Here is a 59,146-nt window from a genome sequence, read left to right on the forward strand (position 1 = left end):
AATGCATACCCCATCAGTGCAGCAATGCTTATTCAATACCGCCAGCAGATGGAGACACTGGGGGATAATTTTCTAAGGATTTATACTGATTTTTCCTGTCTGAATTTGTCGCACAGAAAGTTGCAGGCCAAATATGTGTGACATTTCTGCGACTTTAGCTTCTAGAGCATTTTTACAACATTATACATAGGTGCTGAATACATAAAAAGCGACTGTTCAGCGACAGACAAGTCGCATCGGCTGAAAGTAGGCCAGAATGTCAGTCCATGTTGGAGCAGGTTTAGATACAGTCTAAAGTATAGATCTCAAAGTCTGTGCACAGAATTTAGCAAGGGCCTCGCACCTTCTGATGCATCAGGTAGGTGCACAATAGCATAGCCTAACCCTCTGTACTTTGGTCTATATTGATGCGGGACATAGACAGCCAGCTGATGACCAATCCATTAGTGCAATGGATGGCTGGAAGCATTTGTCTTTGCCTTTGCAATACCACAGAAGCAATGCATGGTCAATGTACAGCAATGACACACCTGTGTGAACAGCCAGGAGACCCCCCCCCCCCCCCCCATGTTATGTTACATAGTTACATAGTTAGTACGGTCGAAAAAAGACATATGTCCATCAAGTTCAACCAGGGAATTAAGGGGTAGGGGTGTGGCGCGATATTGGGGAAGGGATGAGATTTTATATTTCTTCATAAGCATTAATCTTATTTTGTCAATTAGGAACATTCAGCACCCACCCGCTATCAAGGCAGCTGCCTATCATGTCATGCCCTACCTGCACAGGTGTGCTGGCTACTCAAATGATCCAATTAAGGAGGCCATTTAGTCAGCAGCAGCAGAAGTCCTGTGCCTGGACGCTCCAACAGCGGCCAGACACAAGCAGAAGCAGCAGCAGCAGCACCACCTTTTGTTTTTTGGCTGCAGCAGCAAGGCCCACAGGGCTGGCTAGCTGGCTAGCCAGCAAGCAGGTAGCAATGAAAGTAGGAATCTTTCTTTTTAACCCTGTAAGGGGGTGGTGCACTGTACCCGAAGATACTGCCATATCGGGTCAATGCATAGGGCGACGGAAGCAAGCTTCGAAATCGGCCCCCGTTCTCAAAAATCCATTTAATATATGGTCCCCAGATAGGGGACGTATCAGATATTAAACTGATAAGAACAGATACTACACTTGATCTTAGCCAAAAGGCCGAGAAGCGATAACCGTGAAAGGGGCGGGCCCAACAAGGTCCCCTTCATGGGCACTATCACTGCTTGCTGTCAGGGAGGCTGCCAGACAATTTTCCATGCACACTCTGGGCTGGGGGGCAGTCAACCACCAGTACACACAGCAGAACCTAAACCCATACCATTATTGCTAAGCAGCAAGACAGGGGCCCATTGCACTCCCACGGGGCCTTTTTAAATGCAATCCATAACCCGGATTTGCCAGGAACCCTTCTTACTCCTCCTACTTGCATGTGACACTGGGCTTAGGATCTGCATAGGAAACACACACACAAGCACACACCTACCTTTGTTGCCTGCAGATGCCTCCTTGGCTGTCCCCAAACGGTATCAAACCAACACCCACGGGAAGCTGTAAGCATAGAGGACATGCCTGCACCCCATTGGACTTACCTGTGTGGGTTAAATCCGGGTTATTTGACAACCTATGGCGGTGATGGTTCTGCTCAGGCAGAGCAGTGCTGATGCTCCTCATAAAGCTGTCGCTGCTGTGAAGGTTCTAGGTGACATCACAAATCCCTATGGTTACATACACAACAAAGCTGGGTTGTTGTTGTTTACACTCTGCAAGGCCTGTGGAAGTGAGTGACATCATAGCACTGTAGTTCTGAGGGTTCTAGATGGATGCAACAATCTCCTGTTGCTTCTATGAAGGCCATAATAGACGACATCACCAAACAGCTCCATAGTCACATACACAGCAAAGGAGAGATGTTGTTTACACCTAGTGATGTCAGTGGTATTGAGTGACATCACAGCACAGTGCTAAGGCTCCTGGGCCTGGACACAGCAGCGGCTGCAATATCTCAACGGAGAATACGTTTATATATATGTGTGTGTGTGCGCGTATATATATATATATATATATATATATATATATATATATATATATATATTTCTCCGCTGAAATCACTTTTAAACCCATTTCCACCTTTTTTTCCCTTCTCTTCCTCTTACTTTTTTTTCACGTTTTTTTACGTTTTTCTCCTTTTCGCCTCTTTTCTGGGCGTATTATTCTTCTTTTTCTTCTTTTTTTTCGTCTAATGCATACCCCATCAGTGCAGCAATGCTTATTCAATACCGCCAGCAGATGGAGACACTGGGGGATAATTTTCTAAGGATTTATACTGATTTTTCCTGTCTGAATTTGTCGCACAGAAAGTTGCAGGCCAAATATGTGTGACATTTCTGCGACTTTAGCTTCTAGAGCATTTTTACAACATTATACATAGGTGCTGAATACATAAAAAGCGACTGTTCAGCGACAGACAAGTCGCATCGGCTGAAAGTAGGCCAGAATGTCAGTCCATGTTGGAGCAGGTTTAGATACAGTCTAAAGTATAGATCTCAAAGTCTGTGCACAGAATTTAGCAAGGGCCTCGCACCTTCTGATGCATCAGGTAGGTGCACAATAGCATAGCCTAACCCTCTGTACTTTGGTCTATATTGATGCGGGACATAGACAGCCAGCTGATGACCAATCCATTAGTGCAATGGATGGCTGGAAGCATTTGTCTTTGCCTTTGCAATACCACAGAAGCAATGCATGGTCAATGTACAGCAATGACACACCTGTGTGAACAGCCAGGAGACCCCCCCCATGTTATGTTACATAGTTACATAGTTAGTACGGTCGAAAAAAGACATATGTCCATCAAGTTCAACCAGGGAATTAAGGGGTAGGGGTGTGGCGCGATATTGGGGAAGGGATGAGATTTTATATTTCTTCATAAGCATTAATCTTATTTTGTCAATTAGGAACATTCAGCACCCACCCGCTATCAAGGCAGCTGCCTATCATGTCATGCCCTACCTGCACAGGTGTGCTGGCTACTCAAATGATCCAATTAAGGAGGCCATTTAGTCAGCAGCAGCAGAAGTCCTGTGCCTGGACGCTCCAACAGCGGCCAGACACAAGCAGAAGCAGCAGCAGCAGCACCACCTTTTGTTTTTTGGCTGCAGCAGCAAGGCCCACAGGGCTGGCTAGCTGGCTAGCCAGCAAGCAGGTAGCAATGAAAGTAGGAATCTTTCTTTTTAACCCTGTAAGGGGGTGGTGCACTGTACCCGAAGATACTGCCATATCGGGTCAATGCATAGGGCGACGGAAGCAAGCTTCGAAATCGGCCCCCGTTCTCAAAAATCCATTTAATATATGGTCCCCAGATAGGGGACGTATCAGATATTAAACTGATAAGAACAGATACTACACTTGATCTTAGCCAAAAGGCCGAGAAGCGATAACCGTGAAAGGGGCGGGCCCAACAAGGTCCCCTTCATGGGCACTATCACTGCTTGCTGTCAGGGAGGCTGCCAGACAATTTTCCATGCACACTCTGGGCTGGGGGGCAGTCAACCACCAGTACACACAGCAGAACCTAAACCCATACCATTATTGCTAAGCAGCAAGACAGGGGCCCATTGCACTCCCACGGGGCCTTTTTAAATGCAATCCATAACCCGGATTTGCCAGGAACCCTTCTTACTCCTCCTACTTGCATGTGACACTGGGCTTAGGATCTGCATAGGAAACACACACACAAGCACACACCTACCTTTGTTGCCTGCAGATGCCTCCTTGGCTGTCCCCAAACGGTATCAAACCAACACCCACGGGAAGCTGTAAGCATAGAGGACATGCCTGCACCCCATTGGACTTACCTGTGTGGGTTAAATCCGGGTTATTTGACAACCTATGGCGGTGATGGTTCTGCTCAGGCAGAGCAGTGCTGATGCTCCTCATAAAGCTGTCGCTGCTGTGAAGGTTCTAGGTGACATCACAAATCCCTATGGTTACATACACAACAAAGCTGGGTTGTTGTTGTTTACACTCTGCAAGGCCTGTGGAAGTGAGTGACATCATAGCACTGTAGTTCTGAGGGTTCTAGATGGATGCAACAATCTCCTGTTGCTTCTATGAAGGCCATAATAGACGACATCACCAAACAGCTCCATAGTCACATACACAGCAAAGGAGAGATGTTGTTTACACCTAGTGATGTCAGTGGTATTGAGTGACATCACAGCACAGTGCTAAGGCTCCTGGGCCTGGACACAGCAGCGGCTGCAATATCTCAACGGAGAATACGTTTATATATATGTGTGTGTGTGCGCGTATATATATATATATATATATATATATATATATATATATATATTTCTCCGCCGAAATCACTTTTAAACCCATTTCCACCTTTTTTTCCCTTCTCTTCCTCTTACTTTTTTTTCACGTTTTTTTACGTTTTTCTCCTTTTCGCCTCTTTTCTGGGCGTATTATTCTTCTTTTTCTTCTTTTTTTTCGTCTAATGCATACCCCATCAGTGCAGCAATGCTTATTCAATACCGCCAGCAGATGGAGACACTGGGGGATAATTTTCTAAGGATTTATACTGATTTTTCCTGTCTGAATTTGTCGCACAGAAAGTTGCAGGCCAAATATGTGTGACATTTCTGCGACTTTAGCTTCTAGAGCATTTTTACAACATTATACATAGGTGCTGAATACATAAAAAGCGACTGTTCAGCGACAGACAAGTCGCATCGGCTGAAAGTAGGCCAGAATGTCAGTCCATGTTGGAGCAGGTTTAGATACAGTCTAAAGTATAGATCTCAAAGTCTGTGCACAGAATTTAGCAAGGGCCTCGCACCTTCTGATGCATCAGGTAGGTGCACAATAGCATAGCCTAACCCTCTGTACTTTGGTCTATATTGATGCGGGACATAGACAGCCAGCTGATGACCAATCCATTAGTGCAATGGATGGCTGGAAGCATTTGTCTTTGCCTTTGCAATACCACAGAAGCAATGCATGGTCAATGTACAGCAATGACACACCTGTGTGAACAGCCAGGAGACCCCCCCCCCCCCCCCCCATGTTATGTTACATAGTTACATAGTTAGTACGGTCGAAAAAAGACATATGTCCATCAAGTTCAACCAGGGAATTAAGGGGTAGGGGTGTGGCGCGATATTGGGGAAGGGATGAGATTTTATATTTCTTCATAAGCATTAATCTTATTTTGTCAATTAGGAACATTCAGCACCCACCCGCTATCAAGGCAGCTGCCTATCATGTCATGCCCTACCTGCACAGGTGTGCTGGCTACTCAAATGATCCAATTAAGGAGGCCATTTAGTCAGCAGCAGCAGAAGTCCTGTGCCTGGACGCTCCAACAGCGGCCAGACACAAGCAGAAGCAGCAGCAGCAGCACCACCTTTTGTTTTTTGGCTGCAGCAGCAAGGCCCACAGGGCTGGCTAGCTGGCTAGCCAGCAAGCAGGTAGCAATGAAAGTAGGAATCTTTCTTTTTAACCCTGTAAGGGGGTGGTGCACTGTACCCGAAGATACTGCCATATCGGGTCAATGCATAGGGCGACGGAAGCAAGCTTCGAAATCGGCCCCCGTTCTCAAAAATCCATTTAATATATGGTCCCCAGATAGGGGACGTATCAGATATTAAACTGATAAGAACAGATACTACACTTGATCTTAGCCAAAAGGCCGAGAAGCGATAACCGTGAAAGGGGCGGGCCCAACAAGGTCCCCTTCATGGGCACTATCACTGCTTGCTGTCAGGGAGGCTGCCAGACAATTTTCCATGCACACTCTGGGCTGGGGGGCAGTCAACCACCAGTACACACAGCAGAACCTAAACCCATACCATTATTGCTAAGCAGCAAGACAGGGGCCCATTGCACTCCCACGGGGCCTTTTTAAATGCAATCCATAACCCGGATTTGCCAGGAACCCTTCTTACTCCTCCTACTTGCATGTGACACTGGGCTTAGGATCTGCATAGGAAACACACACACAAGCACACACCTACCTTTGTTGCCTGCAGATGCCTCCTTGGCTGTCCCCAAACGGTATCAAACCAACACCCACGGGAAGCTGTAAGCATAGAGGACATGCCTGCACCCCATTGGACTTACCTGTGTGGGTTAAATCCGGGTTATTTGACAACCTATGGCGGTGATGGTTCTGCTCAGGCAGAGCAGTGCTGATGCTCCTCATAAAGCTGTCGCTGCTGTGAAGGTTCTAGGTGACATCACAAATCCCTATGGTTACATACACAACAAAGCTGGGTTGTTGTTGTTTACACTCTGCAAGGCCTGTGGAAGTGAGTGACATCATAGCACTGTAGTTCTGAGGGTTCTAGATGGATGCAACAATCTCCTGTTGCTTCTATGAAGGCCATAATAGACGACATCACCAAACAGCTCCATAGTCACATACACAGCAAAGGAGAGATGTTGTTTACACCTAGTGATGTCAGTGGTATTGAGTGACATCACAGCACAGTGCTAAGGCTCCTGGGCCTGGACACAGCAGCGGCTGCAATATCTCAACGGAGAATACGTTTATATATATGTGTGTGTGTGCGCGTATATATATATATATATATATATATATATATATATATATATATATTTCTCCGCCGAAATCACTTTTAAACCCATTTCCACCTTTTTTTCCCTTCTCTTCCTCTTACTTTTTTTTCACGTTTTTTTACGTTTTTCTCCTTTTCGCCTCTTTTCTGGGCGTATTATTCTTCTTTTTCTTCTTTTTTTTCGTCTAATGCATACCCCATCAGTGCAGCAATGCTTATTCAATACCGCCAGCAGATGGAGACACTGGGGGATAATTTTCTAAGGATTTATACTGATTTTTCCTGTCTGAATTTGTCGCACAGAAAGTTGCAGGCCAAATATGTGTGACATTTCTGCGACTTTAGCTTCTAGAGCATTTTTACAACATTATACATAGGTGCTGAATACATAAAAAGCGACTGTTCAGCGACAGACAAGTCGCATCGGCTGAAAGTAGGCCAGAATGTCAGTCCATGTTGGAGCAGGTTTAGATACAGTCTAAAGTATAGATCTCAAAGTCTGTGCACAGAATTTAGCAAGGGCCTCGCACCTTCTGATGCATCAGGTAGGTGCACAATAGCATAGCCTAACCCTCTGTACTTTGGTCTATATTGATGCGGGACATAGACAGCCAGCTGATGACCAATCCATTAGTGCAATGGATGGCTGGAAGCATTTGTCTTTGCCTTTGCAATACCACAGAAGCAATGCATGGTCAATGTACAGCAATGACACACCTGTGTGAACAGCCAGGAGACCCCCCCCCCCCCCCCATGTTATGTTACATAGTTACATAGTTAGTACGGTCGAAAAAAGACATATGTCCATCAAGTTCAACCAGGGAATTAAGGGGTAGGGGTGTGGCGCGATATTGGGGAAGGGATGAGATTTTATATTTCTTCATAAGCATTAATCTTATTTTGTCAATTAGGAACATTCAGCACCCACCCGCTATCAAGGCAGCTGCCTATCATGTCATGCCCTACCTGCACAGGTGTGCTGGCTACTCAAATGATCCAATTAAGGAGGCCATTTAGTCAGCAGCAGCAGAAGTCCTGTGCCTGGACGCTCCAACAGCGGCCAGACACAAGCAGAAGCAGCAGCAGCAGCACCACCTTTTGTTTTTTGGCTGCAGCAGCAAGGCCCACAGGGCTGGCTAGCTGGCTAGCCAGCAAGCAGGTAGCAATGAAAGTAGGAATCTTTCTTTTTAACCCTGTAAGGGGGTGGTGCACTGTACCCGAAGATACTGCCATATCGGGTCAATGCATAGGGCGACGGAAGCAAGCTTCGAAATCGGCCCCCGTTCTCAAAAATCCATTTAATATATGGTCCCCAGATAGGGGACGTATCAGATATTAAACTGATAAGAACAGATACTACACTTGATCTTAGCCAAAAGGCCGAGAAGCGATAACCGTGAAAGGGGCGGGCCCAACAAGGTCCCCTTCATGGGCACTATCACTGCTTGCTGTCAGGGAGGCTGCCAGACAATTTTCCATGCACACTCTGGGCTGGGGGGCAGTCAACCACCAGTACACACAGCAGAACCTAAACCCATACCATTATTGCTAAGCAGCAAGACAGGGGCCCATTGCACTCCCACGGGGCCTTTTTAAATGCAATCCATAACCCGGATTTGCCAGGAACCCTTCTTACTCCTCCTACTTGCATGTGACACTGGGCTTAGGATCTGCATAGGAAACACACACACAAGCACACACCTACCTTTGTTGCCTGCAGATGCCTCCTTGGCTGTCCCCAAACGGTATCAAACCAACACCCACGGGAAGCTGTAAGCATAGAGGACATGCCTGCACCCCATTGGACTTACCTGTGTGGGTTAAATCCGGGTTATTTGACAACCTATGGCGGTGATGGTTCTGCTCAGGCAGAGCAGTGCTGATGCTCCTCATAAAGCTGTCGCTGCTGTGAAGGTTCTAGGTGACATCACAAATCCCTATGGTTACATACACAACAAAGCTGGGTTGTTGTTGTTTACACTCTGCAAGGCCTGTGGAAGTGAGTGACATCATAGCACTGTAGTTCTGAGGGTTCTAGATGGATGCAACAATCTCCTGTTGCTTCTATGAAGGCCATAATAGACGACATCACCAAACAGCTCCATAGTCACATACACAGCAAAGGAGAGATGTTGTTTACACCTAGTGATGTCAGTGGTATTGAGTGACATCACAGCACAGTGCTAAGGCTCCTGGGCCTGGACACAGCAGCGGCTGCAATATCTCAACGGAGAATACGTTTATATATATGTGTGTGTGTGCGCGTATATATATATATATATATATATATATATATATATATATATATATTTCTCCGCCGAAATCACTTTTAAACCCATTTCCACCTTTTTTTCCCTTCTCTTCCTCTTACTTTTTTTTAACGTTTTTTTACGTTTTTTCTCCTTTTCGCCTCTTTTCTGGGCGTATTATTCTTCTTTTTCTTCTTTTTTTTCGTCTAATGCATACCCCATCAGTGCAGCAATGCTTATTCAATACCGCCAGCAGATGGAGACACTGGGGGATAATTTTCTAAGGATTTATACTGATTTTTCCTGTCTGAATTTGTCGCACAGAAAGTTGCAGGCCAAATATGTGTGACATTTCTGCGACTTTAGCTTCTAGAGCATTTTTACAACATTATACATAGGTGCTGAATACATAAAAAGCGACTGTTCAGCGACAGACAAGTCGCATCGGCTGAAAGTAGGCCAGAATGTCAGTCCATGTTGGAGCAGGTTTAGATACAGTCTAAAGTATAGATCTCAAAGTCTGTGCACAGAATTTAGCAAGGGCCTCGCACCTTCTGATGCATCAGGTAGGTGCACAATAGCATAGCCTAACCCTCTGTACTTTGGTCTATATTGATGCGGGACATAGACAGCCAGCTGATGACCAATCCATTAGTGCAATGGATGGCTGGAAGCATTTGTCTTTGCCTTTGCAATACCACAGAAGCAATGCATGGTCAATGTACAGCAATGACACACCTGTGTGAACAGCCAGGAGACCCCCCCCATGTTATGTTACATAGTTACATAGTTAGTACGGTCGAAAAAAGACATATGTCCATCAAGTTCAACCAGGGAATTAAGGGGTAGGGTTGTGGCGCGATATTGGGGAAGGGATGAGATTTTATATTTCTTCATAAGCATTAATCTTATTTTGTCAATTAGGAACATTCAGCACCCACCCGCTATCAAGGCAGCTGCCTATCATGTCATGCCCTACCTGCACAGGTGTGCTGGCTACTCAAATGATCCAATTAAGGAGGCCATTTAGTCAGCAGCAGCAGAAGTCCTGTGCCTGGACGCTCCAACAGCGGCCAGACACAAGCAGAAGCAGCAGCAGCAGCACCACCTTTTGTTTTTTGGCTGCAGCAGCAAGGCCCACAGGGCTGGCTAGCTGGCTAGCCAGCAAGCAGGTAGCAATGAAAGTAGGAATCTTTCTTTTTAACCCTGTAAGGGGGTGGTGCACTGTACCCGAAGATACTGCCATATCGGGTCAATGCATAGGGCGACGGAAGCAAGCTTCGAAATCGGCCCCCGTTCTCAAAAATCCATTTAATATATGGTCCCCAGATAGGGGACGTATCAGATATTAAACTGATAAGAACAGATACTACACTTGATCTTAGCCAAAAGGCCGAGAAGCGATAACCGTGAAAGGGGCGGGCCCAACAAGGTCCCCTTCATGGGCACTATCACTGCTTGCTGTCAGGGAGGCTGCCAGACAATTTTCCATGCACACTCTGGGCTGGGGGGCAGTCAACCACCAGTACACACAGCAGAACCTAAACCCATACCATTATTGCTAAGCAGCAAGACAGGGGCCCATTGCACTCCCACGGGGCCTTTTTAAATGCAATCCATAACCCGGATTTGCCAGGAACCCTTCTTACTCCTCCTACTTGCATGTGACACTGGGCTTAGGATCTGCATAGGAAACACACACACAAGCACACACCTACCTTTGTTGCCTGCAGATGCCTCCTTGGCTGTCCCCAAACGGTATCAAACCAACACCCACGGGAAGCTGTAAGCATAGAGGACATGCCTGCACCCCATTGGACTTACCTGTGTGGGTTAAATCCGGGTTATTTGACAACCTATGGCGGTGATGGTTCTGCTCAGGCAGAGCAGTGCTGATGCTCCTCATAAAGCTGTCGCTGCTGTGAAGGTTCTAGGTGACATCACAAATCCCTATGGTTACATACACAACAAAGCTGGGTTGTTGTTGTTTACACTCTGCAAGGCCTGTGGAAGTGAGTGACATCATAGCACTGTAGTTCTGAGGGTTCTAGATGGATGCAACAATCTCCTGTTGCTTCTATGAAGGCCATAATAGACGACATCACCAAACAGCTCCATAGTCACATACACAGCAAAGGAGAGATGTTGTTTACACCTAGTGATGTCAGTGGTATTGAGTGACATCACAGCACAGTGCTAAGGCTCCTGGGCCTGGACACAGCAGCGGCTGCAATATCTCAACGGAGAATACGTTTATATATATGTGTGTGTGTGCGCGTATATATATATATATATATATATATATATATATATATATATATATTTCTCCGCCGAAATCACTTTTAAACCCATTTCCACCTTTTTTTCCCTTCTCTTCCTCTTACTTTTTTTTCACGTTTTTTTACGTTTTTCTCCTTTTCGCCTCTTTTCTGGGCGTATTATTCTTCTTTTTCTTCTTTTTTTTCGTCTAATGCATACCCCATCAGTGCAGCAATGCTTATTCAATACCGCCAGCAGATGGAGACACTGGGGGATAATTTTCTAAGGATTTATACTGATTTTTCCTGTCTGAATTTGTCGCACAGAAAGTTGCAGGCCAAATATGTGTGACATTTCTGCGACTTTAGCTTCTAGAGCATTTTTACAACATTATACATAGGTGCTGAATACATAAAAAGCGACTGTTCAGCGACAGACAAGTCGCATCGGCTGAAAGTAGGCCAGAATGTCAGTCCATGTTGGAGCAGGTTTAGATACAGTCTAAAGTATAGATCTCAAAGTCTGTGCACAGAATTTAGCAAGGGCCTCGCACCTTCTGATGCATCAGGTAGGTGCACAATAGCATAGCCTAACCCTCTGTACTTTGGTCTATATTGATGCGGGACATAGACAGCCAGCTGATGACCAATCCATTAGTGCAATGGATGGCTGGAAGCATTTGTCTTTGCCTTTGCAATACCACAGAAGCAATGCATGGTCAATGTACAGCAATGACACACCTGTGTGAACAGCCAGGAGACCCCCCCCCCCCCCCCCCCCCATGTTATGTTACATAGTTACATAGTTAGTACGGTCGAAAAAAGACATATGTCCATCAAGTTCAACCAGGGAATTAAGGGGTAGGGGTGTGGCGCGATATTGGGGAAGGGATGAGATTTTATATTTCTTCATAAGCATTAATCTTATTTTGTCAATTAGGAACATTCAGCACCCACCCGCTATCAAGGCAGCTGCCTATCATGTCATGCCCTACCTGCACAGGTGTGCTGGCTACTCAAATGATCCAATTAAGGAGGCCATTTAGTCAGCAGCAGCAGAAGTCCTGTGCCTGGACGCTCCAACAGCGGCCAGACACAAGCAGAAGCAGCAGCAGCAGCACCACCTTTTGTTTTTTGGCTGCAGCAGCAAGGCCCACAGGGCTGGCTAGCTGGCTAGCCAGCAAGCAGGTAGCAATGAAAGTAGGAATCTTTCTTTTTAACCCTGTAAGGGGGTGGTGCACTGTACCCGAAGATACTGCCATATCGGGTCAATGCATAGGGCGACGGAAGCAAGCTTCGAAATCGGCCCCCGTTCTCAAAAATCCATTTAATATATGGTCCCCAGATAGGGGACGTATCAGATATTAAACTGATAAGAACAGATACTACACTTGATCTTAGCCAAAAGGCCGAGAAGCGATAACCGTGAAAGGGGCGGGCCCAACAAGGTCCCCTTCATGGGCACTATCACTGCTTGCTGTCAGGGAGGCTGCCAGACAATTTTCCATGCACACTCTGGGCTGGGGGGCAGTCAACCACCAGTACACACAGCAGAACCTAAACCCATACCATTATTGCTAAGCAGCAAGACAGGGGCCCATTGCACTCCCACGGGGCCTTTTTAAATGCAATCCATAACCCGGATTTGCCAGGAACCCTTCTTACTCCTCCTACTTGCATGTGACACTGGGCTTAGGATCTGCATAGGAAACACACACACAAGCACACACCTACCTTTGTTGCCTGCAGATGCCTCCTTGGCTGTCCCCAAACGGTATCAAACCAATACCCACGGGAAGCTGTAAGCATAGAGGACATGCCTGCACCCCATTGGACTTACCTGTGTGGGTTAAATCCGGGTTATTTGACAACCTATGGCGGTGATGGTTCTGCTCAGGCAGAGCAGTGCTGATGCTCCTCATAAAGCTGTCGCTGCTGTGAAGGTTCTAGGTGACATCACAAATCCCTATGGTTACATACACAACAAAGCTGGGTTGTTGTTGTTTACACTCTGCAAGGCCTGTGGAAGTGAGTGACATCATAGCACTGTAGTTCTGAGGGTTCTAGATGGATGCAACAATCTCCTGTTGCTTCTATGAAGGCCATAATAGACGACATCACCAAACAGCTCCATAGTCACATACACAGCAAAGGAGAGATGTTGTTTACACCTAGTGATGTCAGTGGTATTGAGTGACATCACAGCACAGTGCTAAGGCTCCTGGGCCTGGACACAGCAGCGGCTGCAATATCTCAACGGAGAATACGTTTATATATATGTGTGTGTGTGCGCGTATATATATATATATATATATATATATATATATATATATCTCTGCCGAAATCACTTTTAAACCCATTTCCACCTTTTTTTCCCTTCTCTTCCTCTTACTTTTTTTTCACGTTTTTTTACGTTTTTCTCCTTTTCGCCTCTTTTCTGGGCGTATTATTCTTCTTTTTCTTCTTTTTTTTCGTCTAATGCATACCCCATCAGTGCAGCAATGCTTATTCAATACCGCCAGCAGATGGAGACACTGGGGGATAATTTTCTAAGGATTTATACTGATTTTTCCTGTCTGAATTTGTCGCACAGAAAGTTGCAGGCCAAATATGTGTGACATTTCTGCGACTTTAGCTTCTAGAGCATTTTTACAACATTATACATAGGTGCTGAATACATAAAAAGCGACTGTTCAGCGACAGACAAGTCGCATCGGCTGAAAGTAGGCCAGAATGTCAGTCCATGTTGGAGCAGGTTTAGATACAGTCTAAAGTATAGATCTCAAAGTCTGTGCACAGAATTTAGCAAGGGCCTCGCACCTTCTGATGCATCAGGTAGGTGCACAATAGCATAGCCTAACCCTCTGTACTTTGGTCTATATTGATGCGGGACATAGACAGCCAGCTGATGACCAATCCATTAGTGCAATGGATGGCTGGAAGCATTTGTCTTTGCCTTTGCAATACCACAGAAGCAATGCATGGTCAATGTACAGCAATGACACACCTGTGTGAACAGCCAGGAGACCCCCCCCCCCCCCCCTCCATGTTATGTTACATAGTTACATAGTTAGTACGGTCGAAAAAAGACATATGTCCATCAAGTTCAACCAGGGAATTAAGGGGTAGGGGTGTGGCGCGATATTGGGGAAGGGATGAGATTTTATATTTCTTCATAAGCATTAATCTTATTTTGTCAATTAGGAACATTCAGCACCCACCCGCTATCAAGGCAGCTGCCTATCATGTCATGCCCTACCTGCACAGGTGTGCTGGCTACTCAAATGATCCAATTAAGGAGGCCATTTAGTCAGCAGCAGCAGAAGTCCTGTGCCTGGACGCTCCAACAGCGGCCAGACACAAGCAGAAGCAGCAGCAGCAGCACCACCTTTTGTTTTTTGGCTGCAGCAGCAAGGCCCACAGGGCTGGCTAGCTGGCTAGCCAGCAAGCAGGTAGCAATGAAAGTAGGAATCTTTCTTTTTAACCCTGTAAGGGGGTGGTGCACTGTACCCGAAGATACTGCCATATCGGGTCAATGCATAGGGCGACGGAAGCAAGCTTCGAAATCGGCCCCCGTTCTCAAAAATCCATTTAATATATGGTCCCCAGATAGGGGACGTATCAGATATTAAACTGATAAGAACAGATACTACACTTGATCTTAGCCAAAAGGCCGAGAAGCGATAACCGTGAAAGGGGCGGGCCCAACAAGGTCCCCTTCATGGGCACTATCACTGCTTGCTGTCAGGGAGGCTGCCAGACAATTTTCCATGCACACTCTGGGCTGGGGGGCAGTCAACCACCAGTACACACAGCAGAACCTAAACCCATACCATTATTGCTAAGCAGCAAGACAGGGGCCCATTGCACTCCCACGGGGCCTTTTTAAATGCAATCCATAACCCGGATTTGCCAGGAACCCTTCTTACTCCTCCTACTTGCATGTGACACTGGGCTTAGGATCTGCATAGGAAACACACACACAAGCACACACCTACCTTTGTTGCCTGCAGATGCCTCCTTGGCTGTCCCCAAACGGTATCAAACCAACACCCACGGGAAGCTGTAAGCATAGAGGACATGCCTGCACCCCATTGGACTTACCTGTGTGGGTTAAATCCGGGTTATTTGACAACCTATGGCGGTGATGGTTCTGCTCAGGCAGAGCAGTGCTGATGCTCCTCATAAAGCTGTCGCTGCTGTGAAGGTTCTAGGTGACATCACAAATCCCTATGGTTACATACACAACAAAGCTGGGTTGTTGTTGTTTACACTCTGCAAGGCCTGTGGAAGTGAGTGACATCATAGCACTGTAGTTCTGAGGGTTCTAGATGGATGCAACAATCTCCTGTTGCTTCTATGAAGGCCATAATAGACGACATCACCAAACAGCTCCATAGTCACATACACAGCAAAGGAGAGATGTTGTTTACACCTAGTGATGTCAGTGGTATTGAGTGACATCACAGCACAGTGCTAAGGCTCCTGGGCCTGGACACAGCAGCGGCTGCAATATCTCAACGGAGAATACGTTTATATATATGTGTGTGTGTGCGCGTATATATATATATATATATATATATATATATATATATATATATATATGTATATATTTCTCCGCCGAAATCACTTTTAAACCCATTTCCACCTTTTTTTCCCTTCTCTTCCTCTTACTTTTTTTTCACGTTTTTTTACGTTTTTCTCCTTTTCGCCTCTTTTCTGGGCGTATTATTCTTCTTTTTCTTCTTTTTTTTCGTCTAATGCATACCCCATCAGTGCAGCAATGCTTATTCAATACCGCCAGCAGATGGAGACACTGGGGGATAATTTTCTAAGGATTTATACTGATTTTTCCTGTCTGAATTTGTCGCACAGAAAGTTGCAGGCCAAATATGTGTGACATTTCTGCGACTTTAGCTTCTAGAGCATTTTTACAACATTATACATAGGTGCTGAATACATAAAAAGCGACTGTTCAGCGACAGACAAGTCGCATCGGCTGAAAGTAGGCCAGAATGTCAGTCCATGTTGGAGCAGGTTTAGATACAGTCTAAAGTATAGATCTCAAAGTCTGTGCACAGAATTTAGCAAGGGCCTCGCACCTTCTGATGCATCAGGTAGGTGCACAATAGCATAGCCTAACCCTCTGTACTTTGGTCTATATTGATGCGGGACATAGACAGCCAGCTGATGACCAATCCATTAGTGCAATGGATGGCTGGAAGCATTTGTCTTTGCCTTTGCAATACCACAGAAGCAATGCATGGTCAATGTACAGCAATGACACACCTGTGTGAACAGCCAGGAGACCCCCCCCCCCCCCCCCCATGTTATGTTACATAGTTACATAGTTAGTACGGTCGAAAAAAGACATATGTCCATCAAGTTCAACCAGGGAATTAAGGGGTAGGGGTGTGGCGCGATATTGGGGAAGGGATGAGATTTTATATTTCTTCATAAGCATTAATCTTATTTTGTCAATTAGGAACATTCAGCACCCACCCGCTATCAAGGCAGCTGCCTATCATGTCATGCCCTACCTGCACAGGTGTGCTGGCTACTCAAATGATCCAATTAAGGAGGCCATTTAGTCAGCAGCAGCAGAAGTCCTGTGCCTGGACGCTCCAACAGCGGCCAGACACAAGCAGAAGCAGCAGCAGCAGCACCACCTTTTGTTTTTTGGCTGCAGCAGCAAGGCCCACAGGGCTGGCTAGCTGGCTAGCCAGCAAGCAGGTAGCAATGAAAGTAGGAATCTTTCTTTTTAACCCTGTAAGGGGGTGGTGCACTGTACCCGAAGATACTGCCATATCGGGTCAATGCATAGGGCGACGGAAGCAAGCTTCGAAATCGGCCCCCGTTCTCAAAAATCCATTTAATATATGGTCCCCAGATAGGGGACGTATCAGATATTAAACTGATAAGAACAGATACTACACTTGATCTTAGCCAAAAGGCCGAGAAGCGATAACCGTGAAAGGGGCGGGCCCAACAAGGTCCCCTTCATGGGCACTATCACTGCTTGCTGTCAGGGAGGCTGCCAGACAATTTTCCATGCACACTCTGGGCTGGGGGGCAGTCAACCACCAGTACACACAGCAGAACCTAAACCCATACCATTATTGCTAAGCAGCAAGACAGGGGCCCATTGCACTCCCACGGGGCCTTTTTAAATGCAATCCATAACCCGGATTTGCCAGGAACCCTTCTTACTCCTCCTACTTGCATGTGACACTGGGCTTAGGATCTGCATAGGAAACACACACACAAGCACACACCTACCTTTGTTGCCTGCAGATGCCTCCTTGGCTGTCCCCAAACGGTATCAAACCAACACCCACGGGAAGCTGTAAGCATAGAGGACATGCCTGCACCCCATTGGACTTACCTGTGTGGGTTAAATCCGGGTTATTTGACAACCTATGGCGGTGATGGTTCTGCTCAGGCAGAGCAGTGCTGATGCTCCTCATAAAGCTGTCGCTGCTGTGAAGGTTCTAGGTGACATCACAAATCCCTATGGTTACATACACAACAAAGCTGGGTTGTTGTTGTTTACACTCTGCAAGGCCTGTGGAAGTGAGTGACATCATAGCACTGTAGTTCTGAGGGTTCTAGATGGATGCAACAATCTCCTGTTGCTTCTATGAAGGCCATAATAGACGACATCACCAAACAGCTCCATAGTCACATACACAGCAAAGGAGAGATGTTGTTTACACCTAGTGATGTCAGTGGTATTGAGTGACATCACAGCACAGTGCTAAGGCTCCTGGGCCTGGACACAGCAGCGGCTGCAATATCTCAACGGAGAATACGTTTATATATATGTGTGTGTGTGCGCGTATATATATATATATATATATATATATATATATATATATATATATTTCTCCGCCGAAATCACTTTTAAACCCATTTCCACCTTTTTTTCCCTTCTCTTCCTCTTACTTTTTTTTCACGTTTTTTTACGTTTTTCTCCTTTTCGCCTCTTTTCTGGGCGTATTATTCTTCTTTTTCTTCTTTTTTTTCGTCTAATGCATACCCCATCAGTGCAGCAATGCTTATTCAATACCGCCAGCAGATGGAGACACTGGGGGATAATTTTCTAAGGATTTATACTGATTTTTCCTGTCTGAATTTGTCGCACAGAAAGTTGCAGGCCAAATATGTGTGACATTTCTGCGACTTTAGCTTCTAGAGCATTTTTACAACATTATACATAGGTGCTGAATACATAAAAAGCGACTGTTCAGCGACAGACAAGTCGCATCGGCTGAAAGTAGGCCAGAATGTCAGTCCATGTTGGAGCAGGTTTAGATACAGTCTAAAGTATAGATCTCAAAGTCTGTGCACAGAATTTAGCAAGGGCCTCGCACCTTCTGATGCATCAGGTAGGTGCACAATAGCATAGCCTAACCCTCTGTACTTTGGTCTATATTGATGCGGGACATAGACAGCCAGCTGATGACCAATCCATTAGTGCAATGGATGGCTGGAAGCATTTGTCTTTGCCTTTGCAATACCACAGAAGCAATGCATGGTCAATGTACAGCAATGACACACCTGTGTGAACAGCCAGGAGACCCCCCCCCCCCCCCATGTTATGTTACATAGTTACATAGTTAGTACGGTCGAAAAAAGACATATGTCCATCAAGTTCAACCAGGGAATTAAGGGGTAGGGGTGTGGCGCGATATTGGGGAAGGGATGAGATTTTATATTTCTTCATAAGCATTAATCTTATTTTGTCAATTAGGAACATTCAGCACCCACCCGCTATCAAGGCAGCTGCCTATCATGTCATGCCCTACCTGCACAGGTGTGCTGGCTACTCAAATGATCCAATTAAGGAGGCCATTTAGTCAGCAGCAGCAGAAGTCCTGTGCCTGGACGCTCCAACAGCGGCCAGACACAAGCAGAAGCAGCAGCAGCAGCACCACCTTTTGTTTTTTGGCTGCAGCAGCAAGGCCCACAGGGCTGGCTAGCTGGCTAGCCAGCAAGCAGGTAGCAATGAAAGTAGGAATCTTTCTTTTTAACCCTGTAAGGGGGTGGTGCACTGTACCCGAAGATACTGCCATATCGGGTCAATGCATAGGGCGACGGAAGCAAGCTTCGAAATCGGCCCCCGTTCTCAAAAATCCATTTAATATATGGTCCCCAGATAGGGGACGTATCAGATATTAAACTGATAAGAACAGATACTACACTTGATCTTAGCCAAAAGGCCGAGAAGCGATAACCGTGAAAGGGGCGGGCCCAACAAGGTCCCCTTCATGGGCACTATCACTGCTTGCTGTCAGGGAGGCTGCCAGACAATTTTCCATGCACACTCTGGGCTGGGGGGCAGTCAACCACCAGTACACACAGCAGAACCTAAACCCATACCATTATTGCTAAGCAGCAAGACAGGGGCCCATTGCACTCCCACGGGGCCTTTTTAAATGCAATCCATAACCCGGATTTGCCAGGAACCCTTCTTACTCCTCCTACTTGCATGTGACACTGGGCTTAGGATCTGCATAGGAAACACACACACAAGCACACACCTACCTTTGTTGCCTGCAGATGCCTCCTTGGCTGTCCCCAAACGGTATCAAACCAACACCCACGGGAAGCTGTAAGCATAGAGGACATGCCTGCACCCCATTGGACTTACCTGTGTGGGTTAAATCCGGGTTATTTGACAACCTATGGCGGTGATGGTTCTGCTCAGGCAGAGCAGTGCTGATGCTCCTCATAAAGCTGTCGCTGCTGTGAAGGTTCTAGGTGACATCACAAATCCCTATGGTTACATACACAACAAAGCTGGGTTGTTGTTGTTTACACTCTGCAAGGCCTGTGGAAGTGAGTGACATCATAGCACTGTAGTTCTGAGGGTTCTAGATGGATGCAACAATCTCCTGTTGCTTCTATGAAGGCCATAATAGACGACATCACCAAACAGCTCCATAGTCACATACACAGCAAAGGAGAGATGTTGTTTACACCTAGTGATGTCAGTGGTATTGAGTGACATCACAGCACAGTGCTAAGGCTCCTGGGCCTGGACACAGCAGCGGCTGCAATATCTCAACGGAGAATACGTTTATATATATGTGTGTGTGTGCGCGTATATATATATATATATATATATATATATATATATATATATATATTTCTCCGCCGAAATCACTTTTAAACCCATTTCCACCTTTTTTTCCCTTCTCTTCCTCTTACTTTTTTTTCACGTTTTTTTACGTTTTTCTCCTTTTCGCCTCTTTTCTGGGCGTATTATTCTTCTTTTTCTTCTTTTTTTTCGTCTAATGCATACCCCATCAGTGCAGCAATGCTTATTCAATACCGCCAGCAGATGGAGACACTGGGGGATAATTTTCTAAGGATTTATACTGATTTTTCCTGTCTGAATTTGTCGCACAGAAAGTTGCAGGCCAAATATGTGTGACATTTCTGCGACTTTAGCTTCTAGAGCATTTTTACAACATTATACATAGGTGCTGAATACATAAAAAGCGACTGTTCAGCGACAGACAAGTCGCATCGGCTGAAAGTAGGCCAGAATGTCAGTCCATGTTGGAGCAGGTTTAGATACAGTCTAAAGTATAGATCTCAAAGTCTGTGCACAGAATTTAGCAAGGGCCTCGCACCTTCTGATGCATCAGGTAGGTGCACAATAGCATAGCCTAACCCTCTGTACTTTGGTCTATATTGATGCGGGACATAGACAGCCAGCTGATGACCAATCCATTAGTGCAATGGATGGCTGGAAGCATTTGTCTTTGCCTTTGCAATACCACAGAAGCAATGCATGGTCAATGTACAGCAATGACACACCTGTGTGAACAGCCAGGAGACCCCCCCCCCCCCCCCCCATGTTATGTTACATAGTTACATAGTTAGTACGGTCGAAAAAAGACATATGTCCATCAAGTTCAACCAGGGAATTAAGGGGTAGGGGTGTGGCGCGATATTGGGGAAGGGATGAGATTTTATATTTCTTCATAAGCATTAATCTTATTTTGTCAATTAGGAACATTCAGCACCCACCCGCTATCAAGGCAGCTGCCTATCATGTCATGCCCTACCTGCACAGGTGTGCTGGCTACTCAAATGATCCAATTAAGGAGGCCATTTAGTCAGCAGCAGCAGAAGTCCTGTGCCTGGACGCTCCAACAGCGGCCAGACACAAGCAGAAGCAGCAGCAGCAGCACCACCTTTTGTTTTTTGGCTGCAGCAGCAAGGCCCACAGGGCTGGCTAGCTGGCTAGCCAGCAAGCAGGTAGCAATGAAAGTAGGAATCTTTCTTTTTAACCCTGTAAGGGGGTGGTGCACTGTACCCGAAGATACTGCCATATCGGGTCAATGCATAGGGCGACGGAAGCAAGCTTCGAAATCGGCCCCCGTTCTCAAAAATCCATTTAATATATGGTCCCCAGATAGGGGACGTATCAGATATTAAACTGATAAGAACAGATACTACACTTGATCTTAGCCAAAAGGCCGAGAAGCGATAACCGTGAAAGGGGCGGGCCCAACAAGGTAGGTCCCCTTCATGGGCACTATCACTGCTTGCTGTCAGGGAGGCTGCCAGACAATTTTCCATGCACACTCTGGGCTGGGGGGCAGTCAACCACCAGTACACACAGCAGAACCTAAACCCATACCATTATTGCTAAGCAGCAAGACAGGGGCCCATTGCACTCCCACGGGGCCTTTTTAAATGCAATCCATAACCCGGATTTGCCAGGAACCCTTCTTACTCCTCCTACTTGCATGTGACACTGGGCTTAGGATCTGCATAGGAAACACACACACAAGCACACACCTACCTTTGTTGCCTGCAGATGCCTCCTTGGCTGTCCCCAAACGGTATCAAACCAACACCCACGGGAAGCTGTAAGCATAGAGGACATGCCTGCACCCCATTGGACTTACCTGTGTGGGTTAAATCCGGGTTATTTGACAACCTATGGCGGTGATGGTTCTGCTCAGGCAGAGCAGTGCTGATGCTCCTCATAAAGCTGTCGCTGCTGTGAAGGTTCTAGGTGACATCACAAATCCCTATGGTTACATACACAACAAAGCTGGGTTGTTGTTGTTTACACTCTGCAAGGCCTGTGGAAGTGAGTGACATCATAGCACTGTAGTTCTGAGGGTTCTAGATGGATGCAACAATCTCCTGTTGCTTCTATGAAGGCCATAATAGACGACATCACCAAACAGCTCCATAGTCACATACACAGCAAAGGAGAGATGTTGTTTACACCTAGTGATGTCAGTGGTATTGAGTGACATCACAGCACAGTGCTAAGGCTCCTGGGCCTGGACACAGCAGCGGCTGCAATATCTCAACGGAGAATACGTTTATATATATGTGTGTGTGTGCGCGTATATATATATATATATATATATATATATATATATATATATATATTTCTCCGCCGAAATCACTTTTAAACCCATTTCCACCTTTTTTTCCCTTCTCTTCCTCTTACTTTTTTTTCACGTTTTTTTACGTTTTTCTCCTTTTCGCCTCTTTTCTGGGCGTATTATTCTTCTTTTTCTTCTTTTTTTTCGTCTAATGCATACCCCATCAGTGCAGCAATGCTTATTCAATACCGCCAGCAGATGGAGACACTGGGGGATAATTTTCTAAGGATTTATACTGATTTTTCCTGTCTGAATTTGTCGCACAGAAAGTTGCAGGCCAAATATGTGTGACATTTCTGCGACTTTAGCTTCTAGAGCATTTTTACAACATTATACATAGGTGCTGAATACATAAAAAGCGACTGTTCAGCGACAGACAAGTCGCATCGGCTGAAAGTAGGCCAGAATGTCAGTCCATGTTGGAGCAGGTTTAGATACAGTCTAAAGTATAGATCTCAAAGTCTGTGCACAGAATTTAGCAAGGGCCTCGCACCTTCTGATGCATCAGGTAGGTGCACAATAGCATAGCCTAACCCTCTGTACTTTGGTCTATATTGATGCGGGACATAGACAGCCAGCTGATGACCAATCCATTAGTGCAATGGATGGCTGGAAGCATTTGTCTTTGCCTTTGCAATACCACAGAAGCAATGCATGGTCAATGTACAGCAATGACACACCTGTGTGAACAGCCAGGAGACCCCCCCCCCCATGTTATGTTACATAGTTACATAGTTAGTACGGTCGAAAAAAGACATATGTCCATCAAGTTCAACCAGGGAATTAAGGGGTAGGGGTGTGGCGCGATATTGGGGAAGGGATGAGATTTTATATTTCTTCATAAGCATTAATCTTATTTTGTCAATTAGGAACATTCAGCACCCACCCGCTATCAAGGCAGCTGCCTATCATGTCATGCCCTACCTGCACAGGTGTGCTGGCTACTCAAATGATCCAATTAAGGAGGCCATTTAGTCAGCAGCAGCAGAAGTCCTGTGCCTGGACGCTCCAACAGCGGCCAGACACAAGCAGAAGCAGAAGCAGCAGAAGCAGCAAGCAGCACCACCTTTTGTTTTTTGGCTGCAGCAGCAAGGCCCACAGGGCTGGCTAGCTGGCTAGCCAGCAAGCAGGTAGCAATGAAAGTAGGAATCTTTCTTTTTAACCCTGTAAGGGGGTGGTGCACTGTACCCGAAGATACTGCCATATCGGGTCAATGCATAGGGCGACGGAAGCAAGCTTCGAAATCGGCCCCCGTTCTCAAAAATCCATTTAATATATGGTCCCCAGATAGGGGACGTATCAGATATTAAACTGATAAGAACAGATTTTTTTTTTTTTTTTATCTAAAGCCGAGGAACGTGCTTTCGATTCACCCAAAGTGCAAGAAAAAGTGCAAACGTGTTACACTAAAAAAAACGTGCACAAAGGATGCGGTCTATCGCAAGCCCTTCTCCGATAGGAGAGAGGCCCCCCAACAAACCTTACCCTTCGCCTCCGGACCAAAAGGTACCTGCGAGGTTCCAGGTTCGATGTCCCTTTTCGCCGAAGCTACTAGGAGACCACAAATGCTCCCGGCATCCCCCTTGGCGTTAGCCAAGGTATCTGCCCGCAGAGCCGATTACGGTAGGTACCCTGCGAAGCAGGAGTACCCGGGGTGTTTGCAGGGAGGTGCGGAACCTAATGGCCACACACACCTCCCCTAGACCGCCAGGAGGGACACCCAGAAGGGCTACCGCATCCTGACAAATCCTGTGAACACACAACACGCAAAAAGTGACACAGTGAGACAAAAAATAAATAAATAAGTGAATGTGTGCAGATATACTGCCCGGACATCCGGCCGGATCTATAAAAATTTCTCTGATCCTAGCCAGAAGGCCGGGAATCAAGAGGTGAGTGCCACAAGGTGAAGAGATTATGGTGCCCGTGCTTCAACTCAGTGAGCCTATTCTCCCAGTGAGTTTCGGCACCTCGGGGTCACCACTCCCCGAGGCACAAAAGTACCTCGGCTCTAGACCCTCTCAGCCTCATGGCGAGACCCGGAGGGAACAGGTCACATCGGGGCAGCCGTCGAGCTGATTCCTCAGAACCAGCCCCGGAAAGCCCTGGTACACCTGCATCCTCCATGCAGCACCCATCCCCACCAGCATGAAAACTGATAAGAACAGATACTACACTTGATCTTAGCCAAAAGGCCGAGAAGCGATAACCGTGAAAGGGGCGGGCCCAACAAGGTCCCCTTCATGGGCACTATCACTGCTTGCTGTCAGGGAGGCTGCCAGACAATTTTCCATGCACACTCTGGGCTGGGGGGCAGTCAACCACCAGTACACACAGCAGAACCTAAACCCATACCATTATTGCTAAGCAGCAAGACAGGGGCCCATTGCACTCCCACGGGGCCTTTTTAAATGCAATCCATAACCCGGATTTGCCAGGAACCCTTCTTACTCCTCCTACTTGCATGTGACACTGGGCTTAGGATCTGCATAGGAAACACACACACAAGCACACACCTACCTTTGTTGCCTGCAGATGCATGCCTTCAGCTTCCCCACGTGGGTGTTGGTTCCAACACCCACGGGAAGCTGTAAGCATAGAGGACATGCCTGCACCCCATTGGACTTACCTGTGTGGGTTAAATCCGGGTTATTTGACAACCTATGGCGGTGATGGTTCTGCTCAGGCAGAGCAGTGCTGATGCTCCTCATAAAGCTGTCGCTGCTGTGAAGGTTCTAGGTGACATCACAAATCCCTATGGTTACATACACAACAAAGCTGGGTTGTTGTTGTTTACACTCTGCAAGGCCTGTGGAAGTGAGTGACATCATAGCACTGTAGTTCTGAGGGTTCTAGATGGATGCAACAATCTCCTGTTGCTTCTATGAAGGCCATAATAGACGACATCACCAAACAGCTCCATAGTCACATACACAGCAAAGGAGAGATGTTGTTTACACCTAGTGATGTCAGTGGTATTGAGTGACATCACAGCACAGTGCTAAGGCTCCTGGGCCTGGACACAGCAGCGGCTGCAATATCTCAAAGGAGAATACGTTTATATATATGTGTGTGTGTGCGCGTATATATATATATATATATATATATATATATATATATATATATATATTTCTCCGCCGAAATCACTTTTAAACCCATTTCCACCTTTTTTTCCCTTCTCTTCCTCTTACTTTTTTTTTCACGTTTTTTTACGTTTTTCTCCTTTTCGCCTCTTTTCTGGGCGTATTATTCTTCTTTTTCTTCTTTTTTTTCGTCTAATGCATACCCCATCAGTGCAGCAATGCTTATTCAATACCGCCAGCAGATGGAGACACTGGGGGATAATTTTCTAAGGATTTATACTGATTTTTCCTGTCTGAATTTGTCGCACAGAAAGTTGCAGGCCAAATATGTGTGACATTTCTGCGACTTTAGCTTCTAGAGCATTTTTACAACATTATACATAGGTGCTGAATACATAAAAAGCGACTGTTCAGCGACAGACAAGTCGCATCGGCTGAAAGTAGGCCAGAATGTCAGTCCATGTTGGAGCAGGTTTAGATACAGTCTAAAGTATAGATCTCAAAGTCTGTGCACAGAATTTAGCAAGGGCCTCGCACCTTCTGATGCATCAGGTAGGTGCACAATAGCATAGCCTAACCCTCTGTACTTTGGTCTATATTGATGCGGGACATAGACAGCCAGCTGATGACCAATCCATTAGTGCAATGGATGGCTGGAAGCATTTGTCTTTGCCTTTGCAATACCACAGAAGCAATGCATGGTCAATGTACAGCAATGACACACCTGTGTGAACAGCCAGGAGACCCCCCCCCCCCCCCCCCCCATGTTATGTTACATAGTTACATAGTTAGTACGGTCGAAAAAAGACATATGTCCATCAAGTTCAACCAGGGAATTAAGGGGTAGGGGTGTGGCGCGATATTGGGGAAGGGATGAGATTTTATATTTCTTCATAAGCATTAATCTTATTTTGTCAATTAGGAACATTCAGCACCCACCCGCTATCAAGGCAGCTGCCTATCATGTCATGCCCTACCTGCACAGGTGTGCTGGCTACTCAAATGATCCAATTAAGGAGGCCATTTAGTCAGCAGCAGCAGAAGTCCTGTGCCTGGACGCTCCAACAGCGGCCAGACACAAGCAGAAGCAGCAGCAGCAGCACCACCTTTTGTTTTTTGGCTGCAGCAGCAAGGCCCACAGGGCTGGCTAGCTGGCTAGCCAGCAAGCAGGTAGCAATGAAAGTAGGAATCTTTCTTTTTAACCCTGTAAGGGGGTGGTGCACTGTACCCGAAGATACTGCCATATCGGGTCAATGCATAGGGCGACGGAAGCAAGCTTCGAAATCGGCCCCCGTTCTCAAAAATCCATTTAATATATGGTCCCCAGATAGGGGACGTATCAGATATTAAACTGATAAGAACAGATACTACACTTGATCTTAACCAAAAGGCCGAGAAGCGATAACCGTGAAAGGGGCGGGCCCAACAAGGTCCCCTTCATGGGCACTATCACTGCTTGCTGTCAGGGAGGCTGCCAGACAATTTTCCATGCACACTCTGGGCTGGGGGGCAGTCAACCACCAGTACACACAGCAGAACCTAAACCCATACCATTATTGCTAAGCAGCAAGACAGGGGCCCATTGCACTCCCACGGGGCCTTTTTAAATGCAATCCATAACCCGGATTTGCCAGGAACCCTTCTTACTCCTCCTACTTGCATGTGACACTGGGCTTAGGATCTGCATAGGAAACACACACACAAGCACACACCTACCTTTGTTGCCTGCAGATGCCTCCTTGGCTGTCCCCAAACGGTATCAAACCAACACCCACGGGAAGCTGTAAGCATAGAGGACATGCCTGCACCCCATTGGACTTACCTGTGTGGGTTAAATCCGGGTTATTTGACAACCTATGGCGGTGATGGTTCTGCTCAGGCAGAGCAGTGCTGATGCTCCTCATAAAGCTGTCGCTGCTGTGAAGGTTCTAGGTGACATCACAAATCCCTATGGTTACATACACAACAAAGCTGGGTTGTTGTTGTTTACACTCTGCAAGGCCTGTGGAAGTGAGTGACATCATAGCACTGTAGTTCTGAGGGTTCTAGATGGATGCAACAATCTCCTGTTGCTTCTATGAAGGCCATAATAGACGACATCACCAAACAGCTCCATAGTCACATACACAGCAAAGGAGAGATGTTGTTTACACCTAGTGATGTCAGTGGTATTGAGTGACATCACAGCACAGTGCTAAGGCTCCTGGGCCTGGACACAGCAGCGGCTGCAATATCTCAACGGAGAATACGTTTATATATATGTGTGTGTGTGCGCGTATATATATATATATATATATATATATATATATATATATATTTCTCCGCCGAAATCACTTTTAAACCCATTTCCACCTTTTTTTCCCTTCTCTTCCTCTTACTTTTTTTTCACGTTTTTTTACGTTTTTCTCCTTTTCGCCTCTTTTCTGGGCGTATTATTCTTCTTTTTCTTCTTTTTTTTCGTCTAATGCATACCCCATCAGTGCAGCAATGCTTATTCAATACCGCCAGCAGATGGAGACACTGGGGGATAATTTTCTAAGGATTTATACTGATTTTTCCTGTCTGAATTTGTCGCACAGAAAGTTGCAGGCCAAATATGTGTGACATTTCTGCGACTTTAGCTTCTAGAGCATTTTTACAACATTATACATAGGTGCTGAATACATAAAAAGCGACTGTTCAGCGACAGACAAGTCGCATCGGCTGAAAGTAGGCCAGAATGTCAGTCCATGTTGGAGCAGGTTTAGATACAGTCTAAAGTATAGATCTCAAAGTCTGTGCACAGAATTTAGCAAGGGCCTCGCACCTTCTGATGCATCAGGTAGGTGCACAATAGCATAGCCTAACCCTCTGTACTTTGGTCTATATTGATGCGGGACATAGACAGCCAGCTGATGACCAATCCATTAGTGCAATGGATGGCTGGAAGCATTTGTCTTTGCCTTTGCAATACCACAGAAGCAATGCATGGTCAATGTACAGCAATGACACACCTGTGTGAACAGCCAGGAGACCCCCCCCCCCCCCCCCCCATGTTATGTTACATAGTTACATAGTTAGTACGGTCGAAAAAAGACATATGTCCATCAAGTTCAACCAGGGAATTAAGGGGTAGGGGTGTGGCGCGATATTGGGGAAGGGATGAGATTTTATATTTCTTCATAAGCATTAATCTTATTTTGTCAATTAGGAACATTCAGCACCCACCCGCTATCAAGGCAGCTGCCTATCATGTCATGCCCTACCTGCACAGGTGTGCTGGCTACTCAAATGATCCAATTAAGGAGGCCATTTAGTCAGCAGCAGCAGAAGTCCTGTGCCTGGACGCTCCAACAGCGGCCAGACACAAGCAGAAGCAGCAGCAGCAGCACCACCTTTTGTTTTTTGGCTGCAGCAGCAAGGCCCACAGGGCTGGCTAGCTGGCTAGCCAGCAAGCAGGTAGCAATGAAAGTAGGAATCTTTCTTTTTAACCCTGTAAGGGGGTGGTGCACTGTACCCGAAGATACTGCCATATCGGGTCAATGCATAGGGCGACGGAAGCAAGCTTCGAAATCGGCCCCCGTTCTCAAAAATCCATTTAATATATGGTCCCCAGATAGGGGACGTATCAGATATTAAACTGATAAGAACAGATTTTTTTAACTTGACTACCCTTACGGGGGCAACTTTATTAAAAATTAAATAATGTTAACAAAGTTGTCTAAATATGTCAATAAATACAGTTACATATAAATAACATATTTACAACATATTAAAACATAAAATGGGCACTTGGTGGCTTTACAAGATAGAATTCCATTCTTTTAAAAACCATTTTCTAGATAAAAGCGGAAATCTCTTCTTGTCTAAAAGATAGTACTGGTACATTTCATAAAAACAGATAGATAAAATGTCCTTCACAGATAAAACCTCATGCTTGAACAATAAAATATTCCTGGCCTTCCACAGAGCTGCCTTCACACAGTTTATGATCTTCCATGCAATAGTCTCTTGAGTCCGTGTTGGGCATTCCAGGCAACCATAAAAAACCACTGCAATATTTAAGTCTTTTAGTCCAGTTATCCTTTTTACCAGAGGGAGTATCTTTGTCCATATTTTCTGCGAGTAAAAACAAGTCCATATTAGATGGTGCACGGTCTCCTCTTGTCGGCATCCCTCCCTCGGGCAGGTTGCAGAGTTGGATAATCCTCTTCGGTGCTGGAATGCCCGGCATGGAAGACACTCGTGTGCGCAGCTCCAGGCCAGGTCCTTCTGTGAATTAAAAAGATAATTAATACTCAACATCTTCCAAATCTGTATACACTTCTGTTCGTTAAAATTTTTGATGGGAGTCACGGTACTGGTTTCTTTTATTTCCTTTAGTAGTTTTTTGCTATTGCACAGATCCTGAACACTTTTACCTTTAAAATTATATAAGTTTAAAATTTTTCCTAAAATCATGTATTGAGGGGGTAAATTCAAAGAATAAGGGCAACTTAAAACTGTAGAAAACCAGCCGTTCCTCCGCATAAAATAACCAGTATTAAAACGAACAAAATAAGACCAGTAGCTATCTTTAAAAACAGTAGTAAAACACATGCTAAAAAACTTTATTAAAAGGAAAGCTTTAAAATCTGGAAAATCCTTACCGCCCCTGGAGTTCGGTTTTATCACAATTTGTCTCTTTAATTTTTCGCTCTTAGAACTCCAAAAGAAAGTAAAACAAGCTTTTGTTATTTTCTTTAGAACCATTTCGGGGGGTGGGAAAACCAGACTTAAATACAATAAAATAGGTAAAAGCACCATTTTTGTAATTAAAACCTTCCCTTCCATTGTAAGTTCTCGCATGTTCCACATACATATTTTCTTATTTATTTTTTGAGCCACCAAGTCCCAGCTATTAAAACCATTATTAGACTCGTCAAAGGAGACACCTAAAATCTGCACCGACTCAGACACAGGGACGGGCACATCATACAAAGGCATTCCGCCTATGTTTAAAATGTTACTTTTGTTAAAATTGACTTTAAAACCGGAGGCACAATTAAAATATTGAATCTGTTTTAGCGTCTTCTGAAGCGATGGGGTGTCCCTGCAAAACACCGCAACATCGTCCATGTACCCGACTACCTTCGCCTCTAGTCCCCCTCCTCCTGGCAGGGGGACTCCATGGATCTGCTTATCCTTTCGTATTGTACATAAAAGAGGCTCTATTGCGCAAATGAAGAGTAGTGGGGACAAGGGACACCCCTGCTTCACTCCGGAATTTAAAATCACGCCCTGTGTCTTAAAACCATTTACTAAAATTTTACTAGTACAGTTATCATAAAAAGCTCTAAGAGACAATAAAAAGCCATCAGGTATACCCATTTTCTCTAAAACCTTAAAAAGATAAAAATGTGACACCCTGTCGAAAGCTTTTTCAAAATCTATGGATAAAACCGCCAGCTTTCCTTTTCTTAATTTGGTGTCGCTAATTACATCCTTTAAAAGGTTTAGGTTCTCCCATAAACTCCTCCCAGGCACCCCACAGACTTGGTTTGTATGAATTATTTTATGGATTACGTTCTTTAAGCGGTTAGCACACAGTTTCGCCATTATTTTATAGTCGCAGTTCAGAAGGGTGATTGGTCTCCAGTTTTTGAGTTCCGACCGGTCTCCCTTTTTGAATAGCAGGGAGACATCACCCTTCTTCCATGAGCCTGGGAGGATTTTAGACTTAAAGACTTCCGTAAAAAGGGAGAACAAATCTTCTTTTAAAATACCATAAAAAGTAACATAAAATTCAATGGGTATACCATCCGGCCCAGGCACTTTACCTGTTTTAAAACTCTTGACGGTCTCTAAAATCTCCTGCTCTGAAATATTCTGCAATAAAAAAGACTGTGAGACAGGATCTAAAAAATTGGTGATCTCCTTTAACGAGTCATTCATAAAACATTCATCAATGTGTTTTACATTAAAAAGATCCGCATAAAACTCTTGCACCTTTTTTAAAATACCCTGTACATCATTCACTCCTTCAATGTTTTCTATTAACCTTCTATTTTCATGTATTTTCTTAAAAAAATACCTGGAGCAGGTCTCGTTTTCCTCAAGATGCTGTATTCGAGACCTAAAGATAATTTCTTTTCCTTTCTGCTCCAGGCACTTAGTTATTTCTTTTTTAAGATCATGTACCTCCTTCTCCACCTCCATCCCATGTGCTCTGAATTTGTACAGGGTTTGCAGACGAGTATTTAGGATATTATAAAATTCACGTTTTTCTTTAGCTTTCCTAACCCCAACACGGATAAAAAATTCTTTTATTTTTAGTTTCATTTTTTCCCACCAGATACTGGTGGGAGTGTTGGGGTCTTTTACTCGTCTGCATTCCTTGTAAAAGGTGATAAAATCTGATAAAACCTGCGGATCTTCAAAAAGGGACACGTTTAACTTCCAGGCATTCCTACCAGTTCTCCTTTTAAAATCACTTTTAACTTTAAAATACAATAATTTATGGTCAGAAAAAACATTGGTAAAAAGATCACAGTTAAAAGGCAGTACTTGATAAGAACAAAAAATAAAATCTATCCTGGAGCTACAGCTTGCATTGCTCCAGGTAACACCGTCTTCCTCTGGTACGTTAAAATTACATTTTTTAAAAACATCAGTGAGATTAAAATCTAAAATCAAGTTTTTTAACATAAAAGACGTCTTATCATAGTTCCTACTCACTGCGTTCGAAAAACGGCGTTCTCCCCTTAAAATACAATTAAAATCACCTGATAAAACAAGAGGACTAGAATTGTTAATAAAAAGGGGTAAAATCTCCAACATTTTTATTCTTTCATTCTTATCAGGAGAACCATAAAAATTTAAAAACTGCCATTTAATACCATTAATAAAAGCGCTGACCAATAAAATTCTGCCTGGTAAAATTTCGTTAAAACTCTCAATTAAAACGTTCCCTTTAAAAAGTATGGCGACCCCTGCTGATCTGGACTCATTTGATCCAGACCAGACTGATGGACCGTGCACCCAATCATCTTCATATTCTTTATAATTTAATCTGTGCGGGATGCCACATTCCTGCAGGAAAAGGACGGAAGCAGCAAAAACCGACAAGTAATTAAATAGGGCAACCCTTCTTACTCTGGCGCTCACACTTCTCACGTTCAAGGACAGACCGGACAACTCAGCCATGGGAATGTACAAGAAAACGTCTTACACCTCTGATTCCCCCTCCGAAGCCTCATACCCCCCAAAATCTGACTCAACTGTACGCATAGAGGAAGCAGGAGAGGAGGCACCATCACTCAGCCGACCCCCCTCCTCCATCATGATTGAGGCATAGTTGTTCTCGGGCATCCTGGCAATCAGGGCTCCAGACTCATTGGGTTCTTCCACCTCTTGCCCCTCCATAGGGGTCGGGTGTTCACTTAGTTCCGTCTCTGGTACCTCAGAGACGGTCACCCCTGAAACCTCCTCCTGGCAGGGAGGAGGGGGGGTATCCCCTATGGGGACCTGTGGAGGAACGTCACTTGGGTTCCCTGCATCCGCAGGTACTTCCATCGGCTCCCCCTGGACCGCCTCCGAATAGAGTCTTCTGGAGCCCCTCCGCCTTTTAACCTTCACCTCTCCACCCGGATCATCGCTCTCAGGGGGACCCTGAGCCAGAGGTTGCTGAGGAGCGGATTCGGCCGCCGTCCGCTCCTCTCTTAACCCAGCATGCTCCTGGGGGCCAGTTTTTTCACCACTTGCACGTTTTTTGGCCATCCTCTGCTCTTTAGGGTCCCCTCCTTTTGCCTGAGGGGGGTCTTTCTCCTTCTCCATCTCACCGCTTACCTCTTGTGGGGGGGTAATCACTGGCTCTGCTTGCCTCGGCTGGTGTCCCGGTTGCTGTCCTTGCTGCCTCCAGGGTTGCCACTGCTGCTCCGTCCTATGTCTGTGGGGACAAGAGGAGAAAAGGTGACCGAATTGTTGACAGAAATTGCACCTCCCTCCTCTTGTGCATTTCTCTGTCTCGTGCTGTGTGCTACCACATTTTTTGCATGTACTTTCACAGTTTTCTTTTGTGTGTCCATATCTGTGACACTTCCTGCAGTAGCTTGGCATCCCCGCATAAAAGAGGTCGCCACACATATTATTTATTTTAAAACGAGCTGGTGGTAGTTGTATTCCCCCTGGCAATCTGTCATCTTTTTTGCATGTAACCTGAAATCTCCACTTAGATGTCCAGATGCCACAGCTGTTCATGATTTTTCCTCTGCACTCAACCTTACTAAAATAGACTTGTAAAAACAACTCAACATCGTGTAGGTTGGCGAAAGGGGAATACATCTTTACTACCACCAGCTTAATATCGTCTAGAACGTGCTCAATAATCCGGACACCCTGAAGCTTTTTGTCTTTACTCGCAGCAACTCTGGTAACAAAATCTCTGTGGATGCCATTTTGTGTGAACGTCACATCAAAAATTTTACGCTTCGGGTAGTCCTGGATTGCCAATATCTCGCCCTTCTGTATTCCGAAAACTCCTCCGAGCACGTCCTCTACTACGAATTTCAAATCGTCCGCCCTTTTGGTATCATCCGTGAGAATGACTCTCACGGTGTTTTTGATCCTTGCGTATGCCGGCACAGAACCTGGATCCGGATCATCATCCATGGTTCTAACCTCTCTCCACCCGAAGGTCTTGAGAGGCGATCGCTACTCGTTACCCTGGGACTAGGCCCTCTCCCCAATAGCAACAAGTGGGTGAAGCCCAGGCAATAAACCTGGGCGATCCCACAAGGCCGAGGAGAGGGGTACCCGAGTACCTTCTGACCAGATCTCCTGTATTACTACACTTGATCTTAGCCAAAAGGCCGAGAAGCGATAACCGTGAAAGGGGCGGGCCCAACAAGGTCCCCTTCATGGGCACTATCACTGCTTGCTGTCAGGGAGGCTGCCAGACAATTTTCCATGCACACTCTGGGCTGGGGGGCAGTCAACCACCAGTACACACAGCAGAACCTAAACCCATACCATTATTGCTAAGCAGCAAGACAGGGGCCCATTGCACTCCCACGGGGCCTTTTTAAATGCAATCCATAACCCGGATTTGCCAGGAACCCTTCTTACTCCTCCTACTTGCATGTGACACTGGGCTTAGGATCTGCATAGGAAACACACACACAAGCACACACCTACCTTTGTTGCCTGCAGATGCCTCCTTGGCTGTCCCCAAACGGTATCAAACCAACACCCACGGGAAGCTGTAAGCATAGAGGACATGCCTGCACCCCATTGGACTTACCTGTGTGGGTTAAATCCGGGTTATTTGACAACCTATGGCGGTGATGGTTCTGCTCAGGCAGAGCAGTGCTGATGCTCCTCATAAAGCTGTCGCTGCTGTGAAGGTTCTAGGTGACATCACAAATCCCTATGGTTACATACACAACAAAGCTGGGTTGTTGTTGTTTACACTCTGCAAGGCCTGTGGAAGTGAGTGACATCATAGCACTGTAGTTCTGAGGGTTCTAGATGGATGCAACAATCTCCTGTTGCTTCTATGAAGGCCATAATAGACGACATCACCAAACAGCTCCATAGTCACATACACAGCAAAGGAGAGATGTTGTTTACACCTAGTGATGTCAGTGGTATTGAGTGACATCACAGCACAGTGCTAAGGCTCCTGGGCCTGGACACAGCAGCGGCTGCAATATCTCAACGGAGAATACGTTTATATATATGTGTGTGTGTGCGCGTATATATATATATATATATATATATATATATATATATATATATATTTCTCCGCCGAAATCACTTTTAAACCCATTTCCACCTTTTTTTCCCTTCTCTTCCTCTTACTTTTTTTTCACGTTTTTTTACGTTTTTCTCCTTTTCGCCTCTTTTCTGGGCGTATTATTCTTCTTTTTCTTCTTTTTTTTCGTCTAATGCATACCCCATCAGTGCAGCAATGCTTATTCAATACCGCCAGCAGATGGAGACACTGGGGGATAATTTTCTAAGGATTTATACTGATTTTTCCTGTCTGAATTTGTCGCACAGAAAGTTGCAGGCCAAATATGTGTGACATTTCTGCGACTTTAGCTTCTAGAGCATTTTTACAACATTATACATAGGTGCTGAATACATAAAAAGCGACTGTTCAGCGACAGACAAGTCGCATCGGCTGAAAGTAGGCCAGAATGTCAGTCCATGTTGGAGCAGGTTTAGATACAGTCTAAAGTATAGATCTCAAAGTCTGTGCACAGAATTTAGCAAGGGCCTCGCACCTTCTGATGCATCAGGTAGGTGCACAATAGCATAGCCTAACCCTCTGTACTTTGGTCTATATTGATGCGGGACATAGACAGCCAGCTGATGACCAATCCATTAGTGCAATGGATGGCTGGAAGCATTTGTCTTTGCCTTTGCAATACCACAGAAGCAATGCATGGTCAATGTACAGCAATGACACACCTGTGTGAACAGCCAGGAGACCCCCCCCCCCCCCCCCCCCCCATGTTATGTTACATAGTTACATAGTTAGTACGGTCGAAAAAAGACATATGTCCATCAAGTTCAACCAGGGAATTAAGGGGTAGGGGTGTGGCGCGATATTGGGGAAGGGATGAGATTTTATATTTCTTCATAAGCATTAATCTTATTTTGTCAATTAGGAACATTCAGCACCCACCCGCTATCAAGGCAGCTGCCTATCATGTCATGCCCTACCTGCACAGGTGTGCTGGCTACTCAAATGATACAATTAAGGAGGCCATTTAGTCAGCAGCAGCAGAAGTCCTGTGCCTGGACGCTCCAACAGCGGCCAGACACAAGCAGAAGCAGCAGCAGCAGCACCACCTTTTGTTTTTTGGCTGCAGCAGCAAGGCCCACAGGGCTGGCTAGCTGGCTAGCCAGCAAGCAGGTAGCAATGAAAGTAGGAATCTTTCTTTTTAACCCTGTAAGGGGGTGGTGCACTGTACCCGAAGATACTGCCATATCGGGTCAATGCATAGGGCGACGGAAGCAAGCTTCGAAATCGGCCCCCGTTCTCAAAAATCCATTTAATATATGGTCCCCAGATAGGGGACGTATCAGATATTAAACTGATAAGAACAGATACTACACTTGATCTTAGCCAAAAGGCCGAGAAGCGATAACCGTGAAAGGGGCGGGCCCAACAAGGTCCCCTTCATGGGCACTATCACTGCTTGCTGTCAGGGAGGCTGCCAGACAATTTTCCATGCACACTCTGGGCTGGGGGGCAGTCAACCACCAGTACACACAGCAGAACCTAAACCCATACCATTATTGCTAAGCAGCAAGACAGGGGCCCATTGCACTCCCACGGGGCCTTTTTAAATGCAATCCATAACCCGGATTTGCCAGGAACCCTTCTTACTCCTCCTACTTGCATGTGACACTGGGCTTAGGATCTGCATAGGAAACACACACACAAGCACACACCTACCTTTGTTGCCTGCAGATGCCTCCTTGGCTGTCCCCAAACGGTATCAAACCAACACCCACGGGAAGCTGTAAGCATAGAGGACATGCCTGCACCCCATTGGACTTACCTGTGTGGGTTAAATCCGGGTTATTTGACAACCTATGGCGGTGATGGTTCTGCTCAGGCAGAGCAGTGCTGATGCTCCTCATAAAGCTGTCGCTGCTGTGAAGGTTCTAGGTGACATCACAAATCCCTATGGTTACATACACAACAAAGCTGGGTTGTTGTTGTTTACACTCTGCAAGGCCTGTGGAAGTGAGTGACATCATAGCACTGTAGTTCTGAGGGTTCTAGATGGATGCAACAATCTCCTGTTGCTTCTATGAAGGCCATAATAGACGACATCACCAAACAGCTCCATAGTCACATACACAGCAAAGGAGAGATGTTGTTTACACCTAGTGATGTCAGTGGTATTGAGTGACATCACAGCACAGTGCTAAGGCTCCTGGGCCTGGACACAGCAGCGGCTGCAATATCTCAACGGAGAATACGTTTATATATATGTGTGTGTGTGCGCGTATATATATATATATATATATATATATATATATATATATATATTTCTCCGCCGAAATCACTTTTAAACCCATTTCCACCTTTTTTTCCCTTCTCTTCCTCTTACTTTTTTTTCACGTTTTTTTACGTTTTTCTCCTTTTCGCCTCTTTTCTGGGCGTATTATTCTTCTTTTTCTTCTTTTTTTTCGTCTAATGCATACCCCATCAGTGCAGCAATGCTTATTCAATACCGCCAGCAGATGGAGACACTGGGGCATAATTTTCTAAGGATTTATACAGATTTTTCCTGTCTGAATTTGTCGCACAGAAAGTTGCAGGCCAAATATGTGTGACATTTCTGCGACTTTAGCTTCTAGAGCATTTTTACAACATTATACATAGGTGCTGAATACATAAAAAGCGACTGTTCAGCGACAGACAAGTCGCATCGGCTGAAAGTAGGCCAGAATGTCAGTCCATGTTGGAGCAGGTTTAGATACAGTCTAAAGTATAGATCTCAAAGTCTGTGCACAGAATTTAGCAAGGGCCTCGCACCTTCTGATGCATCAGGTAGGTGCACAATAGCATAGCCTAACCCTCTGTACTTTGGTCTATATTGATGCGGGACATAGACAGCCAGCTGATGACCAATCCATTAGTGCAATGGATGGCTGGAAGCATTTGTCTTTGCCTTTGCAATACCACAGAAGCAATGCATGGTCAATGTACAGCAATGACACACCTGTGTGAACAGCCAGGAGACCCCCCCCCCCCCCCCCCCCATGTTATGTTACATAGTTACATAGTTAGTACGGTCGAAAAAAGACATATGTCCATCAAGTTCAACCAGGGAATTAAGGGGTAGGGGTGTGGCGCGATATTGGGGAAGGGATGAGATTTTATATTTCTTCATAAGCATTAATCTTATTTTGTCAATTAGGAACATTCAGCACCCACCCGCTATCAAGGCAGCTGCCTATCATGTCATGCCCTACCTGCACAGGTGTGCTGGCTACTCAAATGATCCAATTAAGGAGGCCATTTAGTCAGCAGCAGCAGAAGTCCTGTGCCTGGACGCTCCAACAGCGGCCAGACACAAGCAGAAGCAGCAGCAGCAGCACCACCTTTTGTTTTTTGGCTGCAGCAGCAAGGCCCACAGGGCTGGCTAGCTGGCTAGCCAGCAAGCAGGTAGCAATGAAAGTAGGAATCTTTCTTTTTAACCCTGTAAGGGGGTGGTGCACTGTACCCGAAGATACTGCCATATCGGGTCAATGCATAGGGCGACGGAAGCAAGCTTCGAAATCGGCCCCCGTTCTCAAAAATCCATTTAATATATGGTCCCCAGATAGGGGACGTATCAGATATTAAACTGATAAGAACAGATACTACACTTGATCTTAGCCAAAAGGCCGAGAAGCGATAACCGTGAAAGGGGCGGGCCCAACAAGGTCCCCTTCATGGGCACTATCACTGCTTGCTGTCAGGGAGGCTGCCAGACAATTTTCCATGCACACTCTGGGCTGGGGGGCAGTCAACCACCAGTACACACAGCAGAACCTAAACCCATACCATTATTGCTAAGCAGCAAGACAGGGGCCCATTGCACTCCCACGGGGCCTTTTTAAATGCAATCCATAACCCGGATTTGCCAGGAACCCTTCTTACTCCTCCTACTTGCATGTGACACTGGGCTTAGGATCTGCATAGGAAACACACACACAAGCACACACCTACCTTTGTTGCCTGCAGATGCCTCCTTGGCTGTCCCCAAACGGTATCAAACCAACACCCACGGGAAGCTGTAAGCATAGAGGACATGCCTGCAACCCATTGGACTTACCTGTGTGGGTTAAATCCGGGTTATTTGACAACCTATGGCGGTGATGGTTCTGCTCAGGCAGAGCAGTGCTGATGCTCCTCATAAAGCTGTCGCTGCTGTGAAGGTTCTAGGTGACATCACAAATCCCTATGGTTACATACACAACAAAGCTGGGTTGTTGTTGTTTACACTCTGCAAGGCCTGTGGAAGTGAGTGACATCATAGCACTGTAGTTCTGAGGGTTCTAGATGGATGCAACAATCTCCTGTTGCTTCTATGAAGGCCATAATAGACGACATCACCAAACAGCTCCATAGTCACATACACAGCAAAGGAGAGATGTTGTTTACACCTAGTGATGTCAGTGGTATTGAGTGACATCACAGCACAGTGCTAAGGCTCCTGGGCCTGGACACAGCAGCGGCTGCAATATCTCAACGGAGAATACGTTTATATATATGTGTGTGTGTGCGCGTATATATATATATATATATATATATATATATATATATATATATTTCTCCGCCGAAATCACTTTTAAACCCATTTCCACCTTTTTTTCCCTTCTCTTCCTCTTACTTTTTTTTCACGTTTTTTTACGTTTTTCTCCTTTTCGCCTCTTTTCTGGGCGTATTATTCTTCTTTTTCTTCTTTTTTTTCGTCTAATGCATACCCCATCAGTGCAGCAATGCTTATTCAATACCGCCAGCAGATGGAGACACTGGGGGATAATTTTCTAAGGATTTATACTGATTTTTCCTGTCTGAATTTGTCGCACAGAAAGTTGCAGGCCAAATATGTGTGACATTTCTGCGACTTTAGCTTCTAGAGCATTTTTACAACATTATACATAGGTGCTGAATACATAAAAAGCGACTGTTCAGCGACAGACAAGTCGCATCGGCTGAAAGTAGGCCAGAATGTCAGTCCATGTTGGAGCAGGTTTAGATACAGTCTAAAGTATAGATCTCAAAGTCTGTGCACAGAATTTAGCAAGGGCCTCGCACCTTCTGATGCATCAGGTAGGTGCACAATAGCATAGCCTAACCCTCTGTACTTTGGTCTATATTGATGCGGGACATAGACAGCCAGCTGATGACCAATCCATTAGTACAATGGATGGCTGGAAGCATTTGTCTTTGCCTTTGCAATACCACAGAAGCAATGCATGGTCAATGTACAGCAATGACACACCTGTGTGAACAGCCAGGAGACCCCCCCCCCCCCCCCCCCATGTTATGTTACATAGTTACATAGTTAGTACGGTCGAAAAAAGACATATGTCCATCAAGTTCAACCAGGGAATTAAGGGGTAGGGGTGTGGCGCGATATTGGGGAAGGGATGAGATTTTATATTTCTTCATAAGCATTAATCTTATTTTGTCAATTAGGAACATTCAGCACCCACCCGCTATCAAGGCAGCTGCCTATCATGTCATGCCCTACCTGCACAGGTGTGCTGGCTACTCAAATGATACAATTAAGGAGGCCATTTAGTCAGCAGCAGCAGAAGTCCTGTGCCTGGACGCTCCAACAGCGGCCAGACACAAGCAGAAGCAGCAGCAGCAGCACCACCTTTTGTTTTTTGGCTGCAGCAGCAAGGCCCACAGGGCTGGCTAGCTGGCTAGCCAGCAAGCAGGTAGCAATGAAAGTAGGAATCTTTCTTTTTAACCCTGTAAGGGGGTGGTGCACTGTACCCGAAGATACTGCCATATCGGGTCAATGCATAGGGCGACGGAAGCAAGCTTCGAAATCGGCCCCCGTTCTCAAAAATCCATTTAATATATGGTCCCCAGATAGGGGACGTATCAGATATTAAACTGATAAGAACAGATTTTTTAAATTAGCCCTCAGAACTCACTCAGAGTTCCAAGATCTTATTTGGAACTCAATTTTGTGTTCATCATCAGGTAACATGTTTTTATTTCTTTTCTTAAACACTAATGAAACAAAATAGAACATTTAAAAACAAAATAAGAAACAACATAAAATAGCAAAACCAAACATTACTTTCTAATTAAGCAAAACCAAATTAGAAGGTCATCCCCTTCCTCCATGCAAACACCATTAGAAAGTCTATCAGTCCTCGACTGATATTGCCATTTGCTATATCTTTCTTAACTTGAGACGCTAACCAGCCTGGAATTTTATACGTTTCAACAAAACGGTTCATGTCTGCCTTGAAAGAAAAATAGACTTTATCCCGAGCTTCTTCCTCCCGGTTCTTCAAGCCTATCTTTAGATCCATCATATCTTTGTCAAACGTTTTTCTTTCTGCTTCCGACAAATTTTCCAACAAACCACCAAGCACACCAAAATACTGCACTGGCACATACACTTCCTCCTCTCTCTTCTTCTTCTGCTCTGTAGGTCTTCTAGTTGGAACCTGCTCCACTTCTGGTTCTTTCACTTCAGCTGGTTCCTCTCTGCTTCTTTTTACAGCTTCCTTTTTCTCTGAATTTTTCTCAGACTTTTTCTTAGGACACGAGCCAAGCAGATGGCCCTCCTCACCACACAGATGGCATTTCCTTTTCTTTTGACAATTTTCCACGTCGTGACCCTCCTCTTGACACTTGAAACACCACAAAAACGTGCAATCCTCCTTTCTGTGACCGTACTGTTTACATTTGCGGCAAAAATCTTGCATGCCAGAAAAATACAGATCCCCGTTCACAGAACCAATTTTAAACCGTCCTGGGGGGATCACTAACTTGCCATCTGCCATTTTAAATTTCACATGGAACCTCCACTTGGTGGTCCATAGTCCATATTGATTAAATACCTTGCCTTTAGGCAGAACACTGTCACAGAATCGAGACAAAAAGGTAACGATATCCTCCTCCGAAGTATATGGGCTATACATCCTTATAGTCACCAATCGTTCTCTACGTGGGAAATGTGGAACTATCTCCACCCCTTCCAAAACCGGACATACCTTCTTTTGCTGCAATATGTTCCAAAATGACTCATAGTCCTCTTCAGAAGCCAGCACCACGTCGTAGTATCCACTTCTGGGAAACTCAAGCATGGATAGGATTTGCTCCCTCTTGACTTCCAGCAACTTAAACAGCACTTCTTCCACGACAAAGACAAGGCCTCTTTCCTTCTTCCGGACATCGAGCAGGGAAATACGAACTCCATTCCGAAGTCTCGCAAAAGGCGGCACGCCTTCCGAAGAAAAACCGCAATCTTCCTCCATGTCCATGATGTCCAGACACCTCCCCCACCGAAGTAGGTAGGTGGGGATCGCCTCCCGTTGTCTGGGGACTAAGCCGGCTCCCTGATAGCAGCAGGGGGGTGAAGTCCCTCCGTTAAGAAGGACGATCCCCCCAGGCAAAGGAGCCGGGTACCCCAGACACCCTCTGGCCAGACCAAGTGAGCAGAACTACACTTGATCTTAGCCAAAAGGCCGAGAAGCGATAACCGTGAAAGGGGCGGGCCCAACAAGGTCCCCTTCATGGGCACTATCACTGCTTGCTGTCAGGGAGGCTGCCAGACAATTTTCCATGCACACTCTGGGCTGGGGGGCAGTCAACCACCAGTACACACAGCAGAACCTAAACCCATACCATTATTGCTAAGCAGCAAGACAGGGGCCCATTGCACTCCCACGGGGCCTTTTTAAATGCAATCCATAACCCGGATTTGCCAGGAACCCTTCTTACTCCTACTTGCATGTGACACTGGGCTTAGGATCTGCATAGGAAACACACACACAAGCACACACCTACCTTTGTTGCCTGCAGATGCCTCCTTGGCTGTCCCCAAACGGTATCAAACCAACACCCACGGGAAGCTGTAAGCATAGAGGACATGCCTGCAACCCATTGGACTTACCTGTGTGGGTTAAATCCGGGTTATTTGACAACCTATGGCGGTGATGGTTCTGCTCAGGCAGAGCAGTGCTGATGCTCCTCATAAAGCTGTCGCTGCTGTGAAGGTTCTAGGTGACATCACAAATCCCTATGGTTACATACACAACAAAGCTGGGTTGTTGTTGTTTACACTCTGCAAGGCCTGTGGAAGTGAGTGACATCATAGCACTGTAGTTCTGAGGGTTCTAGATGGATGCAACAATCTCCTGTTGCTTCTATGAAGGCCATAATAGACGACATCACCAAACAGCTCCATAGTCACATACACAGCAAAGGAGAGATGTTGTTTACACCTAGTGATGTCAGTGGTATTGAGTGACATCACAGCACAGTGCTAAGGCTCCTGGGCCTGGACACAGCAGCGGCTGCAATATCTCAACGGAGAATACGTTTATATATATGTGTGTGTGTGCGCGTATATATATATATATATATATATATATATATATATATATATATATTTCTCCGCCGAAATCACTTTTAAACCCATTTCCACCTTTTTTTCCCTTCTCTTCCTCTTACTTTTTTTTCACGTTTTTTTACGTTTTTCTCCTTTTCGCCTCTTTTCTGGGCGTATTATTCTTCTTTTTCTTCTTTTTTTTCGTCTAATGCATACCCCATCAGTGCAGCAATGCTTATTCAATACCGCCAGCAGATGGAGACACTGGGGCATAATTTTCTAAGGATTTATACAGATTTTTCCTGTCTGAATTTGTCGCACAGAAAGTTGCAGGCCAAATATGTGTGACATTTCTGCGACTTTAGCTTCTAGAGCATTTTTACAACATTATACATAGGTGCTGAATACATAAAAAGCGACTGTTCAGCGACAGACAAGTCGCATCGGCTGAAAGTAGGCCAGAATGTCAGTCCATGTTGGAGCAGGTTTAGATACAGTCTAAAGTATAGATCTCAAAGTCTGTGCACAGAATTTAGCAAGGGCCTCGCACCTTCTGATGCATCAGGTAGGTGCACAATAGCATAGCCTAACCCTCTGTACTTTGGTCTATATTGATGCGGGACATAGACAGCCAGCTGATGACCAATCCATTAGTGCAATGGATGGCTGGAAGCATTTGTCTTTGCCTTTGCAATACCACAGAAGCAATGCATGGTCAATGTACAGCAATGACACACCTGTGTGAACAGCCAGGAGACCCCCCCCCCCCCCCCCCCATGTTATGTTACATAGTTACATAGTTAGTACGGTCGAAAAAAGACATATGTCCATCAAGTTCAACCAGGGAATTAAGGGGTAGGGGTGTGGCGCGATATTGGGGAAGGGATGAGATTTTATATTTCTTCATAAGCATTAATCTTATTTTGTCAATTAGGAACATTCAGCACCCACCCGCTATCAAGGCAGCTGCCTATCATGTCATGCCCTACCTGCACAGGTGTGCTGGCTACTCAAATGATCCAATTAAGGAGGCCATTTAGTCAGCAGCAGCAGAAGTCCTGTGCCTGGACGCTCCAACAGCGGCCAGACACAAGCAGAAGCAGCAGCAGCAGCACCACCTTTTGTTTTTTGGCTGCAGCAGCAAGGCCCACAGGGCTGGCTAGCTGGCTAGCCAGCAAGCAGGTAGCAATGAAAGTAGGAATCTTTCTTTTTAACCCTGTAAGGGGGTGGTGCACTGTACCCGAAGATACTGCCATATCGGGTCAATGCATAGGGCGACGGAAGCAAGCTTCGAAATCGGCCCCCGTTCTCAAAAATCCATTTAATATATGGTCCCCAGATAGGGGACGTATCAGATATTAAACTGATAAGAACAGATACTACACTTGATCTTAGCCAAAAGGCCGAGAAGCGATAACCGTGAAAGGGGCGGGCCCAACAAGGTCCCCTTCATGGGCACTATCACTGCTTGCTGTCAGGGAGGCTGCCAGACAATTTTCCATGCACACTCTGGGCTGGGGGGCAGTCAACCACCAGTACACACAGCAGAACCTAAACCCATACCATTATTGCTAAGCAGCAAGACAGGGGCCCATTGCACTCCCACGGGGCCTTTTTAAATGCAATCCATAACCCGGATTTGCCAGGAACCCTTCTTACTCCTACTTGCATGTGACACTGGGCTTAGGATCTGCATAGGAAACACACACACAAGCACACACCTACCTTTGTTGCCTGCAGATGCCTCCTTGGCTGTCCCCAAACGGTATCAAACCAACACCCACGGGAAGCTGTAAGCATAGAGGACATGCCTGCAACCCATTGGACTTACCTGTGTGGGTTAAATCCGGGTTATTTGACAACCTATGGCGGTGATGGTTCTGCTCAGGCAGAGCAGTGCTGATGCTCCTCATAAAGCTGTCGCTGCTGTGAAGGTTCTAGGTGACATCACAAATCCCTATGGTTACATACACAACAAAGCTGGGTTGTTGTTGTTTACACTCTGCAAGGCCTGTGGAAGTGAGTGACATCATAGCACTGTAGTTCTGAGGGTTCTAGATGGATGCAACAATCTCCTGTTGCTTCTATGAAGGCCATAATAGACGACATCACCAAACAGCTCCATAGTCACATACACAGCAAAGGAGAGATGTTGTTTACACCTAGTGATGTCAGTGGTATTGAGTGACATCACAGCACAGTGCTAAGGCTCCTGGGCCTGGACACAGCAGCGGCTGCAATATCTCAACGGAGAATACGTTTATATATATGTGTGTGTGTGCGCGTATATATATATATATATATATATATATATATATATATATATTTCTCCGCCGAAATCACTTTTAAACCCATTTCCACCTTTTTTTCCCTTCTCTTCCTCTTACTTTTTTTTCACGTTTTTTTACGTTTTTCTCCTTTTCGCCTCTTTTCTGGGCGTATTATTCTTCTTTTTCTTCTTTTTTTTCGTCTAATGCATACCCCATCAGTGCAGCAATGCTTATTCAATACCGCCAGCAGATGGAGACACTGGGGGATAATTTTCTAAGGATTTATACTGATTTTTCCTGTCTGAATTTGTCGCACAGAAAGTTGCAGGCCAAATATGTGTGACATTTCTGCGACTTTAGCTTCTAGAGCATTTTTACAACATTATACATAGGTGCTGAATACATAAAAAGCGACTGTTCAGCGACAGACAAGTCGCATCGGCTGAAAGTAGGCCAGAATGTCAGTCCATGTTGGAGCAGGTTTAGATACAGTCTAAAGTATAGATCTCAAAGTCTGTGCACAGAATTTAGCAAGGGCCTCGCACCTTCTGATGCATCAGGTAGGTGCACAATAGCATAGCCTAACCCTCTGTACTTTGGTCTATATTGATGCGGGACATAGACAGCCAGCTGATGACCAATCCATTAGTACAATGGATGGCTGGAAGCATTTGTCTTTGCCTTTGCAATACCACAGAAGCAATGCATGGTCAATGTACAGCAATGACACACCTGTGTGAACAGCCAGGAGACCCCCCCCCCCCCCCCCCCCCATGTTATGTTACATAGTTACATAGTTAGTACGGTCGAAAAAAGACATATGTCCATCAAGTTCAACCAGGGAATTAAGGGGTAGGGGTGTGGCGCGATATTGGGGAAGGGATGAGATTTTATATTTCTTCATAAGCATTAATCTTATTTTGTCAATTAGGAACATTCAGCACCCACCCGCTATCAAGGCAGCTGCCTATCATGTCATGCCCTACCTGCACAGGTGTGCTGGCTACTCAAATGATCCAATTAAGGAGGCCATTTAGTCAGCAGCAGCAGAAGTCCTGTGCCTGGACGCTCCAACAGCGGCCAGACACAAGCAGAAGCAGCAGCACCACCTTTTGTTTTTTGGCTGCAGCAGCAAGGCCCACAGGGCTGGCTAGCTGGCTAGCCAGCAAGCAGGTAGCAATGAAAGTAGGAATCTTTCTTTTTAACCCTGTAAGGGGGTGGTGCACTGTACCCGAAGATACTGCCATATCGGGTCAATGCATAGGGCGACGGAAGCAAGCTTCGAAATCGGCCCCCGTTCTCAAAAATCCATTTAATATATGGTCCCCAGATAGGGGACGTATCAGATATTAAACTGATAAGAACAGATACTACACTTGATCTTAGCCAAAAGGCCGAGAAGCGATAACCGTGAAAGGGGCGGGCCCAACAAGGTCCCCTTCATGGGCACTATCACTGCTTGCTGTCAGGGAGGCTGCCAGACAATTTTCCATGCACACTCTGGGCTGGGGGGCAGTCAACCACCAGTACACACAGCAGAACCTAAACCCATACCATTATTGCTAAGCAGCAAGACAGGGGCCCATTGCACTCCCACGGGGCCTTTTTAAATGCAATCCATAACCCGGATTTGCCAGGAACCCTTCTTACTCCTCCTACTTGCATGTGACACTGGGCTTAGGATCTGCATAGGAAACACACACACAAGCACACACCTACCTTTGTTGCCTGCAGATGCCTCCTTGGCTGTCCCCAAACGGTATCAAACCAACACCCACGGGAAGCTGTAAGCATAGAGGACATGCCTGCACCCCATTGGACTTACCTGTGTGGGTTAAATCCGGGTTATTTGACAACCTATGGCGGTGATGGTTCTGCTCAGGCAGAGCAGTGCTGATGCTCCTCATAAAGCTGTCGCTGCTGTGAAGGTTCTAGGTGACATCACAAATCCCTATGGTTACATACACAACAAAGCTGGGTTGTTGTTGTTTACACTCTGCAAGGCCTGTGGAAGTGAGTGACATCATAGCACTGTAGTTCTGAGGGTTCTAGATGGATGCAACAATCTCCTGTTGCTTCTATGAAGGCCATAATAGACGACATCACCAAACAGCTCCATAGTCACATACACAGCAAAGGAGAGATGTTGTTTACACCTAGTGATGTCAGTGGTATTGAGTGACATCACAGCACAGTGCTAAGGCTCCTGGGCCTGGACACAGCAGCGGCTGCAATATCTCAACGGAGAATACGTTTATATATATGTGTGTGTGTGCGCGTATATATATATATATATATATATATATATATATATATATATATATATATTTCTCCGCCGAAATCACTTTTAAACCCATTTCCACCTTTTTTTCCCTTCTCTTCCTCTTACTTTTTTTTCACGTTTTTTTACGTTTTTCTCCTTTTCGCCTCTTTTCTGGGCGTATTATTCTTCTTTTTCTTCTTTTTTTTCGTCTAATGCATACCCCATCAGTGCAGCAATGCTTATTCAATACCGCCAGCAGATGGAGACACTGGGGGATAATTTTCTAAGGATTTATACTGATTTTTCCTGTCTGAATTTGTCGCACAGAAAGTTGCAGGCCAAATATGTGTGACATTTCTGCGACTTTAGCTTCTAGAGCATTTTTACAACATTATACATAGGTGCTGAATACATAAAAAGCGACTGTTCAGCGACAGACAAGTCGCATCGGCTGAAAGTAGGCCAGAATGTCAGTCCATGTTGGAGCAGGTTTAGATACAGTCTAAAGTATAGATCTCAAAGTCTGTGCACAGAATTTAGCAAGGGCCTCGCACCTTCTGATGCATCAGGTAGGTGCACAATAGCATAGCCTAACCCTCTGTACTTTGGTCTATATTGATGCGGGACATAGACAGCCAGCTGATGACCAATCCATTAGTGCAATGGATGGCTGGAAGCATTTGTCTTTGCCTTTGCAATACCACAGAAGCAATGCATGGTCAATGTACAGCAATGACACACCTGTGTGAACAGCCAGGAGACCCCCCCCCATGTTATGTTACATAGTTACATAGTTAGTACGGTCGAAAAAAGACATATGTCCATCAAGTTCAACCAGGGAATTAAGGGGTAGGGGTGTGGCGCGATATTGGGGAAGGGATGAGATTTTATATTTCTTCATAAGCATTAATCTTATTTTGTCAATTAGGAACATTCAGCACCCACCCGCTATCAAGGCAGCTGCCTATCATGTCATGCCCTACCTGCACAGGTGTGCTGGCTACTCAAATGATCCAATTAAGGAGGCCATTTAGTCAGCAGCAGCAGAAGTCCTGTGCCTGGACGCTCCAACAGCGGCCAGACACAAGCAGAAGCAGCAGCAGCAGCACCACCTTTTGTTTTTTGGCTGCAGCAGCAAGGCCCACAGGGCTGGCTAGCTGGCTAGCCAGCAAGCAGGTAGCAATGAAAGTAGGAATCTTTCTTTTTAACCCTGTAAGGGGGTGGTGCACTGTACCCGAAGATACTGCCATATCGGGTCAATGCATAGGGCGACGGAAGCAAGCTTCGAAATCGGCCCCCGTTCTCAAAAATCCATTTAATATATGGTCCCCAGATAGGGGACGTATCAGATATTAAACTGATAAGAACAGATACTACACTTGATCTTAGCCAAAAGGCCGAGAAGCGATAACCGTGAAAGGGGCGGGCCCAACAAGGTCCCCTTCATGGGCACTATCACTGCTTGCTGTCAGGGAGGCTGCCAGACAATTTTCCATGCACACTCTGGGCTGGGGGGCAGTCAACCACCAGTACACACAGCAGAACCTAAACCCATACCATTATTGCTAAGCAGCAAGACAGGGGCCCATTGCACTCCCACGGGGCCTTTTTAAATGCAATCCATAACCCGGATTTGCCAGGAACCCTTCTTACTCCTCCTACTTGCATGTGACACTGGGCTTAGGATCTGCATAGGAAACACACACACAAGCACACACCTACCTTTGTTGCCTGCAGATGCCTCCTTGGCTGTCCCCAAACGGTATCAAACCAACACCCACGGGAAGCTGTAAGCATAGAGGACATGCCTGCACCCCATTGGACTTACCTGTGTGGGTTAAATCCGGGTTATTTGACAACCTATGGCGGTGATGGTTCTGCTCAGGCAGAGCAGTGCTGATGCTCCTCATAAAGCTGTCGCTGCTGTGAAGGTTCTAGGTGACATCACAAATCCCTATGGTTACATACACAACAAAGCTGGGTTGTTGTTGTTTACACTCTGCAAGGCCTGTGGAAGTGAGTGACATCATAGCACTGTAGTTCTGAGGGTTCTAGATGGATGCAACAATCTCCTGTTGCTTCTATGAAGGCCATAATAGACGACATCACCAAACAGCTCCATAGTCACATACACAGCAAAGGAGAGATGTTGTTTACACCTAGTGATGTCAGTGGTATTGAGTGACATCACAGCACAGTGCTAAGGCTCCTGGGCCTGGACACAGCAGCGGCTGCAATATCTCAACGGAGAATACGTTTATATATATGTGTGTGTGTGCGCGTATATATATATATATATATATATATATATATATATATATTTCTCCGCCGAAATCACTTTTAAACCCATTTCCACCTTTTTTTCCCTTCTCTTCCTCTTACTTTTTTTTCACGTTTTTTTACGTTTTTCTCCTTTTCGCCTCTTTTCTGGGCGTATTATTCTTCTTTTTCTTCTTTTTTTTCGTCTAATGCATACCCCATCAGTGCAGCAATGCTTATTCAATACCGCCAGCAGATGGAGACACTGGGGGATAATTTTCTAAGGATTTATACTGATTTTTCCTGTCTGAATTTGTCGCACAGAAAGTTGCAGGCCAAATATGTGTGACATTTCTGCGACTTTAGCTTCTAGAGCATTTTTACAACATTATACATAGGTGCTGAATACATAAAAAGCGACTGTTCAGCGACAGACAAGTCGCATCGGCTGAAAGTAGGCCAGAATGTCAGTCCATGTTGGAGCAGGTTTAGATACAGTCTAAAGTATAGATCTCAAAGTCTGTGCACAGAATTTAGCAAGGGCCTCGCACCTTCTGATGCATCAGGTAGGTGCACAATAGCATAGCCTAACCCTCTGTACTTTGGTCTATATTGATGCGGGACATAGACAGCCAGCTGATGACCAATCCATTAGTGCAATGGATGGCTGGAAGCATTTGTCTTTGCCTTTGCAATACCACAGAAGCAATGCATGGTCAATGTACAGCAATGACACACCTGTGTGAACAGCCAGGAGACCCCCCCCCCCCCCCCCCCATGTTATGTTACATAGTTACATAGTTAGTACGGTCGAAAAAAGACATATGTCCATCAAGTTCAACCAGGGAATTAAGGGGTAGGGGTGTGGCGCGATATTGGGGAAGGGATGAGATTTTATATTTCTTCATAAGCATTAATCTTATTTTGTCAATTAGGAACATTCAGCACCCACCCGCTATCAAGGCAGCTGCCTATCATGTCATGCCCTACCTGCACAGGTGTGCTGGCTACTCAAATGATCCAATTAAGGAGGCCATTTAGTCAGCAGCAGCAGAAGTCCTGTGCCTGGACGCTCCAACAGCGGCCAGACACAAGCAGAAGCAGCAGCAGCAGCACCACCTTTTGTTTTTTGGCTGCAGCAGCAAGGCCCACAGGGCTGGCTAGCTGGCTAGCCAGCAAGCAGGTAGCAATGAAAGTAGGAATCTTTCTTTTTAACCCTGTAAGGGGGTGGTGCACTGTACCCGAAGATACTGCCATATCGGGTCAATGCATAGGGCGACGGAAGCAAGCTTCGAAATCGGCCCCCGTTCTCAAAAATCCATTTAATATATGGTCCCCAGATAGGGGACGTATCAGATATTAAACTGATAAGAACAGATACTACACTTGATCTTAGCCAAAAGGCCGAGAAGCGATAACCGTGAAAGGGGCGGGCCCAACAAGGTCCCCTTCATGGGCACTATCACTGCTTGCTGTCAGGGAGGCTGCCAGACAATTTTCCATGCACACTCTGGGCTGGGGGGCAGTCAACCACCAGTACACACAGCAGAACCTAAACCCATACCATTATTGCTAAGCAGCAAGACAGGGGCCCATTGCACTCCCACGGGGCCTTTTTAAATGCAATCCATAACCCGGATTTGCCAGGAACCCTTCTTACTCCTCCTACTTGCATGTGACACTGGGCTTAGGATCTGCATAGGAAACACACACACAAGCACACACCTACCTTTGTTGCCTGCAGATGCCTCCTTGGCTGTCCCCAAACGGTATCAAACCAACACCCACGGGAAGCTGTAAGCATAGAGGACATGCCTGCACCCCATTGGACTTACCTGTGTGGGTTAAATCCGGGTTATTTGACAACCTATGGCGGTGATGGTTCTGCTCAGGCAGAGCAGTGCTGATGCTCCTCATAAAGCTGTCGCTGCTGTGAAGGTTCTAGGTGACATCACAAATCCCTATGGTTACATACACAACAAAGCTGGGTTGTTGTTGTTTACACTCTGCAAGGCCTGTGGAAGTGAGTGACATCATAGCACTGTAGTTCTGAGGGTTCTAGATGGATGCAACAATCTCCTGTTGCTTCTATGAAGGCCATAATAGACGACATCACCAAACAGCTCCATAGTCACATACACAGCAAAGGAGAGATGTTGTTTACACCTAGTGATGTCAGTGGTATTGAGTGACATCACAGCACAGTGCTAAGGCTCCTGGGCCTGGACACAGCAGCGGCTGCAATATCTCAACGGAGAATACGTTTATATATATGTGTGTGTGTGCGCGTATATATATATATATATATATATATATATATATATATATATATATATTTCTCCGCCGAAATCACTTTTAAACCCATTTCCACCTTTTTTTCCCTTCTCTTCCTCTTACTTTTTTTTCACGTTTTTTTACGTTTTTCTCCTTTTCGCCTCTTTTCTGGGCGTATTATTCTTCTTTTTCTTCTTTTTTTTCGTCTAATGCATACCCCATCAGTGCAGCAATGCTTATTCAATACCGCCAGCAGATGGAGACACTGGGGGATAATTTTCTAAGGATTTATACTGATTTTTCCTGTCTGAATTTGTCGCACAGAAAGTTGCAGGCCAAATATGTGTGACATTTCTGCGACTTTAGCTTCTAGAGCATTTTTACAACATTATACATAGGTGCTGAATACATAAAAAGCGACTGTTCAGCGACAGACAAGTCGCATCGGCTGAAAGTAGGCCAGAATGTCAGTCCATGTTGGAGCAGGTTTAGATACAGTCTAAAGTATAGATCTCAAAGTCTGTGCACAGAATTTAGCAAGGGCCTCGCACCTTCTGATGCATCAGGTAGGTGCACAATAGCATAGCCTAACCCTCTGTACTTTGGTCTATATTGATGCGGGACATAGACAGCCAGCTGATGACCAATCCATTAGTGCAATGGATGGCTGGAAGCATTTGTCTTTGCCTTTGCAATACCACAGAAGCAATGCATGGTCAATGTACAGCAATGACACACCTGTGTGAACAGCCAGGAGACCCCCCCCCCCCCCATGTTATGTTACATAGTTACATAGTTAGTACGGTCGAAAAAAGACATATGTCCATCAAGTTCAACCAGGGAATTAAGGGGTAGGGGTGTGGCGCGATATTGGGGAAGGGATGAGATTTTATATTTCTTCATAAGCATTAATCTTATTTTGTCAATTAGGAACATTCAGCACCCACCCGCTATCAAGGCAGCTGCCTATCATGTCATGCCCTACCTGCACAGGTGTGCTGGCTACTCAAATGATCCAATTAAGGAGGCCATTTAGTCAGCAGCAGCAGAAGTCCTGTGCCTGGACGCTCCAACAGCGGCCAGACACAAGCAGAAGCAGCAGCAGCAGCACCACCTTTTGTTTTTTGGCTGCAGCAGCAAGGCCCACAGGGCTGGCTAGCTGGCTAGCCAGCAAGCAGGTAGCAATGAAAGTAGGAATCTTTCTTTTTAACCCTGTAAGGGGGTGGTGCACTGTACCCGAAGATACTGCCATATCGGGTCAATGCATAGGGCGACGGAAGCAAGCTTCGAAATCGGCCCGCGTTCTCAAAAATCCATTTAATATATGGTCCCCAGATAGGGGACGTATCAGATATTAAACTGATAAGAACAGATACTACACTTGATCTTAGCCAAAAGGCCGAGAAGCGATAACCGTGAAAGGGGCGGGCCCAACAAGGTCCCCTTCATGGGCACTATCACTGCTTGCTGTCAGGGAGGCTGCCAGACAATTTTCCATGCACACTCTGGGCTGGGGGGCAGTCAACCACCAGTACACACAGCAGAACCTAAACCCATACCATTATTGCTAAGCAGCAAGACAGGGGCCCATTGCACTCCCACGGGGCCTTTTTAAATGCAATCCATAACCCGGATTTGCCAGGAACCCTTCTTACTCCTCCTACTTGCATGTGACACTGGGCTTAGGATCTGCATAGGAAACACACACACAAGCACACACCTACCTTTGTTGCCTGCAGATGCCTCCTTGGCTGTCCCCAAACGGTATCAAACCAACACCCACGGGAAGCTGTAAGCATAGAGGACATGCCTGCACCCCATTGGACTTACCTGTGTGGGTTAAATCCGGGTTATTTGACAACCTATGGCGGTGATGGTTCTGCTCAGGCAGAGCAGTGCTGATGCTCCTCATAAAGCTGTCGCTGCTGTGAAGGTTCTAGGTGACATCACAAATCCCTATGGTTACATACACAACAAAGCTGGGTTGTTGTTGTTTACACTCTGCAAGGCCTGTGGAAGTGAGTGACATCATAGCACTGTAGTTCTGAGGGTTCTAGATGGATGCAACAATCTCCTGTTGCTTCTATGAAGGCCATAATAGACGACATCACCAAACAGCTCCATAGTCACATACACAGCAAAGGAGAGATGTTGTTTACACCTAGTGATGTCAGTGGTATTGAGTGACATCACAGCACAGTGCTAAGGCTCCTGGGCCTGGACACAGCAGCGGCTGCAATATCTCAACGGAGAATACGTTTATATATATGTGTGTGTGTGCGCGTATATATATATATATATATATATATATATATATATATATATATATATTTCTCCGCCGAAATCACTTTTAAACCCATTTCCACCTTTTTTTCCCTTCTCTTCCTCTTACTTTTTTTTCACGTTTTTTTACGTTTTTCTCCTTTTCGCCTCTTTTCTGGGCGTATTATTCTTCTTTTTCTTCTTTTTTTTCGTCTAATGCATACCCCATCAGTGCAGCAATGCTTATTCAATACCGCCAGCAGATGGAGACACTGGGGGATAATTTTCTAAGGATTTATACTGATTTTTCCTGTCTGAATTTGTCGCACAGAAAGTTGCAGGCCAAATATGTGTGACATTTCTGCGACTTTAGCTTCTAGAGCATTTTTACAACATTATACATAGGTGCTGAATACATAAAAAGCGACTGTTCAGCGACAGACAAGTCGCATCGGCTGAAAGTAGGCCAGAATGTCAGTCCATGTTGGAGCAGGTTTAGATACAGTCTAAAGTATAGATCTCAAAGTCTGTGCACAGAATTTAGCAAGGGCCTCGCACCTTCTGATGCATCAGGTAGGTGCACAATAGCATAGCCTAACCCTCTGTACTTTGGTCTATATTGATGCGGGACATAGACAGCCAGCTGATGACCAATCCATTAGTGCAATGGATGGCTGGAAGCATTTGTCTTTGCCTTTGCAATACCACAGAAGCAATGCATGGTCAATGTACAGCAATGACACACCTGTGTGAACAGCCAGGAGACCCCCCCCCCCCCCCCCCCATGTTATGTTACATAGTTACATAGTTAGTACGGTCGAAAAAAGACATATGTCCATCAAGTTCAACCAGGGAATTAAGGGGTAGGGGTGTGGCGCGATATTGGGGAAGGGATGAGATTTTATATTTCTTCATAAGCATTAATCTTATTTTGTCAATTAGGAACATTCAGCACCCACCCGCTATCAAGGCAGCTGCCTATCATGTCATGCCCTACCTGCACAGGTGTGCTGGCTACTCAAATGATCCAATTAAGGAGGCCATTTAGTCAGCAGCAGCAGAAGTCCTGTGCCTGGACGCTCCAACAGCGGCCAGACACAAGCAGAAGCAGCAGCAGCAGCACCACCTTTTGTTTTTTGGCTGCAGCAGCAAGGCCCACAGGGCTGGCTAGCTGGCTAGCCAGCAAGCAGGTAGCAATGAAAGTAGGAATCTTTCTTTTTAACCCTGTAAGGGGGTGGTGCACTGTACCCGAAGATACTGCCATATCGGGTCAATGCATAGGGCGACGGAAGCAAGCTTCGAAATCGGCCCCCGTTCTCAAAAATCCATTTAATATATGGTCCCCAGATAGGGGACGTATCAGATATTAAACTGATAAGAACAGATACTACACTTGATCTTAGCCAAAAGGCCGAGAAGCGATAACCGTGAAAGGGGCGGGCCCAACAAGGTCCCCTTCATGGGCACTATCACTGCTTGCTGTCAGGGAGGCTGCCAGACAATTTTCCATGCACACTCTGGGCTGGGGGGCAGTCAACCACCAGTACACACAGCAGAACCTAAACCCATACCATTATTGCTAAGCAGCAAGACAGGGGCCCATTGCACTCCCACGGGGCCTTTTTAAATGCAATCCATAACCCGGATTTGCCAGGAACCCTTCTTACTCCTCCTACTTGCATGTGACACTGGGCTTAGGATCTGCATAGGAAACACACACACAAGCACACACCTACCTTTGTTGCCTGCAGATGCCTCCTTGGCTGTCCCCAAACGGTATCAAACCAACACCCACGGGAAGCTGTAAGCATAGAGGACATGCCTGCACCCCATTGGACTTACCTGTGTGGGTTAAATCCGGGTTATTTGACAACCTATGGCGGTGATGGTTCTGCTCAGGCAGAGCAGTGCTGATGCTCCTCATAAAGCTGTCGCTGCTGTGAAGGTTCTAGGTGACATCACAAATCCCTATGGTTACATACACAACAAAGCTGGGTTGTTGTTGTTTACACTCTGCAAGGCCTGTGGAAGTGAGTGACATCATAGCACTGTAGTTCTGAGGGTTCTAGATGGATGCAACAATCTCCTGTTGCTTCTATGAAGGCCATAATAGACGACATCACCAAACAGCTCCATAGTCACATACACAGCAAAGGAGAGATGTTGTTTACACCTAGTGATGTCAGTGGTATTGAGTGACATCACAGCACAGTGCTAAGGCTCCTGGGCCTGGACACAGCAGCGGCTGCAATATCTCAACGGAGAATACGTTTATATATATGTGTGTGTGTGCGCGTATATATATATATATATATATATATATATATATATATATATATATATTTCTCCGCCGAAATCACTTTTAAACCCATTTCCACCTTTTTTTCCCTTCTCTTCCTCTTACTTTTTTTTCACGTTTTTTTACGTTTTTCTCCTTTTCGCCTCTTTTCTGGGCGTATTATTCTTCTTTTTCTTCTTTTTTTTCGTCTAATGCATACCCCATCAGTGCAGCAATGCTTATTCAATACCGCCAGCAGATGGAGACACTGGGGGATAATTTTCTAAGGATTTATACTGATTTTTCCTGTCTGAATTTGTCGCACAGAAAGTTGCAGGCCAAATATGTGTGACATTTCTGCGACTTTAGCTTCTAGAGCATTTTTACAACATTATACATAGGTGCTGAATACATAAAAAGCGACTGTTCAGCGACAGACAAGTCGCATCGGCTGAAAGTAGGCCAGAATGTCAGTCCATGTTGGAGCAGGTTTAGATACAGTCTAAAGTATAGATCTCAAAGTCTGTGCACAGAATTTAGCAAGGGCCTCGCACCTTCTGATGCATCAGGTAGGTGCACAATAGCATAGCCTAACCCTCTGTACTTTGGTCTATATTGATGCGGGACATAGACAGCCAGCTGATGACCAATCCATTAGTGCAATGGATGGCTGGAAGCATTTGTCTTTGCCTTTGCAATACCACAGAAGCAATGCATGGTCAATGTACAGCAATGACACACCTGTGTGAACAGCCAGGAGACCCCCCCCCCCCCCCATGTTATGTTACATAGTTACATAGTTAGTACGGTCGAAAAAAGACATATGTCCATCAAGTTCAACCAGGGAATTAAGGGGTAGGGGTGTGGCGCGATATTGGGGAAGGGATGAGATTTTATATTTCTTCATAAGCATTAATCTTATTTTGTCAATTAGGAACATTCAGCACCCACCCGCTATCAAGGCAGCTGCCTATCATGTCATGCCCTACCTGCACAGGTGTGCTGGCTACTCAAATGATCCAATTAAGGAGGCCATTTAGTCAGCAGCAGCAGAAGTCCTGTGCCTGGACGCTCCAACAGCGGCCAGACACAAGCAGAAGCAGCAGAAGCAGCAGCAGCAGCACCACCTTTTGTTTTTTGGCTGCAGCAGCAAGGCCCACAGGGCTGGCTAGCTGGCTAGCCAGCAAGCAGGTAGCAATGAAAGTAGGAATCTTTCTTTTTAACCCTGTAAGGGGGTGGTGCACTGTACCCGAAGATACTGCCATATCGGGTCAATGCATAGGGCGACGGAAGCAAGCTTCGAAATCGGCCCCCGTTCTCAAAAATCCATTTAATATATGGTCCCCAGATAGGGGACGTATCAGATATTAAACTGATAAGAACAGATACTACACTTGATCTTAGCCAAAAGGCCGAGAAGCGATAACCGTGAAAGGGGCGGGCCCAACAAGGTCCCCTTCATGGGCACTATCACTGCTTGCTGTCAGGGAGGCTGCCAGACAATTTTCCATGCACACTCTGGGCTGGGGGGCAGTCAACCACCAGTACACACAGCAGAACCTAAACCCATACCATTATTGCTAAGCAGCAAGACAGGGGCCCATTGCACTCCCACGGGGCCTTTTTAAATGCAATCCATAACCCGGATTTGCCAGGAACCCTTCTTACTCCTCCTACTTGCATGTGACACTGGGCTTAGGATCTGCATAGGAAACACACACACAAGCACATCACCTACCTTTGTTGCCTGCAGATGCCTCCTTGGCTGTCCCCAAACGGTATCAAACCAACACCCACGGGAAGCTGTAAGCATAGAGGACATGCCTGCACCCCATTGGACTTACCTGTGTG

At 45.7% G+C, this 59,146-nt stretch overlaps 23 non-coding genes and 2 pseudogenes across 23 annotated transcripts; all 25 read right to left on the reverse strand.

Moving 5' to 3' along the window:
* Positions 1-1,015: 1,015 nt before the first annotated feature.
* Positions 1,016-1,206, reverse strand: LOC130317189 (U2 spliceosomal RNA). The gene has a single exon (XR_008864358.1). It is a non-coding gene; the product is annotated as a U2 spliceosomal RNA (small nuclear RNA).
* Positions 1,207-3,280: 2,074 nt separating this feature from the next.
* On the reverse strand, positions 3,281-3,471 carry LOC130317201 (U2 spliceosomal RNA). Its single transcript, XR_008864369.1, has one exon. It is a non-coding gene; the product is annotated as a U2 spliceosomal RNA (small nuclear RNA).
* A 2,078-nt stretch (positions 3,472-5,549) lies between these two features.
* On the reverse strand, positions 5,550-5,740 carry LOC130317213 (U2 spliceosomal RNA). The gene has a single exon (XR_008864378.1). It is a non-coding gene; the product is annotated as a U2 spliceosomal RNA (small nuclear RNA).
* Positions 5,741-7,818: 2,078 nt separating this feature from the next.
* LOC130317214 (U2 spliceosomal RNA) lies at positions 7,819-8,009 on the reverse strand. The gene has a single exon (XR_008864379.1). It is a non-coding gene; the product is annotated as a U2 spliceosomal RNA (small nuclear RNA).
* Positions 8,010-10,080: 2,071 nt separating this feature from the next.
* On the reverse strand, positions 10,081-10,271 carry LOC130317215 (U2 spliceosomal RNA). The gene has a single exon (XR_008864380.1). It is a non-coding gene; the product is annotated as a U2 spliceosomal RNA (small nuclear RNA).
* A 2,083-nt stretch (positions 10,272-12,354) lies between these two features.
* LOC130317190 (U2 spliceosomal RNA) lies at positions 12,355-12,545 on the reverse strand. Its single transcript, XR_008864359.1, has one exon. It is a non-coding gene; the product is annotated as a U2 spliceosomal RNA (small nuclear RNA).
* Positions 12,546-14,618: 2,073 nt separating this feature from the next.
* LOC130317191 (U2 spliceosomal RNA) lies at positions 14,619-14,809 on the reverse strand. The gene has a single exon (XR_008864360.1). It is a non-coding gene; the product is annotated as a U2 spliceosomal RNA (small nuclear RNA).
* Positions 14,810-16,899: 2,090 nt separating this feature from the next.
* Positions 16,900-17,090, reverse strand: LOC130317192 (U2 spliceosomal RNA). Its single transcript, XR_008864361.1, has one exon. It is a non-coding gene; the product is annotated as a U2 spliceosomal RNA (small nuclear RNA).
* A 2,077-nt stretch (positions 17,091-19,167) lies between these two features.
* Positions 19,168-19,358, reverse strand: LOC130317193 (U2 spliceosomal RNA). Its single transcript, XR_008864362.1, has one exon. It is a non-coding gene; the product is annotated as a U2 spliceosomal RNA (small nuclear RNA).
* A 2,080-nt stretch (positions 19,359-21,438) lies between these two features.
* Positions 21,439-21,629, reverse strand: LOC130317194 (U2 spliceosomal RNA). The gene has a single exon (XR_008864363.1). It is a non-coding gene; the product is annotated as a U2 spliceosomal RNA (small nuclear RNA).
* Positions 21,630-23,719: 2,090 nt separating this feature from the next.
* On the reverse strand, positions 23,720-23,901 carry LOC130317209 (U2 spliceosomal RNA). The gene has a single exon (XR_008864377.1). It is a non-coding gene; the product is annotated as a U2 spliceosomal RNA (small nuclear RNA).
* Positions 23,902-24,594: 693 nt separating this feature from the next.
* Positions 24,595-24,754, reverse strand: LOC130317211 (U2 spliceosomal RNA; annotated as a pseudogene).
* A 2,088-nt stretch (positions 24,755-26,842) lies between these two features.
* Positions 26,843-27,033, reverse strand: LOC130317206 (U2 spliceosomal RNA). Its single transcript, XR_008864374.1, has one exon. It is a non-coding gene; the product is annotated as a U2 spliceosomal RNA (small nuclear RNA).
* Positions 27,034-29,110: 2,077 nt separating this feature from the next.
* LOC130317207 (U2 spliceosomal RNA) lies at positions 29,111-29,299 on the reverse strand. The gene has a single exon (XR_008864375.1). It is a non-coding gene; the product is annotated as a U2 spliceosomal RNA (small nuclear RNA).
* A 5,038-nt stretch (positions 29,300-34,337) lies between these two features.
* Positions 34,338-34,470, reverse strand: LOC130317212 (U2 spliceosomal RNA; annotated as a pseudogene).
* Positions 34,471-36,554: 2,084 nt separating this feature from the next.
* On the reverse strand, positions 36,555-36,745 carry LOC130317195 (U2 spliceosomal RNA). Its single transcript, XR_008864364.1, has one exon. It is a non-coding gene; the product is annotated as a U2 spliceosomal RNA (small nuclear RNA).
* Positions 36,746-38,825: 2,080 nt separating this feature from the next.
* Positions 38,826-39,016, reverse strand: LOC130317196 (U2 spliceosomal RNA). The gene has a single exon (XR_008864365.1). It is a non-coding gene; the product is annotated as a U2 spliceosomal RNA (small nuclear RNA).
* Positions 39,017-41,095: 2,079 nt separating this feature from the next.
* Positions 41,096-41,283, reverse strand: LOC130317208 (U2 spliceosomal RNA). The gene has a single exon (XR_008864376.1). It is a non-coding gene; the product is annotated as a U2 spliceosomal RNA (small nuclear RNA).
* Positions 41,284-44,913: 3,630 nt separating this feature from the next.
* Positions 44,914-45,104, reverse strand: LOC130317197 (U2 spliceosomal RNA). Its single transcript, XR_008864366.1, has one exon. It is a non-coding gene; the product is annotated as a U2 spliceosomal RNA (small nuclear RNA).
* Positions 45,105-47,174: 2,070 nt separating this feature from the next.
* On the reverse strand, positions 47,175-47,365 carry LOC130317198 (U2 spliceosomal RNA). Its single transcript, XR_008864367.1, has one exon. It is a non-coding gene; the product is annotated as a U2 spliceosomal RNA (small nuclear RNA).
* A 2,075-nt stretch (positions 47,366-49,440) lies between these two features.
* On the reverse strand, positions 49,441-49,631 carry LOC130317200 (U2 spliceosomal RNA). Its single transcript, XR_008864368.1, has one exon. It is a non-coding gene; the product is annotated as a U2 spliceosomal RNA (small nuclear RNA).
* A 2,075-nt stretch (positions 49,632-51,706) lies between these two features.
* On the reverse strand, positions 51,707-51,897 carry LOC130317202 (U2 spliceosomal RNA). The gene has a single exon (XR_008864370.1). It is a non-coding gene; the product is annotated as a U2 spliceosomal RNA (small nuclear RNA).
* A 2,078-nt stretch (positions 51,898-53,975) lies between these two features.
* On the reverse strand, positions 53,976-54,166 carry LOC130317205 (U2 spliceosomal RNA). The gene has a single exon (XR_008864373.1). It is a non-coding gene; the product is annotated as a U2 spliceosomal RNA (small nuclear RNA).
* A 2,083-nt stretch (positions 54,167-56,249) lies between these two features.
* LOC130317203 (U2 spliceosomal RNA) lies at positions 56,250-56,440 on the reverse strand. The gene has a single exon (XR_008864371.1). It is a non-coding gene; the product is annotated as a U2 spliceosomal RNA (small nuclear RNA).
* Positions 56,441-58,528: 2,088 nt separating this feature from the next.
* LOC130317204 (U2 spliceosomal RNA) lies at positions 58,529-58,719 on the reverse strand. Its single transcript, XR_008864372.1, has one exon. It is a non-coding gene; the product is annotated as a U2 spliceosomal RNA (small nuclear RNA).
* Between the last annotated feature and the right edge of the window lie 427 nt (positions 58,720-59,146).

Source organism: Hyla sarda, unplaced genomic scaffold, assembly GCF_029499605.1.
Source record: "Hyla sarda isolate aHylSar1 unplaced genomic scaffold, aHylSar1.hap1 scaffold_1979, whole genome shotgun sequence".
Classification (NCBI taxonomy): domain Eukaryota; kingdom Metazoa; phylum Chordata; class Amphibia; order Anura; family Hylidae; genus Hyla; species Hyla sarda.